Source organism: Castanea sativa, chromosome 6 (assembly GCF_040712315.1).
Source record: "Castanea sativa cultivar Marrone di Chiusa Pesio chromosome 6, ASM4071231v1".
NCBI classification, from domain to species: Eukaryota; Viridiplantae; Streptophyta; class Magnoliopsida; order Fagales; family Fagaceae; genus Castanea; species Castanea sativa.
This window is the reverse complement of record NC_134018.1, coordinates 46938853-47010941: the sequence shown is the minus strand read 5'-3', so window position 1 is coordinate 47010941 and position 72089 is coordinate 46938853. Positions and strand designations below refer to the sequence as shown.

Here is a 72089-nt window from a genome sequence, read left to right as displayed (position 1 = left end):
TTCCAAAGTGGAAAAATCAAAAAGGCATAGGCAAAGCCATTGGCGCCGTAACAAATTACCCGCCAACTAATGCAAAAAATTTCAACGGACAAAAAGATTGTGCGGACGAGAAGGACCCACTTATATCCGCATTTAACGGTCCACGTATCACGCCATGCATTAGCCGTACATGCAATGCAAGTAGACTCTCCAGTCTCCTGACCATAGGGTCTTATGTTACGGCATTGGTCTTCATTCTTCAAATTTCAAAACAATGCACATTTTTTTCCTATTATCTTTTTAGTATTTTCTACTCAATAAACTACATATAAGTCAAGGCTCGATGTGAAATGAAACTATGAAAGGTGGCTCGTTATCAAATTTATCCAAAATATATACTATATACTATCACACAAAGTCGTACCTACTAGTGAGTTTAGACTTTAGAGTCATCTTTTTTAGGATTGACTGATATTAACATATATAAATTCTATCAACTTTGGTATTTTTTGTAAATTCTATCATCCTTATCTTGAGAGTGCCTTTCAGATTGGTTTACTTGTCCATTATTTGTTTATTATTTAGTTGTTAAAAATGAGTCTCTAACGGTTTAAGTATAATTATATTTATAATTTATATGGATATTATAAAGTCTATTACATAAATTTTACAAATTAATATGTTAATTTATAAATATAAAATAAAAAATAAGAAAAAAGTTTTGCTGCATGCTTGTATGCAGTAATTGCTGCATATAGGATTATATGACAGCAAAAACAAAGGGATAAGTGGTTAAGGAACCACTTGATTATGTGCATTGCATATGACCCTTTAATACATATTACTTTCTTTTTCCTGCCACATAACCTTATATGCAGCAAAACTTTTCCCAAAAATAATTAAGAAATTAATTTATCATTATATGTTGTTGATAATGCTCTTATTTCTTACAACCACATTTTTGAAGGCAATAACAAGAAGTGAAATCTTGTTGGGAGTAATATATGTGATTGATAATGTAGTAGTAATATTTGAAGTCATAATATATTAACAACTATGAGTCTATGACAAACATATTTCAACAACTAATGTTACTATTCCTTACAGCTTGGTACAATACGTACAAGTACAACTTTCTAGTAAACAAAGCCGTTTGTACCAACGGCAAATAGATTATGCATAATTGCCTCAAACGGTTAGGACGGTGCGTCGGTGCCCCTTTTTTACGGTATTGCATTAAGGCTCTTGGGGGTGACGAGGCCACAGTGTTCAATTCGAGCTATCAATCAAATCTACTAAGATCGAACACGTAATGAAAATAATTAAGCTGTAGTTCAACAACACGTACCCACTCCCTCATATTATAGTCCCATGAAACGTTTCAATACATGTGATTGTGAACCAGCTCAACAATTTATCATCCCCCCCCCCCCCCTCCTATATCCCTCTTCATTTATTTGTTTATAGGTCCTATATACTAGGACTAGGGAATTGTGAATGATCAAATACTATGTAATAAGAACTAAATTTATAACAAATAACGTAAATGAGTACCTTTAGAGTAATTGTTAATAAGTTATTTTAAGAAAATTTTGACATTATTTTTATGAGAAATATAAAAAGTCGTTAAAAAAATTAAGGAAAATGTTAACTAATGTTGTAAGGGCCTGTTTGGATTGAGGAGGAGGAGTAGAGTAAAGTTGGCTGGAAATTAAAAGTATTGGTTTAGGAACTATTTTTAAAAACATTTTATAGGAAAATGATAAAGTAATTAATTTTGTTGTCAACTTTATATATTTCTCATGAAAATTGTGTTAAAATTTTTTTTCGTTTTCTATAAAATTTTTCTAAAAATATATTGTGGGGATAAAAGAACTGAGTGGAAGTATTGGGCCGTGGGCCATGCCCGAGGATGCGAAAACGTCCAAGGATGGTCAAGCAGTAAGAAGGGCATGTGGATCGATGGGCCAAAGACAAAGGCCGATAACAATGAACAAGTGATGTTTCTCCTCGGGAGACGACGTGAAAGTCTAGAGCCCGACCACCCAGCATTTGCCGTGTAGGAGACAACCATGCTTTGAAAGATAAGTTTCAGAGAGAGAAGTCAACAGTAAACTAACAAATATTTGGGAAGAAAGTTGCTACCACCACATTAAATGTTTTGCACCTAAACAACTGGCCACATTTATGTAGAAGTGATGCCTGAACAGTGATATTCAACCTTACAGCTACACACAGAGGCTCTAGGAAAGTTCTGATGGGACAAGCATCCAAGAGATCATTTACCTAAGCAACAAGTGGAGGACTAGGATGAAAGTAGAGGGAAAGACTATATAAAGGGGAGGACCTCCATGAAAGAAGAGGGGATCGAATTTGCAAAAGAAAACAAAATACATGGAAAGAACTCTTTGTACTTAGAAACAGTTGAAATAAATATAAGAACATACCTTCCTCGGATTTGACCGAGGAGTATTTTTCTCTTCAAGTTATTATTCTCAATCACTTTAACACCAGTCCAATCTATTGTGGCACCTATTTGATTCATTAAGTCTTCACCTGTAAAATTCACCCTTTAACAAATCTATTGTATTGGGCTTATTGGGCCATCACTCGCATCTTGTGGGCTGAGGGTCAATTTTAGACCTTACATATATCTAAAATCTGAATCAATACCATTAGGACATTCGTTAACGTTTTCCATTTATAGTAATCATTTAAAAAAAAAAAAAACAAGGTTCCTATTAACGAATGCTCTTAGGAAATTTATAAACAGACAATTTTAAGAAACTTACCATACTACTTTTGTGGGAATTGAGAAATATAAAAAGTTGTAAAAATATATATATATTTTTTTTGTTCATAAAAAATTTAGAAAATATTTTTTAAATCAATACTCTTAAAACGTCCGTAAACTTTTCCCAAAAATCAAAGCTGAGAAAGATTGCCAATTTTAGATGAAAATATTCTTTAAAGAAAAGAAAATCATAACAGGAAATTAACCTTGTAACTTCTAGTTGGTAGTTACTAGCATGCCGAATAACATGAGTGATATTCTTTAAAGTTGGGCTGTCAACATTATTAACTTTATATAACTGTGGAAGCTTTCTATTTCACCTGCCACTTATATTCTCAATTGGTTGAGTAAAGCTGAATGAGAAATGTAATTATATTTGATTAGTTATCTCTAACATGCACGTAGGCATGTGCATCCCTGTATGCTCAAGGGTGTAGGGTCTGTAGGCAAATGCAAATTGGGATAGTAGATGATGTTGGGCGTCACTGAGTCTAGAAAAATGGTCATTTTCGAGTTCATATTTTTTGAAAACAAATTAAGTTTTTACGTCAATAATTGAGGGTTTTGTCACATTAGGCTGGGTTCATGTGTATGCGAGGCTGAAAAAATTGTTAGTGTAACTGAGCCGCTCATGATGATTATTTACTAATGAATTTCATCATCTTTAGCCCTTGAATGTTCAAAAGAGGAGAAAAACAAAATGTTGAAGGCTTGAACAACTTGAATTTAAAAGTAAAGGATCTTAATCTTAATTCTTAAGAGGTAGGTTTAGTGGATTTTAAAGTTTCATGATATTTATAAGGTTATAGGTTATAAACTTCTAATCCATAATATATGTATTCTTAAAGTTTCATTGTATTATGACAAGTAATATCACCAAAAAGAAAACTTGAATGATAAAAAAATTAATACATTAAAAAAATAAAAATAAAAAAATAAACATTTCCATTCATCTTAGGGAGAACGAAGAGTATACATATGTGCAGAATTTGCTTTAAAGAATAAGCTTAGGATAAATAGGGAATAAATTTCTCTTTTAAGTGATATTTAAGATAAGCATAGATTACTATGTTTCCAAAAAAAAAAAAAAGCATAGATTACTAGCTAGATTTTGAAGATAAGTATGCCTTTTTAAAATAAAAAAAAATTCAATAAAAAGTATGAAATAATTGTTAATTAGGAAGAATTAATTCCATGCATAAATACATACATACATACATATATACATATACATATATATATATATATATAGAACAAATTTTTCTATCTCATTGAACTAGTATATGATTAACAACTGCCTGCTCCTCCATTATCTTTCTATTTTGATTAAATTTCAAACATTTGGAAGAGGACGGAGCTCATTCTGGATTCAATAGCACCTTTAAATAAATCCAAATCTGAAAAGTTGTTATGTAATTGGGAGCCATCAAAGATTAAAAATGCAATTCTTTTATATTGAAGTGTTATCTAAAAGAAATGGATGTTGGTCCTTGCTACTTAGGATGTTTGCATTTTTTTTTTCTTTTTTGGTTATATATAAAATCTTGCTATTTATCAAAAAATATGTAAAAAGAAATGGATTTTAGTTTGGATTTTCATGGGACATAAAAAATGTTTGGTCTATTATATCCCTCCAAATGTTTAGACTTTATGAAACTCATGGCAAACAAACACAAAAATCAATCAATGTGCCACAATTAAAGGGCACTCAGAACATTATGATAATCAAAGAAATATCGATAGGAGAGAGAATTTGGTGTCATTTATTCCGAAAAAACAATTCCTTGTGCATGCTTTCATTCGAGAGTAAATTACACTTCCCACGAAATCGAGAATTTAAGGAATATAAGCCAAACAAATTAATCACTAAACTAGCCACAATGGGCACATAAAAGCATCCCCAAATTATGATATTATTATAATTAGAAGAGAAAATTTGATCGAATTACTAGTTAATTCCTTCATGCACGCTTCCATTGAAAACTTGCCTCCTCTTTTCTAGACCTAGGGACCATTTCCTGCATTTATGTCCTCTCTTTACATGAAACCCTTTGTCTGTTTATAGTTTCTATTGAGCTTTACGCGATCCCCATGCCAAAAAGAAAAAGGTTCCAAGTTTCTCAAGCAAGCAAATTTAGAATCTAGAATCAAATCTTGAACTTTCTTCCTCTTAACATTCAAACCACAAATAGTGCCTCTATTGCTAACTTTTCCTTTCATTTTGTTCAACAAAGAACTAGTTTTTCTTTGTATGACCCATTTAAATTTAAAGGGTCCCCATGTGCTTCACAATAGCTTGTTGTCTCTCACTGCTTCAGTTACTTTAAGCTTGATGAAGACTAACTACCACATCAACCAATTTAACTACCAACCCATATAATGAAGAAATAAGGGGCCAATGAAATCATTTATGTGATCAAAATTAAAGGAGACAGGGTGCTTTTGTTATTGAAGAGGAGGGTTGGGGGAATAATATGTAGGTACACTTCATGAAAGCATTTTTCTTCGAGTAATAGTAAATGGGAAAATGATTCTCGATCTCTATATTATCATGTCATTTAAAATTACAAGTATGTGAAACTCTGTACATTATTTGATCCAGAAAATCAATTCTAAATTATAAAATGGACACCCCCATTGCAAGAAAAATCATAAGGATCATTTTTGAAATGAGATTTCTACTTATCCTCTTTGACCCATTAATATTTTAGTAGTTCTGCTAATTGGATCATATAATGAGCAAGTCAGGTCTGCTTTGGCTGATGCAGTTACTTTCATTAGACTCCATTTGTTTGGAATATAATATATGAGGTCGAAAGGAGAATTACAAACCGATGAGTTGAGCCTTTACCTAATAGACTATTCTTCTTCATGAATATTTTATCTTCGTTTGTTAAGTTAAGAGACTGCAATTCATGAAGGCCCAAAAGCTTGGTGACCCATGTGACCAAACAATTTTTTATGAGATGGGTCCTGCCCAAATGATAATAATGGCACTCAATGTAGGTCTACCATAGTTTAAATCTTACTTCTTAGGCACATGTTGCACAATTTCGTGGCACAAGAGGACCATGTCTATGACTCCCATGACGTGATTCTTCTGTCAGCCAATTAATGTGTAAGGAATTAAATGATTAGAAAATAAAACTTATTACTTATTTTGTTGCAATAGATAGGTCTATCAATCTAAAACAAAGAATTCAGTAGCTCAAAGCCTCAAATACGGATTCACTGCACCAGAATGAATATAATAAAGATTGGAAAAAAAATGTATTTCTTTTGTAAATTATGCTCTTGCTTTGGGTTAGTTTAATTTATGTAGTATAATATTATTCATGGGAAGCAAAATAATTCCCAAGGGAATGATCATAACTTCATAGACTCATAGAGTTCTTGCTTTTTGCTTGAGAGAAAGCATGGTAATGAATAGTTTATATGGATGAGAGCCGATTTGTATTAATTAATACCACTGGAAATGATAGTGTCATCTACAGTGTAAAGTAGTTTTGTGATTTTATATTAATTCCCTCGGAATCAGATGTTGAGATAACCAAATCACCAGTGCAACAATGGTAAGACATAATAAGGCATTATTACTAATGGTTTCAAGAACCGAACTCTTATTCCAAAATATATTTCAAAATTTTTATAAAGTAAGTTACATTTTCATTCAACCTTGCTAGTTGTTGAAGATAACATTGTATGTCATTTATGATTTATCCCATTAAGATTGGAAATTGCGTCACCTGTACCGCACACCTGTGTAGTGGTCACTCTACAAGTATAAATACTTATGGAATATAAGAGACAAGTGCTGGAATTCAAGTTTCTAAGAGAGAACTACATACATATATACACTTAGTTAGAGTTTTTATCTTGTATTAAAAAAAACAAGAAAATTGTTTCACCTGCTACTAGCCTTCCAACTTGGAATTTTGGGCTGCTTTGATCAAGCCCAAAATAGAATGCTCAAATGGGTCACTAGTTTATGGGTCTGCCAAAGACCTGAATCAACTTAAATTGGCCTTTTAAAGCCCAAGTCCTCTGTTGTGTGGCTACTATAAATGCATCCAAAATCCATTTGGAGGGGGTGAATATTTGACCTATAAATCTCAAAGAGAGATAGCATGTCAGAAGCCCAAAATAGAATGCTCAAATGGGTCACTAGTTTATGGGTCTGACAAAGACCTGGATCAACTTAAACTGGCCTTTTAAAGCCCAAGTCCTCTGTTGTGTGGCTACTATAAATGCATCCAAAATCCATTTGGAGGGGGTGAATATTTGACCTATAAATCTCAAAGAGAGATAGCATGTCAAAATACCTTCTTTTTTTTTTCGTTTGAGCCGAAGAACAACCGTTAAATATTCTTCTGAGTACAGAAAAACTACCAACAAAATCATGCCTTATTTGATTGATATGTGTTAAATTAAATTGCCAACAAGCATATAATCTCCAAGAATCTAAGGGTCTGGAGAAAACATGGCAGGGGGATATATGTTTATGAATTGGTGTAGGTGAGTGAAATAGGAGAAAAATGGAACTTCAACAAAAATTTCAGCTTAGGCAGAGGTCGGACATGTTGGGGATCACCAAAGGACAGCTTGAGAAAGAAGATTAGCCTACTCATTAGGCCAGAGACCAACCAATTGGTCGTGAGTACTTCAAAGGCTAAGGTTGCGTTTGACATTAGCTTAAAAAGCCTTTTTTTTTTTATTCAACATATTTTTGCAATTGTTGATGGGTTTCATTGTACTTTTTGGTACTATTCACGAGTCTCACTATAATATTTCAGCTATTTTTTAGATTTATTTATAGTACTTTCAACAAAAAGTTTTCAATTTCAGTTAAATAAGTTGTTTCCAAACGGACTCTAAGTAAAAGAAATCACAATTAGGCTTTAGAAAAAAATTGAATAGCAATTCTCCGAGAGGATTATTTATAGGGCTTTATCTGTGAAGGTAGGAAAGTATCCTAACAACACACCATCTTTAAGGTTTGCTAAGGGGATGTGATTCTAGAACATCTTTCTCAACACTACAAAGGAAAAGCCCATATCCCTTGTATTACATGTAAATGAAAATTGGTGGGATACTGGGATGTAATAAATGTGAATGTGTAATGGTGATGTTCTGCCTTAGACACTTATTTTTTGACAAAGGTGATTGAATACCAACCTCTAAGTGGGCTTTATTAATCTTGGTCTCCATAGGTTGTTCCAGACTAACTGCTCTAACCGAAGGACCATGTTTGGAAACCTATTCAGTCAGTTGGCCTCAAATTTGGTAGCTATTGCACTGTCCAATACCCTTTAAATTGTTTAAATCAAAAGTTGCAAAGCTAGTTTTTGTTATCAATCGTTGAATCAAGAAAGTAAAAAATAGTAAAAAAAGTAAAAAGAAAAAGAAGTTAAGAGGTAAAACAATTTTAAAAGTTTGAAATTTTGGGTGGGGATTACATGGTGCACCGGATCTCAATCCTGGTAAGGTGCCTTAGATTGTCGAAGGCCAAAGTTTTGGGCCAAACCTAGTTGGGCTGGTTTGTCTAACGGGACCTTTTGGGCTTATTCATGGGTGTATCCATCCTAGGCTGAGGTTCTGCCCTCCAAATGGATTAGATTAATGGTTAAGTATAATGGGGCAAAACAAGTTTGGGGGTTGTACATCCTGATGGGTTATTTCTATGCCATTGTTGATTTAAAAAAAAAGGGGTAAACCACGACTTGTATTTAAAGAGTTTAGAACACAGTTATATCACAATTAGTGCTTATCATGTTATAATTGCAGCAAAACATTAACTAAGGGTTCTCGATTATCACAAAATTCTTTGAAGTTTTGCCCATCTCCAATCTAGTGCATTAATGCATTTACTTCTTTTAAAAGCAGTACTTCACTCTTGACCAAGGTAATCAGGTCAACTCTTTTTTTTTCCCCCCTTTTGCTGGATAAATAAAAAAAATGATCTCTAGTGTAGGTTTATCGAACCCACGCCATATGATAGTAATGAATAATATCGCATATACCATACGGACCTTGTTAGAGCTATCGCTCGTTCCTCTCTAACTTCTAAGACAATTACTTCTACCGTCAAGCCACACATGTGTGGTCAACTCACCACTCATTGATTATTGATACTTGATGCTTCTGTACTTGTATATAGGACTTTTTGTTCTATGGCTTTTTAGGCCAATATACATGGCAGAGATAATGACTGTCACAAAAACACACGCCCCATAAATAGTGACACTATCAAAACTTTTTCAATTTCCGATAAAACTTTTTCTAAAAAATGGTATATTATTGTGCGCCCTTAAGAGTTAAGACACATGTTAGTAAAATCCTTTAACTATTTATTGAAAGTTAAAACCAAGTGAGGCTTATTAGACTTTAGCACAAATAGATCAATAGAAAGTGAATAAGCACTCTGTCTTCAAATGAACAAGCTTACTTTTTGATGGGGTATGATGAAATACAACTCCAATATCGTTCATGGAGGTCGTCCAGGACAAGGCCGAGAAAGTAAGGATTGTAAAAACCTTATCCATGCAGGAAGATGCTTGGACGGGCTTCACATGGTCAGGTTTGACAGAACTCTTTCATCTCGTCCAAGGGAACCATCAACCTCGTTCGTGAGAAGGTCGTCCATAGAGGAACGACCTTCTCGGAAGCATGTCAAGAAGACCCTTGGATGAACCCTTGACACTTGGGAAAATTCCTGATACGGTACTATAACTCCTTATCGCACGCATAACTTCCAGTGACGGTCATGTGAAAAATGTTAACTCCTAAACAGTTGTGGAAGTTATCCTTGAACCATCAAACCTTCTCAAATATAGGGGAGGTTACAAGTCTGATAACCATTTCTAAGGTGTACTATATAAACGCCCATTCAGACCAGACAAAGGTATGTTACAACATTTCATAAAAAGTTAGAACTCCAAAATTTAAGAGAGAAAAACTAACTTTGGCATCAGAAGGTTCTTGGTCGGTGACCCCGATCACCTTTGTTCACTTTTCTCTCTTTTTCAGGCCATAAAGACAGCCAGTAGTCCTTTCAAATCCGAAGCATCCAGCCTACTGATTTTCCTCGCATCATCAGTTGGCGTCGTCTGTGAGAAACCTGTTCTTTTCGTTCGATTAGTTGTTTTCAATGGTTAGCCTTTCCTAGATAAAAGACTAAATGGTTCGGACAAGATCAAGGGCTACCAGCCCAGGCCACTAGGAGAGTAGGGATGCTTCCAGTAATCCTCACCGTGATCATTAGTTAGCGCCTGTCATGCAACCGCCTTCCATCCAACATATACAATTCATGGCAGCCGCTATGGCAGAACTAACCTATCAAAACCAAGAGTTGAATAGGGAAATCAATTTAAGGAGGCAGTACCATGAAGGCATGCGGAAGGGCAAGCCCAGAGTTATGAGGGTAGAGAAGAAAATGTTGAGTTCGAGAATCAGTCAAGGGGTACTACTTCAAGAAGAGTGCCACACATGGAGAGGGAGATGGACCAGATGAGAAAAGCTATGGATGAAATGAAGGAGAATATGAGACAGGCAAACCTCGTGGATGATTTGGTTCACCGAACGGACTCCCCTTTCACGGCTTCCATCAATAGTCACCCCCTACCTCCGAAATTCAAAATGCCTTCCTTGGATTCATATGATGGAAATCGCGACCCGTGTGATCGCATCGCTACCTTCAAGACCACCATGCACCTTCAAGGGGTTCTTGCGAGATTATGTGCAGAGCACTCCCTACCACATTTAAGGGACCAGCGCGAGTGTGGTTCAACAAAATACCCCCAAACTTTGTGGGCTCATTTGAGGAGTTGAGTAAGTTATTCGTCAATAATTTTATTGGATGGCAACGTCACAAGCGTTCCTCTTCTAGTTTGCTAACTATAGAGCAAGGAAAAAATGAGAGTTTGCGGTCCTTCATTACCCAGTTCAGTAGAGAAGCCTTGACGATGGATGAAATGAATGACAAGTTGTTATTGGCCGCCTTCCATAATGGGGTCAACTCTGACTTGTTTATTCATAAACTCTACGAGCAGGAACCACAAACCATGGCTGAACTCGTCCATTTGGCCCAAAACTTCATGAATGCTGAGGATGCGATCATAGCCAAGAGGAGGAAGAGAGCAGAGCATTCGGAAGCACTTCACCCGCGTCATCCAGATCAAGGTCCTCGTCTAAAGAAGGCTCGGACAGAAGAGAAGAAAGATGGTAAGAAGGTGAGTTCCTCAGCAAGAAATCAGCAATACACTCCCCTGAATATGCCACTAAAGCAAGTGTTTATGCAAATCAAGGACGATCCGTCCTTAAAGTGGCCAGAGAAAATAAAAGGAGATCCTAACAAGTGTAATAGGAACAAGTATTGCCGGTTTCACAGAAACCACGGGCATGACACGAACGAGTGTTTTGATTTGAAACAGCGGATAGAGAATCTTATCAGGTAGGGGAAGTTGAGGAATTTCCTTGGACGAGACCAGAAAGACGAGAAGTTGAAGGCCAAGGTGGAAGAGTCATCACGACCCCCACCTGGAGAAATAAGAGTTATTATTGGAGGAACCTCAACGGCCCAGTCGTCCAAATCGAGAAAGACATACCGGAAGGTGGTGCAAAACGTCCAGCTATTTGGACGATCTCCCAGGATGAGGGAAGCAGACGAGCAAGCCATCACGTTCACGGACGAGGATGCTGGACGAGTTCACCACCCACACGATGATGCGATTGTCATTACCATACTCATTGCCGATTAAACGACCAAGAGGGTGTTAGTAGACAATGGTAGCTCAGTAGACATCCTGTATTATCCCGCCTTCCTATAAATGAGGTTAGGACAATATCAACTTTGACGAGCGAATTCACCATTGGTGGGATTTGGAGGAATGAAGGTGTAGCCTGTAGGCACCATTACAAAGGGGCAACTGATGGGGTATAATAAAATACAACTCCAATATCGTCCATGGAGGTCGTCTAGGACAAGGTCAGGAAAGAAAGGATTGTAAAAACCTCGTCCGTAAAGAGCTCGTCCATGCAGGAAGATGCTTGGACGAGCTTCACACGGTCAAGTTTGACAGAACTGTTTCATCTCGTCCAAGGGGACCATCAACCTCGTCCGTGAGAAGGTCGTCCATAGAGAAACGACATTCTCAGAAGGATGTCAAGAAGACCCTTGGACGAACCCTTGACACTTGGGAAAATTCTTGATACGGTATTATGACTCCTTATCGCACGCATAACTTTCAGTGACAGTTATGTGAAAAATGTTAACTCCTAAACAGTTGTGGAAATTATCCTTGAACCATCAAACCTCCTCAAATATAGGGAATGTTACAAGTCTAATAACCGTTTCTAGAGTGCACTATATAAACGCTCATTTAGACCAGACAAAGGTATGTTACGACATTTCCTAAAAAGTTGGAACTCCAAAATTTAAGAGAGAAAAACTAACTTTGGCATCGGAAGGTTCTTGGTTGGTGACTCCGATCACCTTTGATCACTTTTCTCTCTTTTTCAGGCCATAAAGACAGCCAGTAGTCCTTTCAAATCCGATGTATCCAGCCTACTGATTTTCTTCGCATCATCACTTTTCATTCAAATTTTTTTCTTTTTAATTCTTTTGTTGGGAAAACCATTACTTGGAATTGTTATCTTGTCTAATTCACTATAAAACTTAAAAAATAAGAATGGCTATCATGATTTTCTAGTTACATCAAATTTGGGTGAAAGTTTGTTGGATCAAATGGTAACCTTGCTGTATATATATTTAATTTTATTAGTTAACATAGTAAAAGACCCATTAAACGACAAGATCCATTTATTTTTGTCAACCTCATGTGTCTGACCTAACTAAATTGAACTAGCTAGTTTAGTCATGAACTTAATTGAAAGTAAGGCGCTATAAACCTATAGCATGTGCATTTTGATTGAGAAGGTGGGATCTTAAATTGACTTGAGTTCCTAATGGTCCAACAAAATGAGTTTTTATGTATAAAGTTTCCGTCAATTATAAGCAACAGTTTATTAAATTTAAATCTGTCACAAATTGCACTTAAAAATGAAAGTCAAATAATTTGCAAGTTAAGCCAAGTCCATTTAGTTCACAACCAAAAACTGCGAGTTTCTAATGGGCATTTAATTTGTTTATATCATTTAGAAATTTGTAAGCTATTCATGAGTAATTGGTTTCAGGTCTTTGATGCCATGATCCATCATAATATGCATAAGGGCTTTTTAGAAATATCACCCTCGAGATATATTGTAAGTGTTAATTTAATTAGCTTTTGGGTTTTTATTTAATTATTAACCATTGCACGTTATATTTATGACATATGACATTTTAAACATGTTACTAATATTTTTCAGTTAAAAAATAATGGATTTAAACACATATTTTATGTCAAATAATTAATAATTTTATAGTGTCATTATTATCATATACATATTACGCAAGGGGGATAGTTAACTTAGTTGTTTAAATCGAAACTTTGATAGCCAAATTGTCAGTAGAGTCAAAATGTAAAGATGATATTTGTTAAATCCCCAATTTAATATATGAAAGAACGCATGTTCATAAAATTTGTCCTTTATAATATTTGTTAATTAGACTATAATTACTGATTAAATTGATTCCCATGCTTTCATTGTCTTGGATGAATTTTTATCTTATATATATATATATATATAAATATTTTATATCCAAATTGGTTCCTTGGCAAAATTCTAATGCTCACAATCATTTTCTCAATTAATCTTGAATGTGAGTGCTTCTATAAACACATTCACCAATCACCATTACAATTATTATCAGAACTTCTACTATACTATTCATATGTAGCTGAGTTCATGTCTTTCATGCTATCCATCTTTTTAATATAGTAAATTTTTGGGTTTTTCGGGGGAGGAAATGATAATTTAAAAAATAAAAAAAAGATCCTCCTTTAAATTACGAAAGGAGTCATGGAAAAAAGTAGCGATAAGCTAATAAAAAAGAATTAAAAAGAAAAACCTAGAAAAATTGATGCTCATAATTTTTGTTAATTGAAGCGAACGCCATGAATTCAAAATATCTTTTTTTATTAAAAAAAAAAAACTTTTGTTAATTGGACTAAAATTGGTGAGTAAATTGGTTCCCATGCTTTCATTGTGTCGAATGAATTTATCTATATATATTTTTTCCTTAGGTACAACTCCACCGAACCTTAGGCCTCACGTTTTGTGATTCTTTTGCTAGTGAGGTTTTTAGATCTCTCTTTTGAGACAGCTAGCTGGCGGAGCTAACATAGACATGCTGTATTCACAAGTTAGCACATGCTGTAGTATATTTCAAACACCTCTTAAAAAAAAAAATACAGATCACACAGATTTCTAATCCTCAGAAAGATCTTTATAGCTCATTCACACCTTTGATTATCATCCAATTGAATGCGAAAGCTTTCCTTGTGTAACATGGTTTTGCTTCACTTCAGTTTACTTTTCTTTAATTGGTATACAATTTTTTAATCTGAACAAAAATATATACTTGGGAAGATTCTCTTTGTTTAGCTGTAAATATTTTCCTTTCCTTTTTGTAACATTTGCATTCTCGAGTTCTGAGTTTGTTGTAATTAATATTATCCAAAAGCTATGGTTGTGTTGCTTACTTTATTCTTACTCATAATCATTAATCACTAGATTGGTAGATATTGCCAAAAACAAATAACCATAGCTATTATAAGAAAAAGAAAAAGTGAAATGTCAGATGTGGATCCCTTTAGACAGATTCTATGAGCTCATAATCATATGACCTCTCGATAATCGTCACTGTGTAATAATACTTTGACAATAGCATTAGCTAATCCAGTGCTTTACTTGCCAAATATGATATACAAAGTATATAATGTCAAATGTTTTGTACTTAACTTGGTGTTAGTCTAAAACCGTAGGGTGTGGTTTGGTGGTAGAAGTTTTCATATTATTTTACATGATGTTTGGTGCGAATTAAGCGGTTCGAGCCATGACGCTTCAACAAATAAATAAGTTGTGCCTGTGATGATAGCTTTCTCAAGACTCTGGTAGTATACGTGAAATTATTTATTACTGTCATTTGGTGTGATTGATGAGTTGAGGACCTGTTTTTCATCATTAAAAAAAAAAAAACTGTGTTAATCATAAGAAAATTTCTAGTGACACTGTTCCATTAATAGGCCACCACAAACACATTGATCCCATCAATTTAACATTTTGTGTGACTCAATGTCATTTCGAAGTCTGCTTGTGACACATTGCAATTAATGGGTGTCCAACATTACTATGGTGTCACGCTTTCCTTGTTACTAATATTTCCTATTATGACCCAAAAAAAAAAAAAAAATTCCTATTATGACATGTGAGTTTGTCGCAACGTTCATGTGCAAGTAGCACAAATGGTGTAGTTAGTTGGCTAATTTAATATAATTGGACTCAAACCCATAGTCTTTAATTCTTGTTTTAAATGGTGTCTTTTCTTTCAAATTTGTTACCTCCTTACTTGAGTTATTTATTATTATTTTAAAAATACAATACAATTTGAAATCTATGACTTCGCTTTATGATTTTTTTTTTATATGTAATAAGGTGCTACTATAATCATATTAAGGTAGGAAAGTCACTCTAACTACCTTCTCCTACTTTTTTTTTTTTTTTTTTGGTTTTCATTAAAAAAAACACTATAATTTCTATGAATTTACTTTATGATTATTATTCTTTATAATCAAGTAAAGCACCTTGTTCCATAATAATAAACTTTATCAAATGAGCTTACTAAAACTCACATGTTTAAGGTATTGAGCCAAAAAGTAGGAGAGTGTTTGGTACATGCACTTAAAAATATGTATTTTGTTGTTTGAAAATATGTATGAAAATACGTATGAGTGAAAATATGTGTAAATATATGTGTAATGTTGTTTAAAAATATTTTTTTTTTGTTAAAATAGTGTACCAAACAGGGCTTAGATGTGCATAAATTATTATGATTAATTCCCCAAATCAAAAAAAAAAAAAAAAATATATATATATATATATATATATATATATGATTAATTCCATCGGCAAAAGTACAAATGACACTTTCTCACTTAACAAAGAACTAGATAAGTAGTATAAATTTAAATCTCACTAATATTGTCATATAATTTAAGGTCAGGTCCTTAACTTTCATGAGATCTGGTAATAGTTAGCCAAACCGAACTCCAACTCCCCAACGACTACCATGGTCTAAATATATACCAAACCCAACTCACTTGATTCAACCATAAGTCTTAAATTTTGAATAAGTTCCGGTTAGTTACCTAGTAAAATTTTAAAACAAAAAACTAATTAGCGTCTGAATTTGATAATAAATAACACCGTCATTAAAAGCGGGCAGGAAGTCTGAAACTCTATACAAAATATTTATTTTTTTAAAAAAGTCTTTAATTTTGACACGTAAAATTTTACTGAGAAAAACCTCACCCACTAAGCTATCGTACGTGACCCTTTAGCTTACCAACAAGTTATTCTTTTCTTGAACAATGCGTGTCCGGCTCTGATACATAGCAGACACTTTTTTGACGGGATAACCGCGAAGAAAGAATGACTCTGGGCCACTTGTTTCGGCACCTTCTAAGTTTTTTTTTTTTTTTTTTTTGAGAGGCACCTTCTAAGTTTTATAGGCACCACATAAATAATAAAGCAATTAAAACAAAAAACCCAAAGTTTTAGTTTTAAACAAAAAAGAAGATCCACAAATCAATTCCCTTGTAAGTTGTAACCAACGCCGTCAAAAAGTTTCTTGGCTTATACTCATTCCAAGCCCACTTCTGACTGAACATTGTCCACATTTTTCACCATCTACATCAACCTGCTTTTCCATCTGTCACATTTCTACACCCCAAATTGTTTTTTAAAGAATGATACTTAGCATATTCTACAATTTATTATTTATTTTTTATAAATTGAGTTGTAAATAAATTAATGTGTTAATGTTTAAAAATATAATATGAAAATAAATTAAAATTTTTATTTAATATATCATTGCATTAATATGGTAGCAATCATATTTATTATTATGTCAGTTTTGTTGATAAGTTTTTTTAGTAAATTTGTTAGTAACCTTATTCTTTTAAAATCCTTTTTATTTTGTAATAATCTAAAATATAATCCAAAAAGGGATTAATATGTGAAATTGATTATATTTTAAATTACAAAGTTCTACATAGGTTGTTTTTGGTAAATATATACTACTATTGTAGGTGGTTATAATTTCCTTCTTGGGGAGGAGGGCCACATGGGACAAAAAATCGAATTTGAATTTACTTATACTTATTATTTGAAGGTTAATTCTCATCCTCTTTTTCTTTAAATTCCTTTTTATGGTCACCCTATTGATGTTTGTGATAATAAAAAAGAAAGATGTACATTTTTTTTTATTATAATTATTTTGTAGTTAAGGAGGGAATATAAACCATAGATGTGTCTATTAAAAAAACAAAAAATATCAATTGAGTTGTAAAACTCTTAAAGATTAACATTTTCTTCAATTGTGATAGTATAAGAGACTATGACCTATAGCCCACAATAATTTTTTTTACTATATAAAAGACTTTCTTTTATAACTTATATTTAATTAGCCTTAGTAACTTTGTAACGATAGGTTGCTTGAATGATATTTAAAATGTTACTTGTTTGTTTGTTTGTAACTTGCAATAACCTTCACTACATGGACATTCCACCTAAAATGAATTACTGTATTTAATTTATGGTATTTGTTAATTGAGATTATTCAATAAATAATAAGAAAGCGTGATTATTAGCTAGCGGGCCAGTGTAAATACAAACACTTGTGCAGTTTTTTATAATTACTCTATTTATTGCAGTGATTAATGAGTTAAATTAAGCACTAGCAAAATAAAATATTTTGGAGTGATTCTTCCATGTGACATCTTGAAACATAGAGGCTAATCCGCACATTCTATGAGCATGAAACGAGGTGATGTGCTGGTTAAAATTGAATCTTTGGGATGGATTAAAATAAGTTTTTGTGTTTCGTATAATAAAAATATTTTAAAATCCTTACGCTAAATTGTGATTAAATAATGAGTTTTAATTAGTTCAACTGATAAAGCTTATTGTCATTAAATAAGAGATACGATGTTAGATATGTCATAAGTGAACGTTGTAACTTAAAACTAAAAAAAAAAAAAAAAAAAAAAATTATTGCTATCATTAACTCAACACGAGTTCGCTTTAGAAATTCATGTATCCATTGTATGTGTTTAAAACATCTTTTTCCATAACTAAAGTTTGGTTTTATGTCCAACTTGCCATACTTGAAACTACTATATTAGTATATTTATCCTATGGACTATATTAAAGAGACTGCGATACGTAACGAGTAGCTGTCTAAGTTATCTCATACTGTTACTTAACTAATTTTTCAACCTATAAATACTTAAATAGAAGTAAAGATCAATTTTCATATTCTTTAGTCTTTAGTTTTAACATAATAATGCCTTTTTTTTTTGTGCGTGGATATATTGACCATTATGAACTCATTCAAACTTAGATATTTAGTGGTCCCCTAACCACCTCTTTAATTTTTTTTGTTATATATATAACCCAGATAAAATGATTGAATAATACATTATCTAAGATAATGAATCTAAAATATTCATAAATTAAGTGTATGAATTTTTTTCGTGGGCTCTAACAATTATTATTTTTTCTAAGTTATTTATTTATTTACTTTTATTGGTTTCACTTCTAGACAATTCACTTTGTCACCTTTAAACTATAATAAAATTGTAATTGATATACTAAAAATTGAGTCTTATAAACAAATATTTTTAATGTGTGAAGTCTTCATCTCTCATTAATTTTACATTTATTTAATTTTTAGCACATTCACAAAAATATCTTTTGGTGTTAGAGAATTATATCCTACAACATCCTAAACACAATAATATATTTCGAAAATAATCTTGCAAATTTAAAAATATAGTTTCCAAATTCTTAGATAAAATTTTACTTGGATTGTCTTTATCTTGATTGCTATTTATTTTGACAAGACTACTATATATAACAAACAATTCTTACGCATTTCTTTAATACTCCTATCTAAGATATCTTTTCCAACACTCAACCAATCAATGTTTCCAGTTTTTTTTATCAGTATTAACTAATTGTATCTTTTACTAAAATAACACTAATTGAATCTTCTTCTTTTTTTTGTTGATAAATAAAATACCTAATTGTGTGTGTATATTTCTATACTACTATTTAAGAGGTTTCTCCTGCTTGAACTGGATTTTTTTTGTTTTAAAACACCCTTACACCCCTAGGTTTAAGTAGAGACAAAATTAAAGGATAGTCTGATAAAAACACATATCTAACCTGCACTAAAACATTGCCAACAAAATAGGAACACTATTCCACTAACCCACTTCTTCAAAGTAACTATACGTTTACTATTTTTTTTTAAGAATCAAAATAGAAAAATAAGTTAAACACCCCACATTTATCCAAAAACAAATCTAAATATATATAAAAAACTAAATAGTTATTAAGAAAATTAAACTAAATACATATATAATTTTTTTATATATATAAGTAGATATATCTTTAACTTCCACTTAAAAATTTCATACAAAATAGGAATACTCTCCTAAAGAATTTTTTTTGAAGGCCTAAAGATTTTCAAATTACTTTATCCATTTATAAAAAAAATTAAATTAAAACAAACACACGTCTCTTTATAAAAACACATCTGCCGTATTGATAAAAAAAATAAAAAAAAAACCTACCTGTACACCCACGTTTTAGTCACACAAACAACTTCAAACTTCTACCCAATAATTATAAATCTCCCCATTATTACTCCTATGATTGAAAAATGTAGTAATCCCAAATTATAATTGATTTAAATTATTAACCTTTATATAAAAAATAGAAGAGTCTTTAAGCACGCGCGTGAGGCTAGTATATATATATATATATATTTTTAAGGAAGAACCTAATTGTATCTTGGTACCACATACATGTGCACATATTGATAATTATAAAACAACATCAATAACAAAACTATATTTCATAAAACTATGAGCCCAATTACAAAACTTGTCGACATTGTTTATATATACAGATATTAGATAATTGATTATTATTTGAGAGAGAGAGAGAGAGAGAGAGGATTAATAAAAAAACACTAAATTTAGTCTAACAATCAAATTATCTGTTATAACACATAAGTTTGTTAAAAAAAAAAAAATTGACACCACACATTAACACACACCAAAATTTACAATGAGACAATATTTATTAAGCTATAATACAAACTGCACCCTCTCAATTTGAGAGAAATTCATTTTAGTAATTTAATTTTACTTTTGTTTAATTGAGTTATCTAAATTTTAATTTTATCAATTCATGTATATTAAAAAAACATTATAAAAATATTAAAAATATCTTATAGATATTTTATGTGAGAATTTTGTTAATTTTTTTTTTTCTGTTAGTTTTTTTTTTTGAGGAAATTGCATACTTATCTGTTAATTTTGTTTTTTTTTTTTTCTGTTAATTTTTTTTGTTAAATTTTTTTTTTCTGTTAGTCATTGGATGAAATGCTTGAATTGAATAAATTTGAAATTTAAAAAATTTAATAAAAAAAATAAAATTAGAAGATTATGATGAATTTAAGTCAAACTTGAAAAAGTAAAATTTGCATTTAAAATTTTTTTTTTATAAAAAAAAATTAACATAGTGATTGAATTTAAATGGCCAACAATTATTTTCACGAATTTAGTAGATAATTATTGATAAGTAAAATAATAATATTAAAAACGGCTCATCCATTAAGAATTTTACAACATCAATTTTATAATTTTTTTTATCACTAAACTTCAGCCAATAACATTAAAAAGATGTCTCATAGAACAATTAATGATTCATCCAATATTTTACTCGAAAAGGAGGTTGGGGGAACATATTTTAAAAAGAAAAAAAGTGGACCAATGAAAAAGACAGAAGTGACATTAAAAAAAAAAAAAAAAAACCCAAATCGGCATCTTAGGGATATTCCTCAAAACTTGTCTAATCCTTATTTTTCTTATCCCCAAAGTTTTAGAAATCTGACAAAGCTTTCGTACTGCCGGAAACCATTACACGTGGCAAAACCTATCCTCTCACCAAAAAAAAAAATTAGGGGTTTACAAGATTTTAAGAACTAGTCTTTAAAAACTAAAAAGAAAAAGAAAAAGAAAAAGTGGGTTATTGTGGTAACTGACTCTTGCCAGTAAATTACTGCAAGTTCACCGGCTGGTCCGGTTATGTGGCCAAGAAAACTAATTAAGATGTACGAGTATAAATAATTCAAGGGGTTTAAGCTACTGTTTTGCGTCTTACTTGTATTTCCTAAGGGGTTTTTGTCCTTTCCTTTTCATTAAACCAACAAAAAAAAAAACCAACAAAAATTAACTGAAATCATTTTTTTTTTTAAGAGGGAGAGGGAAACAATTTTTTAAGAGAGAATTGAAAAACTATTTTCCTGTAGGAATTCAATTTCCAATTCTTTGTACAGATCTTGTTCACGTTTCTGATTCTTTCATTTAGTTAGTTAGTTTTTTTTTTTTTTTTTACTCAATTCTATTGGGATTTGCATGTTTCCCACGCAAACTGTTTCCGTTGGGAAAATTTGGAATCTGATCGAATTGTAGAATGGGAAAACAGAATTTGAAGCGGAGATCGTTGCTGAAGAGGTGAGTTAATCGTCAATTTTGTATGGAATTTCAAATTTTTTTTTTTTTTTTTGCATTGTGATCTTGTTGCTGAATTTTTAGTTTTCTTGGGAATTCTAAGAGATTGAGTGTTTGGGAAAAGTTATGGGTTCGATCGGATCGGATCGTGGAAAGTTAGGCCGTGTTTGGTTTGTTTTGTTTTTGAATTGGTCTTGGTTTTGGAAATTTTGAAACGTTGAAAATTTGGAATTGGGTTGTTTTGTTTTGTATTGAGTTTTTTTTGGGAATTGGCTTTTGAGGACTTGGGTGTGTGGAGTTCAAATGTGGGTTTTAGTTTTTTATTGCTATATTAAGCAATCAATGGGGAATTTTGGGTTTTGGGTTTCTGTTTGCTAATTGGATGGTCTTGTTTTTGTGAAACTGTTTGAAACCTCTGTTTAAGTGCCTGAATTCTGATCCACGGTTTCGGTTTTGGGATCTGAGAATCAATGTCATAATTGTTGTGAATTGGATCCATTAAGAGATTATTTGGTTGCTATGGAATTCCAGTATTTTACACACGCACATGTTGCGGCTAAAGTGTTGGTAATGTTCATTTTACTTGGATAGTTTAATTGCTTGGCTGCATAAGATCTGATGGCTTGCTCGTTTTTTCGTGTTTGATAAGTTTTCGCGGTCAGTATATTAGCAATGAATTAGGATTTGCAGTAGTTGTGGAGAGAGAGAATGGTGTGAAATAGAAAGAACAATGTACATTCATGAGTTGGAATTGGCAATTTTTGTTAGTATTCACATGCCATTTGTTTATATCCTTTGAGTGGTCATTATACACACACAAATACACCATACTGGGTCATTGGAATTAGCCTTCAAAAATTGTGGTAAAGCGGCCTAACAATCGCATCTTCGAATTGCATAGAAGCAGGAGCCTTGTGCACTTTATACTTTTTTTTCCCCTTGAATTGTAGTCCTTTAGATAGTCTAAAAGTCTCACAACAGTATATATGTCAATTAATTTGTTTGAAAGGCATGGTTACAAAGTTTTGTTATAGTGTGTCTGAAAGCAATTAAGCTTAATATTCATTAGTTGCTTGTTGTGGTTATTTAATAAATACATTGGTCTCCTTTTGGGTTTTGATGGCAGTGATTAGGATCTGGGTAGTGATGCTTCTTTGTGTTTGATGAGTTCTTACTGCCATGTACTTCTGAAATATGGTGTTTAAGAAGAGGCAAGATCATGGATTTAATGGCTTCCGGCTCCCCACTATACCTCGGGCTCCCAGATCTGTTCGAGTAAGTATTTGCTGCAATTCAGTTGTAGTCTGGTGCTTTCTATCATTCTGGGAGCTGAACTCTGGTTCTAACTATGTAAATTTTGATTTTGGTTTCAGAGGGGCTTGTGTAAGAAGACAGTTGAGGATACTCAAATCTGTGCATTTGAATTACTGGCTTCCATAGCTGGCAAGTTATTGCGTGAAAGTGAAAGTTCTGCTTCCAGTAATGCATCTGAAGGAATTGATCTGCTGGCCTGTGGCAAAGATGCTGTTAAACAGGAACGAGAATTTGAGGATAAACCATTCAAGGCAGAGTGGTTATATCAGAGAAATTGTGGAGACAGTTCTTTTGCTTTTGAGATGGCCTCACAAAACATCAGTCATAAGAGCACTCTGAAAGAATTCTCACATGCTGAAAGTGATGATGTTTTGGAACGCACTTCATTCATTAAAAGTTTTGATTGCTCACAGAAAGCTGGTGGTGATGTGAAGTCTGTAATTTGTAAAAGCAAGACTGATTCCGAAAACTATTCTAGTAAAGTGGAGGGAGGCTCCCCTCAATTTGGGGAGTCTTCTGATGCTAATGTAAATATCGAAGCTGAAAGACAGCTAGAGGTTGTGGGATTGAAAAATGAAGATGCTAATAAGCCTAATATATGTAGTTCAAAGGTTCCAACAGAATTGTTTCTGGAATCTCCTGCAGCAATCAATTCTGACAGTAACGTCAAATTGCCATTGCGCCAGAACTCTGTTCCTAATGCTTGTTTTCCCAGGTATAGGAATGATACTAAGTTAGGTAGTAGAGATGATGACGAAAATTTATCTAGGTGCTTTAAACGTAGTACCAAGTTGAAGGCATTTAGGCCTCCAACACGTATTGCAGATCGAAGAATAAGGAAGCTGCTGACTTCCAAATACTGGAAAGTAGCTCCAAAATTGAAGGATTGTGAACTTCCTAGATCTGGTAAGCAGCTGATTAATGGGTTGAACATATTATGATTCATATTTATGGTATGCTTGTGTTTCATTTCTATTTGATCATCGTTATTATTTCTTATTAATGAAGTTCATGATTTTAGCATTTGTAGATGGGGGATTAAAACCTCTTTATTGCAAGAGGAAAACCTGTCATGACCGTCAAAGCCGTCAAAAATGTCAACGTGACATTCTCTTTAAGAGGAGGAAATTGTTTGACCAAATTTCAGTAGTGACTTCTGATGGTGGGTTCAGTAGTGAAAGTGTTTCTAATTCACCCGAGAAAGGCATGACTGAAGATAAGAATGACTCAGCTGCAATTTTGCATGGAGGTTCTTTTCCACCTTTTAATCTATTAAATGTTTCTTAGTATTGTTCAGATTTGTGGTTTGTGGTCTTCAATGGTTGCACTAAATAAATGTAGTTGTTTTTGCAGCCAATGGGGTATCATCTTCGGTTTTGGGTCATCAAGCTTCCTTTCACTCCAAGGATTCTCATGGTACTAGAGCAATTGCCTGTTTGATGTGCATTGTCTTGTTTCTTTATATTTTGTCCTGGCACAGGAGGTTCTTACACCATGTTTGTTTTTCTGCACAGTGAAATTTAGCATTAAGTCCTTTAGGGTACCAGAGCTTTTTATTGAGGTCCCAGAAACTGCCACTGTTGGTTCATTAAAGGTATAATAACATCTCTTCTTCTTATTCTAAGACTACTAATGTTTTTCCCAGCCCCATAATTGAACTACTGAGGCTATATGCTGAAGTATACTGTTTAATGATATCTGCATAAATGCTTGTCTGTTGCAGTAATAATAGGTTTTCTTCATTTTGGTTATTGCTTAGTGTTGTTCTTGTGGGTTTCTAATGGAATTATATTACTTGTAGAGGACTATTATGGAGGCTGTAACTTCTATACTTGGAAGTGGATTAGACGTTGGGATTCTTCTTCAAGGGAAGAAGGTTAGAGATGACAACAGAACTCTTATGCAGACAGGAATTTCTTGTAAAGACAATCTGGATTCTCTGGGTTTTATGTTGGAGCCCAATACCGTGCAAACACCTCCACCTACGTGCTTTAGTGATCTTCCTCCTCTTTTATCATGTGATTCATCTCAACTTTTAACAAGGTAATTCATTTGCAGGGGTGAACTTTGAACCATTTATTTAAAATTAATAAGCACATATGGTCAGCAATTTATTTTTTCCCTTTTTGTAAATTTGAACTTTTTATTTTTCATTTTTTTTTCCACCTACCGTTGCAAACAAAAATATTGGAAGGCTAGGATTGTAGAGTCAAGAGGTCCAGGGAAGTTGTTAAATTTTTATCAGTTCTCATGAGGCCTAAAATTATTGTGAATCTAGTTGTGTTAGAGCAGCTTCCTTACCTTGACAATTCTTGATATTTTGATTAAGAAAGCAGTTTAAACTTTGGTAATTTGAAACAGCTTTGAGATTTTTTGTCTGAGTTAATCTCTATTGGAATTGAGAATTATTGTGTTTTGCATAATGCATTTTAGTTATTTTTTCTCTGTAGCTAACAATATATTGAATTCTTTTTAGGTCCCCGGAAAATCTTGTTTTAGATTCAGGGATCTCTGATACCTTACCTGACCTTCCACTGACCAATTCAAGCAACCATGTTGATAGTAATCATGATACAGTTTCCTCCCCTACTGACATGAATGACAAAACAACACCGGATACCAAAGCAATAGTTGCTGTTCCAGCGATGAGCATGGAGGCACTGGCTGTGGTTCCACTGAACCAGAAAACAAGACGTTCTGAACTTGTACAGCGTCGAACCAGGAGACCTTTCTCTGTGTCCGAAGTAGAAGCATTGGTGCATGCAGTTGAGGAGCTTGGAACTGGGAGGTGTGATGTTCTTTACAACTCATTGGCTGTAGCATAGTGTTTGTTTATTTATTATTTTTAAAAGAAGAAGAGAATTCAGGTTTTTAAATGGTTCACATTCTGCAGGTGGCGTGATGTTAAATTGCGTGCTTTTGAGAATGCAGACCATCGAACTTACGTGGACTTGAAGGTAATTGTTTATTTAGGTTATATATTTTGGAATGGAAATATATTAGAACTCACAGTTGGAACTATTTTTTGCCAAATTTTCACTTTATATTCGATTTTCAGAGCATTTGGCTATCACTGAGTTGTATTTAAATATATATATATATATATATATATATATATTTCAGATATAAAATCTTTTCACTATCTTTATTGTTATGAGTCATGTCCACTATTATGCTAATGAGTCTTGGCTTAAATGACACTTCTTAAGTGTGGGTGGAGGGTGAAGTCATGAGTTTAAAATTCTGGTGCATGTTTAACTTGCAAAAAATAAAGTCATGTCAAATATTATGCTTGGATATATGTGCTTACTGCTTAGGCTAAAAAAAATGTGCTTAATAAGATACTCTGGTGCATATTTAGCCTAGACTTGAGGTTTTTTCTGGAGGAAATTTTATTTGGTTTGAAACCTTCTTTCTTTCTCTCTCCCTGCTTTTGATTTTTCTTATTTCTCTTCACTGAGTAAATACTAGTTTGCAGTAGTGTTGATTGTGTGGGAAAGCATAAGAAACTAACTGGTTTGTTTTGGGCATCATTATCACTAGCTTCCAACTTTTGCTATATAACATATTTGGTTTCTGCAGGATAAATGGAAAACATTGGTTCACACAGCAAAAATTGCCCCCCAACAAAGAAGGGGTGAGCCTGTTCCCCAAGAGCTCTTGGACCGAGTCTTGGCTGCCCATTCTTATTGGTCTCAGCATCAAGCTAAGCCACAGGGAAAGCATCAGGCTGGAACTCCAAAGATCATGGAGGCACCAGCTGAGGTCCCAATTGAATAACATGGAGGTGAAGGTATCCAATTGTGATGATGTAAAGAGAAAAAAACAAAAAAGTTGACAGGAGCAGAAACAAAAATTGTACAAATCAATTCAATTTCATGTAATATTCTCACTCAATTCATTGCTGGCTTTCCCACTGTGGAAAACGTTGGCATTTGTAAATGATGTGATGGAATAAGGTCATCATTCTAACACAAGTTACCTTGTTTTTCAGTTAAATCAATTCATTGTGTAGAGAACTTAGAGTACAAAATTGTAAAATTGTACAAATCACATTATCATCTTCTTGGCTTTTCATTTGTTGTTGTCTTATAATCAAAGTAGCAGGCAAGAATTCTCACTTCTTAAGTTGAAACATTGTAGAATTTTAAATATTATTAGAACTAAAAGAAACAGTTGGTTTATATTAGACACTGTAGAAATTCTTGTTCACAATTGTCCTTTTGCTTTACAAATGTTGAATTGTTTTTGTGGTGTTGTTATACAGTATACACTCTTCACATTTTACACCATGAGTTGTAAGCAAGATGGATCATGGGTTATGCGCTTTACATAATCTAGAAATTGGCTAACAGGATGATAGTAACATTTTGTAACATCCAGGTTTTGATCATCGGCCATTTCACATAGCCTTAAAACAAATGTAACATAACTCTCTCTCTCTTTGAGTGTCTTTGAGTTTACACTGCCCGAGATCAATATGGACTTCTGAATCTGAATTAAGCACATAGTATTCTATCAATGATGATCGTGGGCTGTATCTAATTACCCATCTAATGGTGTGGGCCGCATGACCTAAATTTTTTTTAAAAACACTTTGGTTTTACAGGACAGATTGAATGGGGATTCTGGGGATAGTGTAGTAATGTTGATATATACTATTTATAAGAGGATTTTCCTCTTTGGATTGGATTTTTATAAGGTTCAAAAATACTTCTAAACTTTATATTTAATTGGAAAAAAACTTGAGGACAACCTGGTAAAATATATCTCAAACTCCACTAAAAATACTTACAAAATAGGACACTCTTCTACTCATCTATATTTTCAAAACAAATTAATCCTTTTTTTTTTTTAAAAGAAAATTATAACACTAAAAAAAAAGCCTCATTGCATGTGCAAAGCTTTTGATGAGGCTAGTACCCTATGTTCATATTTTAAAATCTATATTTAATCACATATTCATAATAATTAAAAATAAGTACTAAATTTTATTTTGGTTTGCTTGAAACTTTTGGTAATAGAATTTTAATTGAAATAGAATTATAAACTTCTTGAAATTTATGTAATAGAGTTTTACTTCATATATATGAAGTAAAACTCTATTACATAAATTTCAAGAAGTTTATAATTCTATTTCAATTAAAATATTCTAACAACTAATAACTCACTTGATATTTGGGCTTTGGGATAAGTGTAATCGAAGTTTGCCCCAACCATCTCTAAATTAGAATCCTTTTACAAATCAAATACTATATGCAAACAGCCATAAAGAAAGCCCTCTAAATTAGAGTTTTGGCTTTTCTATTTAAGAAGAACAAAGACTTCTTCACACCTCTCTCTCAAACACAAAAATACACATCATAGAGGAAGAAAGATCAAGATCGTGAAAGAAGGAAGATTGTCATCTTTAAAAGTGAAAAAATGATGAATTTACTTAGAGATAGTAAAGGCAGCGATGAAGAGAATAAAGAAAATCAGAGTTTGCCAAAAGACATGATATACGATATCATGCTTCGTCTTCCCGGTAAACACATCTTCAGATTCAAGTGCGTGTCCAAGACACTTAACACTTCAATACTCTCTGACCCTTTATTCATTCACAACTATTTCACTCGAAAACTCCAACAAAAACAACTAAAAAAACCGACCCTGCTAGGCTTTTTCTACAAACTCCACAATCCTCAAAACCCCAATCACTGTGTGGACCAATGTTACAAGTACCAAGAGGTCTCTTTCGTACCCATGTGTCATCAAGGTGTGCCTATAACATCCCGTAGTTTTAAACAAGGTCTAGGCAATTTCATTGCTTCTTCCAATGGTCTCGTTCTCTATGGTCACCATCCCATGAACTATTATGTGTGCAACCCTGTTACCAATACTTGGTTTGCACTTCCTCCACCTATACATATTGATGACTATCGCTATCACACTGAAGTTCCTCATAATATGTATGCCAGTGTTGACACGATAAAGAACTTAGTTGGATTTTATTGCCAAGAAGAAGATGAACAATTATCGCACCATGATATCGATGTAGATGCTATTACTAATCACATACGTCAAAGTTACAAGGTGGTACGTTTTTTTGTGAAGCAAGCCAGTAACAATGACTGGGAAATGGTGGTGAATATTTACTCTTCTGATACTGGAGTCTGGAAAGAATCCAAGCTTGACGATTTTGGAATGCCGCTATATCATGTACTAGCTATGAGCTCATATAGCATCTCTATACGAGGGGTCTTCTTTTGTTCAACAACCATTTCAACAGGAATGCTGATTTTCGCCTACGTATTTAACATGGCGAAGGATGGCCTCGACGTGTTGATTGAGGGACCTTCTTCATCACACGTTAATGGCAGAGCCTATGGGGCTATTGGGGAGTCACATTTGGGGTTTCTTCAATGTGCTGTTGGCCATGATGAAGGATTTGAGGTATACATGTTGGAACAGAAACTGCATAGTTATTTTGACAAGGAATGTTACCCTTTTGTCTACAGGTCAGAATGGACATTGAGGCATAGAGTGAGCACTAATGATATTACTAACACTCTGTCTCCATCCAAAAGAGGAACTTTTCCTGTTGCATTCCATGCCCAGAATTCGCATATTTTGTATCTCAGAATAGGGCACCCGATTATTTGCTTTGATATGCAAAGTGGGAGACTGGATTTTGTCCCTTACGATCATTCCCATGGCTTGATTTGCTGTTCCTGTTGCTATTTGTTGGAGCCCTTTTTTTATAACATGGAGTCATGGCCTTTGTCCCCTTTGCCTCGGCAAAATTGATCAACATCATTGGGGATATGGTCCTTTTTCGATTTGCAAAATTAGCTTAAGTAGTTTGGATTTTAATATTTTTCCAATCCTATTATATAGAGGAATTGAGGTAGGGATAGTTTGAACTCGACCACAAGTTTTTTCAAACCAAATGAAAAATTATGAATTGTAAGCTTAAGCTAGCAGGATATAATATATGACAAATTTCTTGAGTATTAGTTGTGATAAATTGTGAAATTTTATTTTTATCTTTTCCTATTTAAAATAGGATTTCGTGTTGTTTCCTTTTTCTAGTTTGAGTTGTGTTTCTTTCTCTAGTTGAAATAAGACTTGTTATTTATTTTTCTTAAAGAACTAAGAGAAAATCTTATTGTATTCGCTCGTTATAATCCATCTAACACTTTTTTGTTAATAAGTAGAGCTTATTAACATCCATCTAACATGTTAGGAACTGATTGTGCCATTGTGGCGGTTTCAAAACCAGAGGTGAATGTTGATTTTTTGCTTTTTTTTTTTTTTTGGGTCATTATTTCATAAAAAATTATTAAAATCAGAAGAGAATGTTTATTTTTTACTCTCATTTTTTGGGGTCATTTTTCATTAAAAAATTTATTAAAACCAGTTGTAAATACAATTTGCAAAGAAAAGTCCAGTCATAGTGATTTTTGAATGAAAACTTATAAACAACCTGTTCTAAAGTGCAAAATTACACTAAAAGAATCCATTTAGTTTTTAGTATTGAAAACCATCAATATAAGGGTGAAATCAACAATTTGAGTATTTTAATATAAGTGAAACCTCTCTTCTCTCCTTTCCTCTACTCTACTCCACTCTTCCCTCAAAATTTATATGTACAGGGATTATAACTAGTTAATAGAAATTTTGATTTGGTTAATCATAAACTGGCGTTTGGAAATTGGCTATGAATAGTCTATAGAGTAGTGATATTTTTTAGTCTTTTACATATTTACAAATTACTCCTATGTTTTTCCCCCTAGTGTTTACTCTGTATATGGTGTTGAAGGACTTTATATGAGGAAGGCTTGGGACTGCATGATCTGAAAAAGCGCACCACACTGGTTTACAAATTGTTTTTTTTTTTCCTCAAAATTTACATATGCACAGACCATTTCCCATGAACTTGAGTAGAGACTTGAGAAGGTGTCAACTAGTTCTTCTAGATACAATACAAGTGCTTATTCAGTGGCATGTTACTTAAAAAGGTGTTAACTAGTCTGCTTAATTACGAAATACTAGTAAGTTACTCGTGCGATGTACAGATAATATTGTAATGTTTTATATAAGATAGTTTTGGAGAATATTGTATGTGTATCATAGCATAATTGTTAAAGAACTTTATTAGTAATGAGTTTATCATTAAAAGTAACAATTATAGATTGCATACACATATCCATTATAATTATTCAATTGAAGTAATGAGAAAAAAAATTATATCATAAAAGTTGATATAAAATGTGTCTCTCTCTTTCTCCTTAATTCTAAAACAAAATACACATCCCAAACACTGACAGTTAATCACATCATTTACAAAACCCACAAATCCACAACGTCCGACCTTGACATCAAAATCATAATCGCCGTTGTCACTCAATATAAAATGAAAGCCCTCCTTCCTTGGTTGTAGCCAACTCAAACGGGGTAAGATTAGATGAAACAACAATGTTAGAGCTAGGTAGGTGTCGCCAAAAGATTGAAGATAAATGAAATAATTTTTTGTTTGTGTGTATTTGACATGGAATGACATGAAGGGTTAGGTAGGTATATATAAAGGGTAGAAGTGTAAGAGGTGAAAATAGTGAACTAAAATGCAAAAAGTTTTGTGTATATGTGTGAGAGATGAAAAGTCTTGAAACATTAAATCAAAAGATACAAAGAATATTTATTTTTTAATTAGAAAAATCTTAAAATATTAAGCCAAATAAAACAAAAAGTCAATGATTAATTTGTTTTTATCTCTTATGTGGCTTAATTGCTTAAGAATATTTCAATTCTCTTCATAAAGTGCGCCACATGGCAGAGCTTCATATATGCTCTCCCCTATGAGATTTCTACTTTATATATATATATATATATATATATATATATATATATATATATATATATATATATATATATATATATTTTTTTTTTTTTTTTGATTGATGATTGATATGAATTATGAAATGAGGAGTAGAGATAGAGGTCCAAGAGGAAGCTCTTGTTTATAGGCATAGCAGGCTTGAATGTCCTGCGTTATAATCAATGAACCAACTGCTGCAGCCATTGCATATATATGGTCTTGAGAAGTCTGGCTGCGCATTTGATTTTTGATCCTTAATTAACTTTGGATCATAAGTTCATAACCTGTTACCAATACTTGCGCTTCCTCCACCTATTGATCATATGTGAATATGATGGCATGCCAGAAGCTTTAAAGAGCGTAGTTGGATTTTATTGCCAAGAAGAAGATGAACAAGAGCAATTATTGCACCGTGATATTGATGTTGATACCATTGCTAATCACATCTGTCAAAGTTACAAGTTACTACGGTTTTTTGTGAAGCAAACTAGTAACGATGACTCATGACTGGGAAATAGCGGTGAATATTTACTCTTCTGGAGTATGGAAAGAATCCAAGCTTGCAGTTGACCATTTTGACTTGCCGTTACATAATCATAATGTATTATTAGCTAAAAGCTTATATTGCAGAGGTAAATCGTGTGTCGTATGGATGTGTCCCTCCCTCACATAAGAGTAGACCCCACACTCATTGGTTCATTATTCTATAAGAAGAATACCTCATGCATCTGAAACATGTTATATTTTTCTCTTTAATAAAGGAGTTGGTGGCTCCAACAAATGAAGGTGGTGCTACTGTAGTGGGAAGTGTTGTCGGTTGAGTTTTTCTTATTTTCTTTCTATATTTAATTTAGGTAAATGGAATAATAAAACCACTAAATTAAATGAACATGTGACAAGTTTTTATTTGTTTAGTGTAAAGTAGAGTAGAGAAAATACACTGAAGATTTATACGAGTAGCTAGAGATAAAGCTTCTAGAGGAAGCACTTGTAACTTGTAAGAGCATTCTCATCAGCTCTTCTATAAAAAGTGTCATTTTGATACACCAAAAACCTAATTTATTATTTTACCACATCATTTTATGATATCTCATTCATAAGATGTTTTATTTTTTAATTCTATACATTAAAATAATATTTACAACACATTAAAATAATATATTAACTCCTCTTAACAACAACAACAACAACAACGGCACAGCCACCATTGCCGCAACAACGGCCACCAACAACAACCACAACCACAGCCACACCAACAACACTGAAAGCCACCGTAACCACCAAATTACAGTACCACTGTCACAACTAATCCACAACTCATCATATTCACAAACCTCAAAACCTATCCCAAATCAAACAAACCCAACCTCCAATCCCTCTAGATAAGCCTGAATCTCACAACCTACTGGCAACAACAAAAAAAAGCCACCACCACAACCCATGAAAATCAACCAATAGCCACAACAATAAAACCCACGACAAAAAAAAAAAAAAAAAAAACCATCAGAAAACAAAAGATAAGAAATGTCTCACACTATGAGAGATCAGCGGCGTGGGGGATGGATGGCATGACCAGCTCGGCGGCATGGCGTGGCGGATGGTATGGCAAGTTCGACGGCGCAGCGTGGCATGACGTGGTGGATGGCATGAAGCTCGGCGGCGTGGCGTGGTGGTCACTGTGGTGAGATCGGCGTGGCTGTGAAAGAGCAACAGAGAGAGCTAGACAGAGATGAAAGTTTGGGTTAGAGTCAGAGAGATCGAAGGTTGAGAGGGAGTGCCGAAGAGAGATGGGGAATTAGGAAAATCAACAAAGAAAATTGATCGGCGGTTTTGTTTTTGAGTGATCTTTAGAGAGTTTTTGAGTTTTGTTTTTGACAGAGACCTTGAGTTTGAGAATGACTGAGGAAAGAGAGATACGACAGAGATGAGAGTTGAGAAAGAGAGCTAGACAGAGAGAGAGAGATGTGTTTTGTGGAGAGAGAAAAAGTATATAAAATAATAATAAAAATTTTGACAGATTTGTCCGTACTATCTCAAATATGAGACGGTACTGTAGCCGCATGTAAAAAATTTTGAGATTTGAGATATCGAATGAAGGCTGGTTTTTGGTGTTTGGTGTGTCAAATGCCAAATATTTGGCATTTAACACACCTTATGAGAATGCTCTAAACACTTGTTAAATCATGCACCAACTATACCACTTGTTAGAGAATTACCATCAGGTGTGCCAAATGCCAAATATTTGGCATTATTTGGCACACCAAACACCAAAAACACACATTCATGAGGTGTGTTAAATGTGTCAAAAATTTAACACATATTATAGTACTGTGATAAGTTTGGTACGATACGGACAGATGTTGTAAATTTTTTTTTTATTTGACTTTTTCTCTCCTCTCTATATTTTATTCAACTTTTTCTCTCTCTTCTCATAGATTTGACCCGTCTTCTCTCTCTCTCTCTCTTCTTTAGATCAAATTCCCTCCTCACCGATCCTCTCACCCTCCCTCACCCTCACCGATCTTCTTCAGATCAAATTCCTTCCTCACCGATCCTCTCACCCTCCCTCACCTTCGCAAATCAAGCCGTCGCCGTCGCCGTCGTCGTCGCCATCGCCGCCGTTGATCTGAAGCTCGCCTCTGATTTTATTCAACTTTTTGATGCGCATCTCAGCCAAGCCACCAATCTGAAGCTTGCCGATTTGAAGCCGCGTCGTCCTCCACAGCTCTCACCGCCGATGGTTGGTTGAGTTTGGTCATTGATTGATTTGTTGGGTTGGGGTTTTGTTGAAGATTTTGAGTTTTTTTTTTTGTCTCTCTTTTGTTGAGGTTTTTGGATTTGAAATTTGTTGGAGGAACCAGTAATTGTGGTTGTAGTTTGTGGCGGTGGTTGTAGCAGTGATTGTTGTTGTGGCAGTGATTGTAGCGATGGTTGTTTGTTCTTGGGGGGTGGCGACTGCCACTTGGCAGTGCATGAGTGTATTTGCTAGGTTTTGGGTAAATATATTATTTTAATGTATTGTAAATATTATTATAATGTATAAAATTGAAGAATAAAACATCTGATAAATAAAATATTATAAAATAATATGATAAAATAAAAAAATAAAATTTTAATATATCAAAATGATATTTTTTATAAAATAGCTGAGGACAATGCTCTTAGTAGCAACTTATGTATGCTTTTCTATCGCATGAGATATGTCAAGTGTCAACAGGGATAGCAGTAGCCAGTAGGGACAGAATTTATGAGAGTAATTAGTCTATCAATCATAAATAAAAGGTTTACTTTTCAGCTTGTCGATCTGTTTCGAACCTTTTCAACTACAAACTCATTAGTTTTCTTATTCCGCCCATCAGAAATTATAGGGGGAGCCCTCCTCGCACTTCCCAATGATAATCCCCTGCTCTTGTTCAATGACACTCTTTTTGCCGGCAAAGTTAATCATTTCACAGAACTTTTGGCAATAGAAGAGCATAGTTGTTATACATTTCTTTTGAGTCATAACCCTCCTAACTTTATAATTCTTCTGCAATGCTTTGTTTAATAATTCAATTGTTAACAATAAGATTGTTACACTAAGTGGCAAGAGGAACTTTGAATTACAATTTCTCTAATAATTGAGACCATGTAATATCATTGATTTACAAATTTTTTTATTACTATTTGACAATTATTTGTTTACAATTAAGGTGTTTATTCTTTTTAACTAAACTTACTTTTAATGGATATCAATTTCAACAAAATTAAATAAGTAATCTTTAAAGTTCTCTAATTGTATCAAAAAAAAAAGTTCTCTAATAAAAAAATTATAACATTTATTTATATTAAATCTTTAAAGTTCATCAATTACATTTATTATCATATCACTTTATATACTCTATATTGTAAAGTATATAATATCTATGCAGGTGTCTGCATGTGTCTTTGAATTATCCTTTTATTTTGTTACATTTTTTAGTGGGTAAGTTACTATATTCATTGAGCATTAGTGTGTGTATATATATATTGAAAGCTTAAGCTAGTGTATTATCAATTATGAGACAAATATTACTTTTATTTAATTTCATATTGAATGGAGTTCTATATTCTAAGGGGATAATGATGTCCTGTTAATTGAGTTTTTAGTTGTTCTAAACAAAAGAGATCGAAATATGATCTTTTTTTTTTTTTTTAAATGACAAAACTTATGTACAGTACCTTAAATGCTATTTCTTAAGTTTCTCTCTTAAGATTCTGCTATGTGGCTATTTAACTTAAAAAGAAATGATATATCCACAACATTTTCACAACATTTTTACAACAAATCCTAAGTGGTAGGTGTGGGGACACAATTTTCAGACCAAGCCCAAAATGTAAGGGATCTTGGCCCAGTGAACCCAGTACAATAAATTTGTAGAGAGTGGGTCAAAGAGCTAGGCTTAAGTGCTTGGATAACAGTTAACATAGTTTTGGATGATGAGCCAACAAGAATTGAACCCGGTTTGTGCGAGAAAGTTGGTTCTCGGCACAGTCCGAGGAGCTCTGTTCTAGCGTATATTGGATGACCATGGTTACAGGAGTTGTTGAGATTGCTATAGTGCTTTCTCTTCTCCTTTTTTCATCCCCCTTCTCTGGGATCTCTACCCTTATTTATATTACCTCTCTCCCTTCATCCTTACCCTACACGTGAACTACATGTGGACAGTTGATGGCTGTCCCATCAGCCCCCTCTAAAAGTCTTCTAGGGTGGCTATAAGGCTGCCATAATACTGTTCAGAGGTCACTTCCTCATTAATGCGGTGGTAGTAGTTTTCCCTTAGATATTTTTGAGTCCTTATCCCTCTTGTACGTTCATGATACTCGTTGCTATCATTAGAACTTCTTGGAAGGTCATCCTTGATCATTAGGATTTATACTAGATTTGCGTTTGGCTTTATTCGAGGAGATAGTACTCCTCGAACTCGGACCACCCATGCTTCTCGGCCAAAACCACATACTCTCGACCAAATCCCAAAATCCATGACCCCATAGCAGGTTGTTACTGGATGTTATTGTTGGGGTAAAAAAGTAATCTTAGTATTATATTTAAATTTAAACCAATAACAACTAACCACCTGTAATTTGTTGTGAAAATATTGTGGACGTAACATCTCTCTAACTTAAAATATATACTTCCATTTATGAGAAAAAAACCACATAGCAAAATCTTAAAAGAAGAACTTAAGAAATAACATCTACGTACTATGCCTAAATCTTGCTTAAAAAAAAAAAAAAAAAAAAGGTTACCTTAAAAGTTGACCAAATGAAAACGCAAAAGTTAGAGGTTAATACTCTTATATAAAAAAAAAAAATGAATAAAAAATGTTAACAAGCCCATCAAAGTGTGCAAATGATGCCAAAAGCAGACAAAAAATAACTTATCAGTTACCATTATTCATGAACATTTAGATTTTATAGGCTTCCACCAAGACATATGGTATAGACAAACAAACTTTTCTTTTTTGGCTGAAAAAAAAAACATTAATGTTATAAGAGTGACACCATATCCTTATCTCGGAGAGGAAGTAAAATGTGAAACAATTATTAAATGATGAACACATGAATAGGACAGCAGGAAAAAAAGAAGAAGCTAAGGTTATGATACTGTACAGACTGCATGACCCACCTTCTTTTTTGCTATTTCGGAAAGTGACCCCTTTCTTTTTAATTGAAAATTGACCTCTCTCTCTCTCTCTCTCTCTCTCTCTCTCTCTCTCTCACACACACACACACACACGCAACGACCCTACCTAATAAGTTTTGTATTTTTAGATAACTGGCATCTCGTGCATAGAATAGTGTGTAAAATTTAAATAATTTTGTTTGAAAATTATTCATATCAATTAATTTATAATTGTATAAATTTAAAAATTTTCTATAATAATTGTATAAATTTATACTAACATTATTCATTTTATATTTATTTTTTATTATTTTTTTACGTGTTGGATGAAGAAAGAGTAGATAGTGATGGTTGTGTGTGAAGAAAGAGAAATAATAAAAAATAATAAATAAAATTTGATACTTTAATAAAATATAGTGTAAAATAAATAATCTAACTCGAGATATTTTGAAAAAAAAAATGTTCTTATCATATCTTAAAATAGATAAATTTTTTTGCAAGAATGCAAATATACAAGGAAAAATATAATTAAGAAAATTTGATATCTTAATAAAATAAAGTGTAAAATAGATAATCTGACATAAGATATTTTGAAAAAAAAAAAATTTCTCATCGTATGTTAAAATAGATAATAATTTTTTTCAAGAATGCAAATATATAGGAAAAAAAAGTAATGGCCAGTGCCAAGAAATAATCAAAACAATGACAATTAAAAAAAAAGAAAAAAGAATGAAACAATGACAATTGATAGAACTAAAGTAAGGGTCGTTTAGTATAGGAGTTTAAATATATGTTTTTAATTTCTAAACAATATTACACATATTTTGACACATTTTTTCACTCACACATATTTTAAAAAATATAAATAACATTACAAATTTTTAAATAATATTACATATTTTTTTATCCACATGTATTTTAAAAAAATACAAATAAGATCACAGCTTATGATATGACATAAAATCATGAATGGAATATTCTGCTTAAATGCTGGGAAGCTTTTTCAGTTATAAATACAGCAACCTTTTTTGATGGAATAAGTACAGAAACCTAGGAGCTGAGCCAAAAAACAAAAATATAATAGTTTTATGGGTGAGAAAATTGCAATAAAATATGGGTATGGTTAATGTGTGTCTTTAAGGTACATATTAAGTTATCTATTTTTGATAATATTTTCTTGAAAATTGAAAAAGTTGTCAATATTTTTTCAATTTTAGAGAAATTTTTTTCTAAAAATAATTAATTATTGTATAACCTTAGCAAAATCCATAAAATATAGGAGTATCTTGGAGGAGAAGCTATACTGTATGAATTTTTTTTTTTTTCGTAAATGGTATGACCCGTTAATAAGCAGGCAGGTAATTGTAATATTGTAACTTTTGAATTAGTTTAACTAATAAAATTTATAATGATTGAATAAAAGATTTAAAATTTAATTATCGCCTACAAAAATTGATTAGTATCTTGATATGATAATAAAGAAGGTAATTATTAGTAGCAGATTTCATAAGTTAAAATTATATATATATATATATATATATATATATATATATATATATAAAAGTAATAGTAATATTGTGTTAGCATATATATTATATACCTACAAATAAAAGTAGAACTCCTCCCATAAACCTATTCTCTCCTTTTATTTTTCTTACCTCCTATAAACATAATGCCTATCTAGTTTCCTAAGATTTGTTTTGTCTTCATTTTCCCCACCTTTTCTACACCAGCGAAATGGAGCAAAACATACTTCGCAAATTCACATTAATGTGTGATCAATAATGTGTAACACACATTATTGTTACAATTGTCAGAATTATTTTCTTAAAATTAAAAAAAAAATTTGTTACAAACTTAACAGGAAAGTACACAAAACTCCCCTATAGTTTCTTCTTAAAACACAAATTCTCACTAAAGTTTTGAAAATGTAATTAACACTTAACCACATGTGGTATTACTTTATGTGTAAACTATAAAAATAAATGAAGAGTTGCTCATGTAAATACACATATCCATATTTAGAGCTACATCTTTATACAATGAGAGATGTTACGTTCATAATATTTTTACAATATTTTCACAACAAATCACAGGTGGTTAATTGTTATTGGTTCAAATTTGAACATAACACGAAGATTACTTTTTTACCCCAACAATAACAACCAGTAACAATCTGCCATTTAGGATTTGTTGTAAAAATATTGTGAAAATGTTGTGAATATATCATTTCTCTTACACAATACCACATGAGAGTTATAGGAAATTAATTGTGAAGAGATTTGGGTTTGGGTCTAGATTAAATTAGCTCTCATAATGTGTCTCATTCAAACTACATCTTTGTGAACTTTTTCTTAATGGTGTGACTTTATATGTAAACGTATATATTTTTACTTTAACCAAATAAAAAAAGAAGAGATATACAATAAATGAAATTATCCATAATTTGTTAAGGCAGTAAATTGTGATGGAAGTAACACTACTTTTAGATATACCTAATATTTGATACTATTCCTATTACACAGGAATTATTCAATAATAAGTTAGCATTTGTGAAAAAACAAATTGTCGACATTTTTGTTTCACAAAATTTATTGCAATAAAGTGGGAGCTTGGACCATGGTTTTAAAAACTGAACCGAGAATCAAACCGTTTTTTTCAAAATTTTCGGTTTTTAACCGGTTTTTCCTGGTTTTTGACCCGTTGTTGACCGGTTTTGAGACATTTAACCGGACCGGACTGCACCGATTTTCCCAGTTGAACCGGTCTGGTTTTTAAAACAGTGGCTTGGACTATTCATCTAGAATAATCCATTAGATCGATTATGACATCCGCAACCTTCACTTGCAGGGCATATCACTATTAGGCAATAAATTTCTTTAATCATTGATTAAGTGAGTCATACTTCTTTAATCATTGATTAGCTAAGTCATTTATATGTACAGTGGGCACTTATTTTTCTGTCACATCTGGTAATGTGAACCTGGGTACATGGGCTGGGACTCCTAGAGCATCCACAGTGGAACTTGTAAATGTCACATGCCACTGATATTTGGCATTTAAACCTTAAAATCCTCCAACATCGGAACTTGCAAAACCATTCCATTGCAAAAAAAATTTACAATCTTGCTACAGTACCATCTTATATGTAAGATGGTACTGTAGCAGCATTGCATAATAAAAATTAGTTTTTTATTTGTCTGATGCTTCTTCTCTCTCCTCTCGCTCTCTCTCATTTCATTTCACTTTCTCTCTGCAATTTCTCTCTACTTCGTTCTGCTCTCTCCTCTTCAAACCCGAAACCCATACAATCTCAGCACCTCCTTCCTCTCTATCTCAGATGAGTTTGCTATAGATGCCGATGGGTTTGCTATGGATTCCGATGGGGTTGCTATGGATTTGTGGGTTTCTATGTTGATTTGGGCGTGAGGGTTATGGGTTGATCTGGGCATGGTGGTGGGCTGGGAGCTGTTAATGGTGAGTTTGGATCGGCGTGGATCGGCAGGCTAGGTCTGTCACATCTGGTAATAGTGAGGACCTTTTCCTTTGGCATGTCAAATTGAAGTGAACAATGAAACTGGGTTTGGCTTCTCCCAAGTGAATCCTCCTATCAAGTTTTTTACCAATCACTAAATAGATATTGAAATTGAAGTCACGTCATCACTCTCTGATGAGCACAAATTAACTAGGGTTTGAGACAATTGTGATCACAAATGAAATTAAAAGGAGATAAGATATTACAAATGGGCCAAGATGGTCTAAAAGTTTTTATTTTATTTTATACAAGATAGAATTTCTACTCCAGTCTAATCTAAGTATATATGTATGAGAAGCTCCTTCCTGGATACTTGAACCCCGACCATTGCCTTTCACACCCCACAAACATTTATACCTATAGAGTGACCACCGCATTAAGAGTGCGCAGTAGTAAAATATTAAAGTGACTATAGATAGTGACACCATTAAAAGTCACTTTCATTTGATCGGATTTAAGACTCATTATTTAAAAAAAGAAAAAAAAAAAGAAAAGAAAAACATGTAGATAACAATTGCATAAATAATTAAAGAAAGTACCTACTTATTTATCCACTTAATCAGCCAAGAAAAGCCAATATAGGCAGCAAAAATCTCCCCGTAGTAAGACCTTTTTTATTTTTATTTTATAACCTGCAATTTTATTAAGAATTAAAAAGCAGCACGACAATCGCACTTGCATGTTTCCAGAATTGCAAGAGATAAATTGCAATTATTACAAGAGAAACTGGCTTTAAGAGCAACATAGTATTTAATATGAACTACTTAGTTAAGAAATCTCCTAACCTAGCAAAACTCACAACTAACATAATACAAACTTATATTAAAAGCATTACTAATGGCGGTAGAAGTATACCCCGTCACTTGATTCTTCTTGTTTAACCAAATAATAGTTAGACACTTGGAGACATCCATGAAAATTACTTTTCATGAGGTTGAAAAATACAAACATGCCATTATTTTTTTTATTTAAATTTTTGTAAAAAAAAAACCATTAATGCTTTGGAATGATTCCTCATGTACCTAACAAAGAGAATGCAAAAGAAGTGGCACATCAAATCATGAAGAAATAGAATAAAGGATGGTTGAAAAAAAGTAACATAAAGGAGAGCCTATTTAGTGGCAGTTTGTTTCAGCTTTTAAGATCCTCCTACCAAGAGTAAAGTAACTTCTTGCTGAATAATAAAAATGAGCCGGTTAACGTATACCTTAAATTATTTATTTTTGAAAATTTTTTATTAAAAATTAAAAAATTGTTAAAATTTTGGATAATTTTAAAAAAAATATATAATTATGTGCCCTTAGAGCACACATTAATAAAATTTAATAAAAATTTTAAAATTTCTTTTAAAAGAAAGTAAAAATTATAAAATCACATTGCAGAGAATCATAGTACCTTAGAGCACTTGCAGCAGTGGAGCTAAATAGCTATATAGCTATTTTAGCTCCACCAAAACACCAAAAAGAAGCATGCAGCAGTGGAGCTATATCTATTTTTTTTTAGCTCATTGCTACAGTGTACATCTATAGATAGATGTGCACTGTTCATGAGAGCTAAAAAAAAAATTAATTTTTTATTTTGTGTTCACATTACTTTTTTATTGTGGTGTTTTTATTGTAGTGAGATGTATTATTTTATTGTGGTAGATATATTATTTTATTGTGATATTTATATTATTTTATTGTGTTGAAAGCTAAAATAGATCCACTGCTGTAGCATGTGTGTAAGTAAAATAGATAAAGTAACTTTTAGTGAAGCTAAATTGTTAAATTTTTAACTCCACTGCTGTGGATGCTCTTACAAAGAAAAAGTCCTAAGGTGGCACTGTGGCACAAACCTCGTAACAAATTCCCTTTTACTTTCTTCATCTATATATAATAAATAAAAATCTCCTAGAAAAACAAAAAAGTGTGGAGTCGTGGACAGAATATGCTCTGTCATAGTTATAACGTATGAGAATTGAGAAGCCATCATGAAATGGTGGGAGAAATATCAGAGAGTCCAATTAGGCTGAGTGATTTGGAATTTTGGACGGTTGAGATTGTGCCCGTACTCCCTTTAACACCCAGATCCCCATCAACCTTAGCCACCATCAGCTAGTAGCTCAACTTTCCTTTCTATTGTCTTCAAAAAGACAATCTTTCAAGACTGAAAGCTTTAAAAGGTTGTCCAGTTCTGTTACAAGCTCTCTCTACCCACAAGTTCTCTCTTTCTCTCTCTCTCTCTCTCTTGAGGTTTTGACTCAGGTACACTAATGTTTATTCTCTATAGCTGCTTTGACTTGGAAAATAATTATGCTAAGAAAGAATGGTTGGTTTAATGGGATTTTCTTCCTGTACATAAAGATTCAAACTTTTTGTGTTCTGTTGGATTAGATTACTGTGTGACATAATTATGAACTGAAACTGTAGGTCATAGTGCTTACTATTGGTAGTTTTTTAATTTTTTTTTGGTTTCCCATCTGTTTTATCTGTTCATTTCCTTCTATTTTTTGTTTGGTAATTGAATGAAGCGAAAATTATATGTTTTTAATGCGATTTGTTGCTCAATGTTTTCATTTTTCTTGACCCTTTTTTCTCTTTGCTTGTGCTTGATTGTGTTTTCCATGTTTCTCGGATTTGAAACAGAGAGTGCCCTGTTACTTGTGGGAATATATTGAAGCAAAACCCTTTTGGATTTTGGGTTTTACAGTTGTAAATATTTCTTGCAACCTATATGTTCATGGATCAACATTTGAGAGGAATCTGTGGTTCTACCAAAGGATTGAAATTAAATGATGAGACACTTGATGGGTTCAAAATGGATAGTACCATTGTTGATAAAAACTGTTCTAGTATTCCTCTTTTGCCATCTGATCCAATCCCCAGTAATCCGAATGTGAGCTGGGATGGAATTTCACATGAGGACTGTGATTTTAGTGATGTAGTTTTGAGATACATAAACCAGATGCTCATGGAAGAAGACATGGAAGAGAAGGCCTGCATGTTTCAGGAGGCACTTCAAGACACTGAGAAATCATTGTACGAGGCCCTAGGGGAGAAGTATCCTCCTGGTCCTGATAATGGCCTGCCACCTTATGTTGGTCAAAACCATGAAATCCGAGATGAAGATTATGCTTTGAATCACATTGATTATAATTCTAGTACTAGCAGTGCTAGTGGTGACAACTTAGTGGATACTGGGTGGGTTTGTGATTTGGGTGAGCACAAATCGTCATATATTGCTACTCAGTCAACCTCTCAGTTATCCTATAGCTCATCTCACAGCCCTGGTAATGTCGTAGATGGGATTATGGATTCTCCAGTTAGCACTCTTAGAGTTCCTGAAATATTATATGATAATGAGTCTATTATGCAATTTAAAAGAGGGTTTGAGGAAGCAAGCAAGTTTCTTCCAAATGGAAATGGTTTGATAGTTGATTTGGAGAGTAATGGTTTGTCATCTAAAGAACTGAAAGAAAGTGCTAAGCATACAGTATTTAAGGTAGAATACAAGCATGAGAGTCAGCACTTCTTGGATGGGTTGAGGGGAAGGAAGAATCGTCATCCTGAGGGTGTGAACTTAGAGGGAGGGAGGATTAACAAGCAGTCAGTAGTATATACTGAATCAACTGTGACTTCAGAAATGTTTGATAGGATTTTGTTAAACTTTGGTAAAGATGAATCTGATCTTCGCCAAGCATTACAAAATGGGAAAAGCAATAATATGCAGCAGAATGGTCAATCCAAAGGTTCCAACAGTGGAAAGGCCCGTGGGAAGAAGCAGGGAGGGAAAAGGGATGTGGTGGATTTGAGAACTCTCTTGACCATTTGTGCACAGGCTGTTGCAGCCAATGACCAGAGGACCACTAATGAGGTACTGAAGCAGATCAGACAGCATTCTTCTCCTCTGGGGGATGGGATGCAGAGAATGGCCCACTATTTTGCAGATGGTCTTGAGGCACGCATTGCTGGCTCTGGTACTCAGATTTATACTGCCCTTATTGGCAGGCTAACTTCAGCTGCTGATGTCTTGAAAGCTTACCACCTGTTTCTTGCTGCATGTCCTTATAAAAAGCTCTCAAATTTCTTCTCAAATAAGACAATTATGAACTTAGCCGAGAAAAAAACAAGGCTGCACATTGTTGATTTTGGTATTCTTTATGGTTTCCAATGGCCTTCCCTCATACAACGTCTCTCTTCTAGACCTGGTGGGCCTCCTAAGCTTCGAATAACTGGCATTGATCTTCCCCAACCTGGGTTCCGACCAGCAGGAAGGGTTGAGGAGACGGGGCGCCGCTTAACAAAATATGCAGAGACTTTCAATGTTCCATTTGAGTTCAATGCGATAGCAAAATGGTGGGACACCATTCAAATAGAGGATCTCAAACTTGACAGTGATGAGGTGCTTGTTGTGAATGTCATATGGAGATTAAGAAACCTACTTGATGAGACGGTGATGGTAGAGAGTCCTAGAGATAATGTTTTGAAGCTGATGAGGAAGATGAATCCAGATGTTCTCATACAGGGTACGGTGAATGGGACCTTTAATGCACCCTTCTTTATCACAAGATTCCGAGAGGCTCTCTTCCACTACTCAACCGTGTTTGATATGCTTGAGACTATTGTGCCCCGAGAGACTGAGGAGAGGCTGCTGATTGAGAGGGAGATATTTGGGCGAGAGGCAATGAATGTCATCGCATGTGAGGGCATAGAGAGGATTGAGAGGCCAGAGACATTCAAGCAATGGCAAGTCCGGAATCTGAGGGCTGGGTTTAGGCAGCTCCCTTTGAACCGGGAGATTGTTAACTTGGCAAAGGATAGGGTAAAATCGTTGTACCGTAAGGATTTTCTAATTGATGAAGATGGTGAGTGGCTGCTGCAGGGGTGGAAGGGACGAATTCTTTTTGCACTCTCGACTTGGAAGCCTACTAGTGAGGCGCATAATTAATAATTATTCATTGAAGTTCAAGATCATGGGATCTTCCAAGTGGTTGACTTGCTGCCCTTCATCCTATGAGATTTTCTTCTTTTACTTATGCAGTTTCAAAGTCAAGGTACTGAAATTTTCTGGTTATCTCTAGTGTTTTGTATGGTAAATAAATGATCTTAGTAGTGATAATTGATTATTGTTTTGCTGAGTAGGTTAATTGGGAGCATAATGTTGGATGGTGCCTGCCCATCATCATGCTATGAGAGATCTCACAAGGGATTGTTGGTAGCAGAAGCACTCATTTTATTCCTAGAAGAACAATGAATGCACTAGTGCCTGTTTGCCCTTGTATTTTTGTATCTCAAGAGAACCTGATATGGACCTCTAACAATGTATTTAAAAAAAGAAAAAAGAAAAAAAAGAAACCGATGCTTGAGCAAGGTGATAGCTCTAACCTATCATATTTATGTACAGTGACTATGTTTAGGCCGCTGCTAGCAATTTGTAGTAATGTGAAGGATTTTGAAGAATCTCTACAATAAAAGAAAGGAAAAATATTTTGTCATTTGAAGTTCTTGCAAGCACTGCTTTGACTTTTTCTGATGACTGATAATCTTGGGTCATATTGCTGCATTTATTTTCAGTAATATTTTTGTGTATCATTTCTTATTCTTAATTAAAGATTCATATCCCGTGCAATACCTAGTGCAATAGCTCTATTCTTAGCCATAGATTCAATCTAATGGCTTAAGCCTTTGACACCTCACCAATCCACGCTGGCAATCCGTGTGCTCACTTTTCTTTTTATTTTAGCTTCACTTATTTTAGCTTCACTCATTAGTAAAACACTCTCTCCTCTCTCTTTCTCTCCCACTTCAACCGGTGTCTCTCTCAACCTCCACGCTTCCCTCAACCTCATCGTCACTGCTGCCAGCATACCCAACTCAGACCCATTAGCAAAATCGAAGCCAAAACATCAACTCACCATTTGAAGCCAAACCCCCACGCCTCGTAGAGCGCTTTTAGACCCAGATCAGAGGGCAAGGTTGGGGTTTGGAGAGAATCGGGTGTAGAGAAGTTGATGAAGCTCTCTCTTCACGGCATAGCCACTAGCTCGGATCTCCGGTTCCGATGATACTAGCCTTTTTTTCATCAGAAATCCCCAAAATCACCGCTTCCTACATCGGACTTTGCAAGGAGGTAAGTTCTTTTTTTTTTTTTGTTGATAGGTGAGTTCTCTCTTTTGTATGATCTAATCGATTTGTTCTATACCTTTACTAGTGATCTATATTTTATTGACGGGGTTTGATCTCACTGAGCAATATCAGTTATGGCAACTCCACAAATTTCTTGTACTTTGCAAAATGGGTAATTTATTCCAGCTTCAGTTTTTTGGGGATTTCTATTGATTGTGTGATTTAATTTATAGCACTAAAAGAATCAGCACTAAAAGATTTTTGAGGATTTCTTAGTCAAAAGGGATACATTTTTTCTGGCATAGAAGCAAGTGCTGTTGAATTTAGCAAGATTGCAGTGGGTCCTCTTGATTGGGATTACTACAGTTTCTTTAACTAAAAACAGAGAGAAAACCCCTCTACATAGCACACAACACTTGAATCTGCACTGTATTATTGATATTTTCAAAGAATACTGATGGTGTTGACAGGGTAAATATATTTCCATTCATCCCTCCCTAGGTCCTGAAGTTCAATCTTATAGACTCGGGGCTAGTTTGTGTTTTTCCCTGGCTTACAATGGCATTCTCTGCAAATTTTGGAGGGTGGATTGCATATACACTTGTTAGCAAAGGTTTATCTGTTACAAGGGTTCGAAAGGTACTTATCAATTTTATAATTAAATTTTAAATTTCTTTTGTTACAATTACATCAATATTTATCAATGCAAGTTTTGTAAGGTAATGGCATTTATTGTGATTAAAAAATAAATAGATAAATAAATAAATAAATAACAACTGGTTTGCCTATTACAGATTTAAAGCTATTTGCCAGTTTTAAGTATTTTTCATGTCCCTATTCTTCTTTCTTCTAAGTTCTATGCTTTCTTCTAAGTTCTATCCTTGTCTTCTTTTGATTCTTGATATCATATTTGCTCTGTTTTAGCAGAAAACAAAAATTATATAATAACAATAATATCATATTTGCTGTTAAAAAATTTGGTTTTTATACAAAATGTGACTGACCGAAATCTCATAACTTGTGTTATGACATATTTTCAAAGTATCTTTCAGCTGCATTCTTTCAATCTATGTTAGAGAGATTAGGTGATTAGGTTGGTTGTAGGATTTTGTTGTTATCTTACTCAGCCCATTGTTACAACTGTTTGAATTGATTGAATTATTTGAATTGGTTGTTATTGTTATCAGAAGTGTATTTAAATACAACAATGAATCAATAAGAGGCAAGCAGAAATTTCAATCAAATTTTGTCTCTCTCACATTTAGGAAATTAGTCATCTCAAATTAAATGCATCTCATGAACATTTGGACTAATTTAGGAAATTAGTCATCTCAAATTAAACGCATCTCATGAACATTTGGACTATATGATCTGCTGTGTATTTCACTTTTAATTTTGGTCCCTTAGCTGAGTTCTTAAGATGGAAGTTCCTAAGCTAAACCCTCAACAAACTTACATAATTAGTAATGATAATGATCTTATGGCTTTACTCATGCTTGCTGTTAATTGGAAATTTTGATATATGTTTATCAATGAAATCACTCTTTTGTTCTTTTGTCAGGTTGAATGGCATGATTATAGGAATGTTATTCTTCTTTTGATCACTGAGAGCGAGAAAAGGTGGGTGCTGGAGGGATTAGTGAAGACCAAGAAGCTGGCTTTGTTCATGAATTTTTTTTTTTGTGGAGAAATTGTTCATGAAATTTTAGATATAAAGAACATGACTCATATCTATTTTAGTCGGGATCATAATCAAGATGTAGCTATTTTGGCTTTCTTGAAACACTGAAATCACATATTTATATTGTGAAGCTAATTTAGCTAAGCTATAAAGCCTTTTTGTTTTGGGTTTTGTTCATTTGGTTGTGGATAAAAATGTCAATGAATTTTTGTTATTTATAACAAGTGAATCAGGTGGCCTTACTACTAACATAAATGGTTATTTCCTTTTGTTATTACTAGATGGTATGAGACCCATAATTATTAGCTTGTCTTTGAGAAGAAATTATTAGCTTTTTATGCGCTCTGGTTGTGCCTTTTATATAAGCATTTTTTAACATCTAATGGAAAGAAACCACTGCACCATGTTACACTTAAGAATTTTAAGAATCTTGATAAGCTCATTGTGTTCTCATAATTTTCAAAGTGGATTGGCTTCCATTGCATGCACATGCTCATTACTGAGATTTTACAGAATGACAAGACTTACAATGTTTTCTACCATTATGGCTCCTATTTCTGCAATGACACCATTTATAAAGTATGTAACTTAGCCTTCTAGCAGAGAAATGAAATACAAATGGGATCAAACCAATTCATTGAGCATATCAAATGCACCCCAAATAGACACTTCTAATGTCTTTGCATTGTTATTTTTATCAATTTCATGTGTCATCAAAGTTTCAATAAACAATTGAAATTTTGACTTAAGGTTCAAAAACTCACATGTTTCCACAAAATGTCAGTCTTTTGATGCATAACGTAGTTCGTTATCAATGGCCAAATTTATATAATTTTCATAAGGATCTTTTCTCTTCAACAAAAGCCATATGACGTAGCTGACCCACTATAAGCAACCTTACGAAAAGTTGAAAACTAGACTATATAACCATTAGCAACCTTAATCACTTGCATTCAAAAAATGAACAATAGTTTAGTACATGCCATTGCATTTAAAAATATTAATCACTTGTATATATAATTAATGTCTAACTAGAAGTTACTCAAACATGCACTTGTACAATCTAATGTATATATAATTAATGTCTAACTAGAAGTTACTCAAACATGCACTTGTACTATCTAACATGTTTAACATGTTCTTGTACTATCTAACATGTTTAACATGTTTGAGTAGCTTCTTTAGTTACAAAAAATTATCCAAAAAATTTGCTACATGTGCAATCAGTTATCTAAGTTGTCAGATACGCTATTCAAAAAACTGTCCAAAAAATACTGTCCACTGTACAATATTAGCCATGTCCACTGTGCAATATACTCTCAGACAACTTGCCAAAAAATGTTGTCCAAGCCATGTCCACTACAATATTATATTAGACAAACTGACAAAAAATGTTGTCCTTCATACTACAAAATCAATATTAGCCTGAAAAAATGTCAACAAAATCAAGTTACGTTTTGAATTTAAATAAAAATGAGAAAATTTCACTTTAATTTCACTTACCATTTATTACTTTTTTACATACCAAAAAAGTTGTATGTTTGCAGACAAGCATTTGTATTTTCAACACATGGAGTTAGTGCAGAATTGAACCTAACTTCATTCCCCTATAAATAAATAAATAAATAAATAAATAAATATATATATATATATATATATATATATATATATATATATATATATATATATATAAACAAATAAATTTATTTGATAAACATGTAAGAAAACATTTATTTTTTACTTGACCAATATTCACAAGATTTGATACTTGAGACGACAATAGAGTGAAGGTGGTAGTAATGAATGCTGCCAATGTAATCACAATGATTATAAGAGTAAAAATCTAAGAAATATTCTAGCTACTTATGACTACAAAACATAAAAATTATAAATAAGTAAATTTACATGTTACCTGACAGACATTCGCATCATTTGATACTTGAGACAATGATGGAGTTAATGGTGCCTATGTAATCACAATGATCATAACAGAGGCAATTTACAAAATCATCTAATTACTTATAAATTATGATTGCAAAACAAGTAAAAAGGTAAGTTTATTCAAAGTATGACAACATTTACATTTTAGCTAACCAACATCCACATGATTTCTTCCTCAAAAAAAAAAAACATCCGCATGATTTGATACTTGAGACAATAATGAAGTTAATGGTGTCTAAGTAATCATAATGATTATAAGAGAGAGTTTAAGAAATCATCTAATTACTTGTAAGTGCAAAACATGTTAACAAGTAAGTTTACAATTAAGAATGACGTGAAACTAGTTTGGTAACTATGAATTGGTCCCAATTCAGAGGTCATCATTGGTATGGAAAGACTGACAGGATAAGTTTGCTATATCAAAAAAATGAAAACCTTATTAATAAATTCACAAATGAAAAGGCAAATGTAGTACAACTTCTAACTGCAAAATTATCTATAAGTTATTCTACTACGAATTAAAAAATTAAAAAAAAAACTCTTACTTGATGTGAATAATGTTCTCCATGTGAGCCATAATTATTATATTGTATGTTAGGAGCAAAACCAGGTTCCTATATGAAAGACATAAATATTATTATTAGCCAAAACAATATAAAAGTTTTACAAACAATGGAAACTTAGTGAAGGATAAAAATAAATAAATAATATTTATTTTGGGAAACTGTTGACTAACCTCATCATTTAATTCAGCTTTACCTTTTTTTTTTTTTTTTGCTTTTCAACCTAACTTTTCTTTCGTTTTCCACCCTTGCGACCTTCTTTTTTCTTAAGACCTTTAACCCTTTCAACCAAATTTTCCAAATGTTGGTTAGAATCAAGATTTTCATTACCACTACACAATGACATTTGATGGGGCAATTGATGACCAGCCACATTTTTTGTTGCAATATCTTCAATTTTTTTTTTTTTTTTTTTTTCATATTCCTCTATCATCTTCTCTATTAAAGCAAATGCCTCTTCATTGTCTGCTGCTCGAGAAGCTAACCGAACCAACTTGGGACATAATCTTCTCTACTGCTATGTAGCAGTGAAGTTGACATCCTCTTCCACATTTATTCTCCTATTGTCCAAGATATATCCACTTTTTGCCTCTCTTGTCAATTTTTTCAAAATGTACATATTAGGAATTTTCTTTATATCAAGGGAGTCAAAGAATTTCAGAACATGACAACATAAAATCCCAACTATTTCAAACTTTCTAAAAGTACATGAAAATGTCTTATCTGCAGTGTCATAAGATACTATGTACTCACCAGGCTTATGCAGAAACTCAACAGTGTATGTATGCACTAACAAGTCCTCTTGGCGATTTTTTATCCTTGCTGCTGATGCCAAGTCATACTGATCATGAAGCATTCGAAATATTGTAGGTGTGTACACTTGTAATGCTTGCTTGAACAAGGGAGAATTTTTCAAGCTCAACTGGGGAAATTTTTGCCTTGCATTAAATTCAGCTTGTAACTCTTTTTCTCGTTTTTGCTCAATCACCCGATCAAAATGTGCAAAAAAATCTACTACATCCAAATTAGATTTCAAGTAATTTTTCAAATCTCCATTCAAACTTTCACTGAGTTGGGTACTTCGCACTCCCAATGTAAATTGATTCTTCATGTAACACTTTGCCCATTTTCCTTTTAATTTGTAGATACTATCCAACCAACTACGATCATGAATAGCATAAGTGTCAATCATGTCCTTCCATGTTTTTTCAAACTCAATTTCATCATTAAACTTAAGCATACAAGTTTTAAAAACTTGAAGAAAAGAAGAACCATCTTTCATCAAATTCCCCAAATGTTTTATCCCATTTTGCATTATGCGCCAAGCACATAATCCATGGTAAGTGTTAGACATTACCTCATTCAATGCCTTTGCCATTGCAAGATCTTGATCTGTAAAAATTGTTTTAGGTATTTTACCTGCATGTCAGCTAGAAAGCTTTCAAAAAGCCACTCAAATGAATCCACCATTTCATCATATAAAAGAGCAGCCCCAAAAACCATTAACCCCTAACATTTGATTGAAACTGGTAAACACCCCTAACGGTCTTATCTCTTTATTAGTACCATATGTAGTGTCAAATGTCACCATATCACCAAAATTAGCATAATCAATAATCATTCTAGCATCAGCCCAAAAAATGTTTGTAATTCACTCAACATTATCTAATTGTATGGCATATTGAAAGGATCGATTTGTAGTCAATTGTTCTTGCAAGTATCCTAATAAGCATGCAACTTGATCATATATCCATTTTTTTTGCCGTCTTGTTCTAAGATAATTATACTGATCAAGCTCAGTGAATCCGAGATTTGCTCTCCCACTAGCCTCTCTACTCATTAACTCATGTGTTGCTTTTGGTTTGATTCCAGAAGAGGATGCTAACTCAATCAATCCTGCATTAACTTCTGAGATTTTCCGTTGAGATCTCATCATATAAACTGTTTCTAATAGATGAAGAGTGTGATTATGTTCTTCAATAAAATCAATCACTTTATACTTTCCAGTTTCTTGCACTAATGAAACATATAGCTTTACAGGACAGTTAGTCCTTGTATCATCTCAGTTACAAGTCTGAATCATATCTTCTTTTTCTGAACCTCGAATGCCCTGCTTTGCACATACAAATCCTCTTGATGTTATCTTTCCATCCTTCTTACTTTTATTTATGTAATATTTTCTAACATCAAAGTCCATTTGCCTTCCATATTTTAGCCAAAATTCCCATGCATCTTCTAATGTATTGAATTCCATGCCAACTCTAGGACTCAAATCTTCATTGGCATCCATGTTTTGAGAGAATTCTCTCACCACACTATGCAATGAATTAAAGAATACTCCTGTAATTAACAAACAAATGTACAAAATATCAACTATTATAAATAAAAGCTGAAAATTTGTGTACCAATATTGTGCTTATCATATAGAAGAATTACAACAAACCAATATATGATCATAAGAGATGACGACCCTTTCAACGGCATCATCAATCCGACCAACCCTCCCTAAACCCTCAATAAGGTAATTCAAAGTCAAACAATCATGACTAAACCCATCCACTAACATTGCTCTCAATACACTCTCAGTTTCACTAACTCTACCCAATTTTGACCACCCGCCAATAATAACATTATACGTCATACAATCAAATGGTATCTTCCTTTTAACTGAATTCAAAAATGAATTTGCAGCACCAACATGGGATCTATGACACACACATTGTAAAAGCACATTCAAACACTCGGTATTACATTATAACCCAAACTCTTCTACATTTCCAAACATTTGTATTGCTTTCTACACTCTATGAGCTCTAACAAAACTGTCCAATACAATTGATAGAGTCTCTAAATCAAGGCTTACGCAAAATTGCAATCTATTTTTGTAAGAACTTATTCTCTGCTGTATTTAGAGTGCACTTATATATTTCACTTTGTTTACTTCTGTAGTTCCCACTATAATGCTAATAATATATTTATCAATTTAGCTGCTTTGCACTCAGCCAAAAAAGGTGGTGAAGCAATTTTTTCTATTTCCTTCTAATCAACTACATCTTAATCCGAATTAGCAAGGTTTAAAATCTTTGTAAAGAATCAAAATAGCAAACCAAATATACAATTATATAAAATCAATATTTCAAGGATTCCAGTCTTTAAGTACTTACAAGTGAAAGAGGGAAAAGGGGTACCAGAAAGAGGAGGACAAAGGGAATTTTGGGGATTCTTTGTCGGCGTCAGAATCGGATGAGCTTGAAGCTTCGTCGGAGCTTTGGAAGAATAGTAACTCTACTGGGTTCTCGAAGCTATGGAGGTTCAGAGAATTGGTTCATTGAAGCAACAGTGATGGCAAAGAGAGAGGCTTGGCCTTGTGTGCAGGAACGGAGCCAGAAGTTCAAATTAGGGGGGGCAAAGTTAAATTAAAAAAAAAATCTTATTAAAAAAAAAGGCACATAATAACGCGACGCATATAGCATAACACTAAAATCAACAAACTTTATTAAATATTAACAACTAACCATTAAAATTTCATCACTGCACACTTTTAGTGCGATAGTTACTCCTCAAGTATAAGTGTTGTATGATGTAGGGAGTAAGGGTTGGGGTTTAAGTCTCTATGAAGGAGACTCACACACATACATACTTAAATTAGGTTAAAATAGAATTTCTATCTTATTTCAAAAAAAAAAAAAAACTATTAAAATTTCAAACCATCTCAACTTAAAAAAAAAAAACACTAAAAAGACAAGCACAACCATTAATTATTTGTTTTTCCTTTATTCATTGATATTGTTGCTTCTTTATTCAAGCGGGCATATGTAGTAAAAAAACAAAATCACCAAACAGAGGGGTAGTTCATAAAAAAAAATATAAAAATAAAAAACATCCAGTACGTGGGTCCAAACTCCAAACAGTAAAAGATAGTTAAAGTATTGATATAGAAATAGTGATTTTTTATTTAGCAAAAAAAAAAAAAAGAAGTATGAAAGTTTTCCATCTTCCGTTGAAAAAGAGAGAAAAGAGAGTTGCTCAGCTAAGAGGCTCTACCTGCTCAGCTAAGATGAGAGAGGGAAATACCGTGCTGGTGCTTTCTTGGTCTCTCTCAGAAGTAGATCTACTATCGACATGCCGTGCGGTGCTGCTGCATTTTTGGTCTCAGTCTTCATTCCCTTTGCCTCATGTCTTAGTACTAGTGTCTCTCTTTGGGTTAGGGTTTTTTTTTATTCTTTTATTTGGGCAATTTGATGGAATGATTTGATGTCAAATTGGTTTTGTTTCAAATTTTTTAAGGGCTAGGCTAATGTTTTTGGTAAATTTTCTGATTGTGCTCAATTTTATTTAGCCTTTCTATTTTGGTGACTTTCTTGTTGGCCTGATTTTTTGGGTTTACCGATTTGTATTTTTTGGGATTTTAGATTTGTAAATTTTTAATGGGCTTTTTCTTTTTGTTTTGGGCAAAATTGCTCAACCTTGTAATCTATATATATACTCCTTGATTTTTTTCCAAAATTGGGGGGGGGGGCCATGGCCCCCAAAGCCAAAGAATGGCTCCGTCCCTGCTTGTGTGGACTGATACCAGGCTGCTGTGACAATGGATTGAAGGAGAGGCAGAGAATAACAGTGGGCGGGTGTGAAACTGTAAAAGTGGGCGGGTGTGAAATTTTTTAAGGGCAAACTACTCTTTTTGCACGGGATATGGATCCCTTAATTAAAAGGAAGATGTTGGGTCTCTATTTAGTGGGGTTTTATTGTTTAAGGTGTGGCAGTGCATAATTTGCCAGTCACTTTCTTATCAGAAAAGTGGAGCAGTTATATGCATTCAATCCATGCTTCGCATATTGAAAATTTGAAATATCAATATCATTCCCAAGACATATTGGGTGGTAAAGTCTTTTTCAACTTCTTGTTGTATGTGTGTGATTATGTGAGCAATTTTACTAATTTGCTGATTTGTTTATTTGCTAAAATTTGATTAGTTGTACCTAGATACATAAGCAAATAAGTTAAAACGATACATAGGCAAGTTAAAAAGCTAAAAGAAAGATTCTTGGCAATCATGCATATGTAGCAAAAGGTGGCGAATAAACAAAGCCTCCAGTTCCACCCCTATTCACTCTCCACCACACCAGCTTGCTCAGGAGATAAACAAAATTTACCTCTTCCACAAACAAGCCTGGGAATACACAAACCATCAAAACACAAAACTGCCCCATATTTCTTGGTTCCCCCCTTCCCCCTGGTTGGTTAAAGATCAACTTTGATGCTGTTATCAAACTAGATAATTCCTTCATTGCTGCTGTGTGTAGTGATCACCTGGGTAACTTTGTCTATACATGGACAGGTATGGAAGGAAATGGTGAGCCTATTTGGGCTGAAGCCGAATCCGCTCCTTTGGCTGTGTCATCTGCTCACAATATGGGTTTAAACATATGTTTTCAGTTTTTAAACAATATTATATGTATTTTTACACACTTTTTCACCCACACGTATTTTTAAAAACTACCGACAACGTTGTTCTACGTTACCAAACGGCCCCATCATTTTTGAAGGTGATGCTTTTGATGTGATAGAGCCTATAATGAACTCCTTTTTGATCCCTCAAAGGGTCCATCTCAGTGAGGAATAAACACGAACTAGCTCTACATGGCCCAATAATCTCCTCCATCATTGTAGACATCAACTAACTCGGGAGGAAATTTCTTTGTTATTTTTCTATTGTAACTAGGAATGCTAATTGTGTTGCCCATGACCATGTTGGCTGGGCTCCATTTTGTAATGTTATTGGGGCCCTTCCTATCTCCATTCTCCTTGCCATCGTCTTGAAAGCATAGAGGATAGATGGCCCGGGCCCAGATCCTTTTTTGCATCAATAATGTTATCTCATTCAGCAAAAAACAGAAGGTGGTGAATAGAGAATGTAAATTGGTATATTAACTAGACAATAGCTTATGTAGTGCATGCACAGACGATTTATCAAAAGACCTCATTTTGGATTGTTTTTAGTTCTATAGATTCTTTAATTGGCATTCTTCTACATCAATTTTCAATTAATTGTTATTAAAATATATATTTTTAAGTTTTGTGTAATTTTAAAAAAAAGAAACAGTAGCTTGATTTCATTAATAATATAATTATGCAGATGCAAAAGATTCACATGCTACAATAGCAAATATACAAACAACTACAAGTGTGTTTGTTCCTATAAAAAAAAAGTGTGTTTGTTGAAGCTTGATTAATGTAAATTAAAATGTGTAATTTACTATATCACATATATATTTTTTTTAAAAGTTAAAATGACAAATCTAAGAGCAATATAAATATGCAATAAAGTGCATTTAAAAAAATAAAAATGCTAATGAGTATCATTCTCATTTAAAAGCTCTATCGCAGAATGTGAGCACAGAGTGCTCTTACATTTTACACACAAGAAACTCTATAAGAAATGAACAAATATTATAAAGTAATGCATATAATTAGAAACAAAAAAAAGTAATGCATATAATTAGAAGCAAACAAATATTACATTGTATGATCAATGTATAGAGTTATATTCTAACTTTGCTTTGGTAGTCACCTTAATTAGCTTCTACAATAGGAGTTATCTTAACTAAAACCTGATATGACCTAACCTTGTGTATCACAACTTCTATAAAGGATAAAGGATAAAGGCTTCTAAGTTAAACATATAAGTTCCATCACATTGCCAAATTCGGTACAATACATCAGTATTACTTTCTAAACAAAGTTCACTTAACAAAATATTTGTGCCAATATTAAAATCAGGTGGATTAGGAAATAAAGTCCATGTGAGTGCAGAGCATATTCCTTTTTTATTTTTATTTATTTTTAAGATGAATTCCTAATTCTTTTTAGAAAAAAAAAAGGATTATTCCATTTAAAACTTTTTTTTTTGATAGGATTATTCCATTCTCCCTCAAACTATAATGTAGGGTTTACTATAATCTCAATCGATGTCACTGCTCTTCAGATAATTCACATCCTAATTTCTTTTAATTCTACTATTGTCTACAAAGATCTCATAGCCTACAAAGATATATACTATTGCCTACAAAGATCTCATAGCCGCACATAGTGATTAGGAGTTAGGAGTCATATGAACATATCTTCTTCCCAAGCTATATATACAAAAAAATAAGTAGGTTATGACAAATTACAGCTAGGCTTTCTCATCTCCTTCACACAAAGCAAATAATAGATTCTCAATGTATTCCATTGCTTTTGTTTTCTTCGAAAATATCAAACTAGGTGGTGAACAAAAAGAAAATTCAAAATACACAGAACAAAACCCTTTAAAACAAACCCATAAAATCAGTAGTAAAACAAAACAACTGATGAGGAAAAAGAGGCGCACCTGTTGGATTGGGCAAGTAGAAAAACTATTAACACCAAATTCAAGAGATTGACATTGAAATATATACTAATTATTGGCTAAAGGACCAAGTATAAGTGGCCATGCAACCATAAATATTCCTAGATGAGGTCCCAGTTTCATGTTTCAAAAGAATCAAAACTATAGTTTTTTTTTTTTTTTTTTGAATTAATAACTATGGTTTGGTTCTTTCCTTCCGTCAATAAAATTAGGTTTCGGTTAACGCCAACGGGTGCTTTTAGACAATTGTTAATAAATTATTTTAGGAAATTTTTGACACAACTTTTATGGGAAAAAAGTGTTAAAAAAATAATTATTTTTTTCTCATAAAAAGTTTTAAAAAAATATTTTTTAAACTAATACTTTTAGGACATCTGTTAGAATTTTTCATAAAACTATGCGGCTTAGGCAAGATGTAAATGTCCAAAAAAGACATCATTTTGGAAGATGTATCTTTTTGGATAAAAAGTTAGAATTTAATGAGTCATTTAACCTATATAATTAATTGATTAAAAAAAAATCTATCTAATTAATGGGAAGTGAATATTTTTTAATGTGATTAAATTCAATAAGAAAGTGGTATAAAAGTCTAATTTTACACCTTCTATTGCTTTTTTTTTTAGAGGATGCACCTTCCAATGCTAGTTTGCTACGTTGGATTATTTCATATAAAAGGATATGTATCAGTATTATTCTAGTTTGCTACCCAATAATGTTCACATTTTTTAGCAAACAATAATATTCTCATTAAACACCTAAAAGAGTCAAAATAATATTTGTTGGGCTTTTTATTAATTTATCTGGTAGTTAGTCCTTTAAGCAAGAAACTTGCCGCATGCCAATATAAAATTTTGAACGTCCTATATTATTAGAGCAATTTCATACCAAAATAAAATCCGAGGAAATACGTGATACTTTACATTTCTTGTTATATATTTGTGGGAAAAGTTAACAGATATTTTAAGCACATTGGCTTATGAAATATTTTAAGAAATTTTTAAAGAAAAAGAAAAAATCAATTAATTTTTTGATGATTTGTTTATATTTTCCATGAAAGAGATGTCAAAAATTTCCTAAAATGGTTTATTAACAATTGTTCTAAGGGCACCTGTTTACAAGACTCAACATTTTATTGACTATGGACATTAAAAATGGAAAAATTTTATATTATTTTAAGCTGCAATAGAATACAATTAATTGCATGTATGTATTCATTATTCAACAAAAGAAAATTCTTACCTCAGAGGGTTATGTCATTAGATTTAAAATACAGGATGATAGGGAGGAGAAGTTGTGGGGGGTAAAGGACCCAAGAAAGCATTTGAGTCTTTGGGCTCTAATAAGGAGAGCCGAACTACTCTTGAGCTAAGGATTTGTTAGTACTGCGAATCGGCCCATACGCCGAGGGTCCGAGGATACAGCCGATGATGAGTTTCTCCTCGGACAGATCCAAGAGAAGTCGGAGATTCACTACGAAGGTCAAGGCAGAATTCTGGAAAAATAGTTGGTTAAAAAGGGGAAATCCTGAACCTTCTAGATACATCGGTGTTTAGAGAAATACCAAGAGCAAAGGCTGCCACCTCCACATTAAAAACTCTGCACCTACCTCCCTGGCCGCATTAATGAGGAAGTGACCCCTGAACAGTAGAGCTGAAACTTTTGGTCACTATTCAAAGGCACTAAGGGACGAAATATCTAGGGGGAGGGGGTTTGAACAACACGTGGATAAAGTGTCAGAAAAGGAAGTATTTAAAGGGAATCAGTCTATAATTAAAGGAGAGGAGGAAGAATTATAACCTTTAAGAAGGAAGGAGAAATAATACAAAAGTAGTCATCAACTCATGTCTGAAGAGGTTTATTTGTAATTATAATTTGTTATATACAAGTGTTTGCACATCTTAGCCTGTTATTAAGTTCTCAGTACTTCTAATCTAGATTTCAAGCCCACACTCTACAAATTTCATTGTTTAAGGCTCATTGGGCCTGAGCCCGTGATTGTCTTTGGGTCCAGGTGCAATTGTGCACTTACAGAAGTAATTGAAAAAAGAGAGATCATGAAACCACTTTGCTTTAGTTGCTTTCTGAAAGGTCAAGGTTTACTAGATGTAGCTTAATTTAAATTTCTTTAATGTCACGCCAATTTATTATTGAGGGTAGTTTACTTGCATAAATGTTAAATTGCTTATTTTGATTCACAAATACTATGGAATTAAAAAAATGGAAAAATTAAAATGGAGGCATCTTTGACTTTGCATAAATGCCGAGAACTTTTTTTTTGAGAATAAAAAATGCAAAAACTTATATGAGGTTTTTATTTTATTTTATTTTATTTTAAATTTTGGTTGATAATACTTAGTATTTTTAACACATATACACTAGGAGAGGAGAGAAAATCTTAAAGAAATTAATAGTGGTGTATAATAATGGTTTCAAAATGATTGATAAGGTCATTTGAAAAGCCAAAAGGTCATTTTCATTCAATTATTATTTATGAAATGATGCATTCATTTTAATAATTGAATGAAAATTTGATATACTTTAGTTTCATGATCAAAGTCAAACAGTGTGATCTTCTCAAAAGAGAAAAGTAAAATAGTGTTAAATAGCAATGGTGGGAAGGAATCACAAAGGAGATGTCTTTGTTGTATGGACAAAGATTACTAAAGACCAAGATCTCCTTATAGCAGGGGCTAAACCAGCCTATTAATCTAGCAGTGCATAAAGCAACAACTATGGATTTAATTTTGCATTTTGTGAGGGATATGTACTCAATGCAATTCAACTCCTCTAGAACTCCTCAACCTCTCTCCTCTTTAGCTATTGAACCCATCATTGCTAGGACTAGATTGAATTTAAATTCCTTTATTGATTGAATAGTTAATCATTTCTGTAAGAAACATAACTTTTTTGTTTAAGTATCATTTAACCTTGAGGGTAACACTCTCATCTCCTCTATCCCTGATTTTTGCCTAGGAATTAGAAACAAGACAATCATTGTTTCCTCCTCCTCTTCTTCTTCTTCTTCTTTTGTTGTTGTTGTTGTTGTAGTTTTAGTTGTTTTTGTTTGCAAGGATTGGCTTTAAATTCAGATAGTTTTTCACTAGGTGGAAGAGAAGGACATTAAATCCCAGATCTAGACAAGGTCATTATCATGACATTGAGCCAGTTAGTAAGCAATATTTATGTTTGCTTGAAAATTGTGTATTTATCACTTACCTAATCTGGAAAATTCTCTTATTTAACATAGTAAATATAAGAATTAATCAGGCTCGTGTCGTGTTTGTATTATACTAATCAAGTTTTTACATTCGCGGATTACTATACTAATGCAAGGAGCATTTACTTTTAAGTTATGCTAGGGTCTCCCTCTCCCACAAAAATGTGGACTCTGTACATGTACACCATGCTATGTCAAATGCGACCATTGTGATAGGGATATATTACATTCAAGAAATGAAAGAATTGTGCTCGTGTCATATTCACTAGGTCAGAGTGGGGACTAGTCTTAAAAATTTGGGGTTAAGATGGAAAAAAAACTATAGGATTATTTATACAAATAATTAACTTTTTGGATCCCATAAAAAAAAATTTATTTGGAGGAATATAATCTATACTTTAAGAGAATGAATTCAAACCGGATGGAGCCTTTTACACCCTCCTGTTATAGTTTGCCGCATTGTAATTTTACATATTCTAGTATAGGTACCAGTACCACCAAAAATTGGCATTTTAGTATTTTACGTACCATCCTATATGAATTTATTCTCATGTTTTAAAGTGGAGCGTGGTCTAGCTTACCTCTCTTTCTGGTTCACTTTATCGTTAACTTGCTAGTGCTTTAATTTCAAACCTTTAAGCAAGAAATGAGTGGTTTGATGGTTCCTAGGACTAAAGCAGTAAAGGTCCTTTCTTTTGGGGTTTAATTTTAGTAATGTCTTATTGTAATTCTGGTCCCAAACTGTAGCAAATAATGTTCCAATAGTTGTAGATTTTGTCATCTGTTTTAATGTGTTCATTTCCTTTATTCAATTTTCTACACACAATTCTGTTGTAATCTATTGCCAAAGTTCTCAGCTGTTTTTCCCCCTCCCTTGATCCAGTTGCACTGGTTTTCTATGTAGCATTTCATTTTGCTGAGGGTTTTGCATTCTGGGTTTTGAAATAGACTTCTGTAGGATTTAAGTAGAGGGAACCAGTTCTGGAAAAAATACTTTCTGGATAAACATTATTGTGTTGTGGGTATTAGTAGAAGTATTCAAAAAAGACATTTCAATTAGGAAAGAAATGGAGAGCATGGCTTTAGATAGAATAGAATGGAGGAAAAGAATTCATGTGATCAACCCAATCTAATTGCCTAAGGATCCATGACTGCCCCAAATTTTGGGATTAAGGCTTTGGTGTTGTTGTTGTTGTTGTTGGGTATTAGTTCTTGTTAAGTAGATGGTCATGGATCATCAATCCTTGAGCAAATCCTATGGTACCACTACCGGATTGAAATTCAGTAATGAGATTGAGACTGATAGTAAGTTTGCTGACCAAAACAGTGCAGGTTTTGCACTTTCGCCACCCAATGCAATCCCCAGTAACTTAACCCCCGCTTTGAGTGTGAAGCCAGAGGTAAATTTACAGTACATCAACCAGATACTTTTGGAGGAAGATATGGAAGAGAAGGACCACGTGCATCAGGGGTCTACAACACTTGAGGCAGCTGAAAAATCATTCTATGATCTTCTTGGAGAGAAGTATCCATCTTCTTCTGATAATGGTCGGCCCTATGTGGATCAAAACCATGAAATCTCAGATGAATATCATGCTTTAAATCACAGTGACTCTAGTTGTAGTACTAGCAGTAACAACTTTGTGATTCATGGCTGGGATTATGAATTGGTTCAGTATGAGTCCTCAAATAAAACTCCTCAGTTTACGTCTGATTCAATTTATAGCTTGTTAGAAGGCACTTGCAATGTTCCTGAAGCACATTTTGACAGTGAGTTCACTTTGCAATTTAAGAGAGGGTTTGATGAAGCGAGGAAGTTTCTTCCAAAAGGAGATAGTCAGAGTAATACGTTTCTTGTCAAAGAGCAGGAGGAGGAAACTAAGAATGTCGTATGTATGGTTGAGAAGGAAGATGGGAATTTGTACTCCCTTGATGGTTTGAGGGCAAAAAAGAATCCTCATTCTGAGGATGTGAATTTAGAAGAGGGGAGGAGTGTAAAGTATACAAGACAGCAGTCGGCAGCTTTTATTGAATCTACTGTGATTCAGCAAATGTTTGATATGACTTTGCTACACTCCAAAGAAGTTGATTCTGTTCCTTGTGAAACTGCGCAGGATGAGAAAAGCAAGAATGTACAGCCAAATGCTCAGTCCAAGGGATCAATTAATGTAAAGGTCAATAGGAGGAACACTGGAGGCCAAAGGGGTGTGTTGGATTTGAGAACTCTTTTGACACTTTGTGCAGAAGCTGTTGCAGCAGATGATCAAAGGACAGCCACCAAGCTACTGAAGCAGATCAGACAGCATGCTTCTCTTGTAGGGGATTGAATGCAGAGAATGGCTCACTATTTTGCCAATGGTCTTCAGGCTCGCATTGCTGGCTCTGGTACTCAGATTTACAAAGCTCTAATGACTAGGCAAACGTCAGCTGCAGATGTATGGAAAGCTCACCATCTGTATTATACTGCATTTCCATTTTATAAGATTATCGATCTCTTCTCAAGTAAGACAATTATGAATTTAGTTGAGAATGAAACAAGACTCCACATTGTTGGTTTTGGTATTCTTTATGGTTTGCGATGGCCTTCCCTCATACAACAGCTCTCAGCAAGGCCTGGTGGAGCTCCTAAGCTTCGGATTACTGGAATTGATTTTGCATTACCAGGTTTCCAACCAGCACAAAGGGTTGAGGAGACAGGGCGCCGCTTGGCACACTATGCAGAGACTTTCAATGTTCAATTTGAATTCAATGCATTAGCGCAAAGGTGGGACACCATTCAAATTGAAGATCTCAAACTTGACAATAATGAGGTTCTTGTTGTGAATTGTATGAATAAGCTCAATTACCTACCTGATGAGACAGTGGTGGTAGAGAGTCCAAGACAGCTTGTCTTGAACCTGATCAGGAAGATGAATCCACATGTTTTCATACAGGGGGTTGTGAATGCAGCCTATGGTGGACCCTTCTTTACTTTAAGATTTCGACAGGCTCTTTTTCACTTCTCTGATTTTTTTGAAATGCTTGATACCTACTTGCCCCGTGAGAGTCTAGAGAGGATGGTTATTGAGAGTGAGTCATGTGGGCGGAAGGCAATGAATGTCATTGCTTGTGAGGGCTCAGAGAGAATTGAGAGGCCGGATACATACAAACAGTGGCAGCTTCGGCATCTGAGGGCTGGATTTAAGCAGCTGCACTTGAATCAGGAGATGATGAACACAGCTAAGGACTGGCTGAAATCATGCTACCATAAGGATTTTGTTATTGAAGAAGATAGCCAGTGGCTGCTTCAGGGCTGGAAGGGACGGAATATTTATGCACTCTCTTTTTGGAGGCCTGATTGTTAAATGCATGATCATTGTTGTTCAACTAAGGCAACATGGAATACTCCTAGCTAGTGTTCAACTTGCTGCCCTTTGTTGTCAATGATTTTGCCTTGGATTTCTTACACACAAAGCTAAGGTATTTAAGTTATCTGGTTAAATTTTAAATTTATCTTTGTTAGTGTTATCTTGCCATTAGTGTTTTGTATAATAGATAATCTTAATATTGATTAAACCCCACTGTTTTTGGGAGCAGGTTGATTTGGGAGTGATCTTTTTCCCTCTTGCTCGTTATCTTGCTATGGAACGCCTATTCTTAATTGTACAGATATATATGCATATGGATGCTTGGATAGTTACTGTGTTTCAAGACACAGATATATTCAATTATAAAAGTTGTGTAACAAAGATGGGAAATTTTGTAGGCAATTGGTTTTTGATTTACATAGCTATGTATACAAGATAGGACTAGCTATTTACAATAAATAGTTACTGAACTTTCAAGGCTGCTTCTTTGTTGCATAGACTCTTAACATAGGGAGTTGATTTCAGCAATATCAGTCGTATGTATTTAGGTGAAGTAATGAGACCCCAAAGGACAATGATTAAGAAGTGCATAAACAACAAGAGAGTGAAGATGTGAATTTTATTTTATAAATACAGTTTGTAGTTCTTTTCCATCTGGTGGGTTTTCATATAATTCTTTCTTTCTTTCTGGTTTTTCCTTTCTGAATTCAACTAGATATGCAAACCACTCTTTAGAAAGGTATCATGGTTGAGGCCTAATAAAATGTGTGTTTATGAGCTCAGTCATTGTATTATTTTTACCGTATAGCGAGCTCTATGATTTAGTAACTAGTATGCCTGGTGTTTGTAGTTTTAAGTTGGTAACTGAAATTTCATTACATGGTAAGAAGTCATTGTGAATCATGTTCAAGAATTGTTTCTTCTTGTAATGAGTAGTCATTCAACCTTCAATTAGCTTCTATGAGTGTTGCATAATATTTCATACAAAGAATGTTTGAAAAGAGGGCTTCAAAGATTACCATATATAGGGAGTGAAGTTTACTTGCATCCAAGATTTGGTAAGCTATCAATCATCTCTTAAGGGAGGCAAAAGCTATATTACTATCACCTCTTAATTGATGATGTTAGGCAGAAATTATTAAAGCTTTAATTCCATTAGGTTACCAATAATGCATGAAATTAGGCTTTTAAGAAATCGTTGATGTCAATGGCTAATAAGAAGTCGTTGAATTCAGGCAATTCACCAAACATCTTTCAACGAATTGAGTTTCACTTAATCTATATATATTAATTTATAGATGAATTCCTAAATATTTTTTTTTTAATTTAAAAAAAGACTATTCTGTTTAAAATTTTTCTTCGTCAACAAATAAAATAATTCTCTCTCTCAAACTATACCGTAGGGTTTACTATAATCTCGATTGATGTCATTGCTATTCAGATATTTCACATCCTAACTTCTTTAAATTCCATTATTGTATAAAAAGATTATGATATCATATATACCATTACCTGCAAAGATCTCATAGCTTCACATAATGATTAGGACTCTGGAGTCATATGAACATCTTCTTCCTAAGCTATACAAAAAATAAGTAGGTTATGATAAATTACAGCTAGGCTTACCTATCTCCTTTGCACAAAGTAAATAATAGATTCTCAATGTATTCCAATGCTTTGCCTTCTTCAATTGCCTCTATTGTTTTGAGCATAACATGCAAAATATCAAACTAGGTGGTGAACTATGAAGCACGGGTGTGTTTTGGGATTCGGGTGCGGGTGCGGGTGCGGGTGCGGGTGTGGGAGCGGGTGCGGGACTTGGCAATTTTTGAAAAAGTAGGGTGCGGGTGCGGCGATTAATAAATTATTAAAAATATTTTTATTTATATTTTTAATATATTGCTAAACATACTTTTTTCACATTATATAAATATATACCAAATTTAAGAGCAATAGTAAATAATAACTAGAATACAGAGAATGGGAGAGAGCCTAACTGAAGAGTGAAGGCAGAGAGTGGGAGAGAGGCGCAAGAAAAATGAAGAGGGAGAGGGTTGGGTCTTGGTTTTTTTCCAAACGGTGCGTTTGCACCTTTTTTTTTGTTGGCAGGTTACGCACCTGTTGTTTTTTTTTTTTTTTGAATTTCGGCCGATATCAGTTTGCGCCCGATACGGACCGATTCGGGCCGAATCGGCATGAGTCGGCCCGATTTCGCGCGCGTCGGCCTGAATCTGTGCTGTATCGGCGTGAATCGCGTCGAAAAAATTACTTTTTTAATGCCCGACACGGCACGGACGCGCAGGCAGCGGCGTCGCCTACGCGTCCCCACGTCGGGCCGCGTCTGACGCGGGTGTGGCGACCCAAACGCCGCACCCGTGCTTCCCAGTTGGTGAACAAAAACAAAGTTCAGAATACTCAAAACATAACCCACAGAATCAATAATAAAACAGAACAACTGATGAGGAAAAAGAGCGCACCTGTTGGATTGGGCAAGTAGAAAAACGGTTAACACCAAGAGATTGACATTGAAACTTAGGTATAGTACGTTAGGCGTTGTTCCTTAGGTTCACATTTTAAGATTCAATCATGTGACTACTTAACTAATAAATACACTTCTATCTATTAAAAAAAATCCACACGGCAGAATCTTAAGAAGGGAATATAAGGAATAGCAGGAGTGCATCTAGGATTTTTTGTTTGGGGGGCCAAATTTTGTTACTAATATAATAGTCTCAAGTCAAAATAAACCATCACATACACGTATAAATGCACATACACAAATATAAACATTAATATTTTGATACTAGTGTAGGTCATAATTTATAAATATATTGTATATAAAATTAACAAATTTCACATATGTATATTTGCAAAATAATTTTTTAGGGGAACTTATCATTTTTTAAACTCCAATACTATACAAAAGCTGTCTAGTTTGATATTAAACATATACAAAAAACGAATTAGAGAAAACAAAAACTACCTCGTCTTTAAAGTACTAGACTAATTGACAAATTTTATTGGTTTTTAATAACATCATTAGACTAACTCAAACATTTGAGGGAGCCAACTTTTATATTTAAAGTTTTTAATACTTATACATAATATAAAATAATTTTTTAAAAGGGGGGATAATTTTTTAAAAAGGGAGGGGGGGCAATCTTGCCCTTTCAATTAAATGAGCAAAAAAGGATAGGATGTAAATGTAAATGTCCAAAACGAAATTGTTTTTGAAGATTTATCTTTTTGGTGGCAAGATTTCATGGCATAGAAGGTGGATACTGATGAAATCGTGAGACAGAGTAGTAGAGATAAAGAAAAATGTTGGAGGCCACCCTCTGTGGAGTTAGTAAAAATTAACTTCGACGGTGCGGTGTTTGCGAATGAAAATAAGTTTGGGATTGGCATGGTTATAAGGAACGATGAAGGGTTGGTTATGGCATCCTGTGCGAAGAAAATTCCAGTGGCATACAGCGGGTGTGAGATTGAAACCATGGCAGTGTAGGGGCGGCGTTGTGTTAAAGCCAGGGGGTTCAAATGAACCCCTGACTTGTCAATTTTTTATTATTATATATATATATATATATATTTTTTTTTTTTTAACTTTTGTTTTGAACCCTTAAAATAAAAATTTTAACACCTTGACCCTCAATTTTATTTGGGCAAAACTTAGGTACAGTACCTTAGTTATAGTACCTTAGGTTCCTTATTTAAAATTTTCACACCTGTCCAATCTAACAAACCAAATAAATGGCATTAAAACTAAAATATCTTTTTTTTATTTTATTTTATTATTTAATTTCCTTCTTCCTTCTTTTTCTTGTACCTGCAAATGCTTCTCTTCCAAACCCAAAACCTTTCTCTTCCAAACCACCCATGACCCTTCTCTACCAAACCCAAAACCCATATTTCCTTCTTCCTTCTTTTTCCTGTACCTGCAAACGGCTTCTCTTCCAAACCCAAAACCTTTCTCTTCCAAACCACCCATGACCCTTCTCTTCCAAACCCAAAACCCAAAAAAGAAAAAAAAAAAAAAAGAATATCTCATCTCTCTCTCTCTCTCTCTCTCTCTCGGTGTGTGTATGTATGTGTATCTGTTTCCTTTCTTCTTTTCTGATCTATGATTCTTTCTTTTCTGATCTATTATTCTTTCTTTCTCTCTCTCTCTCTCTCTCTCTCTCTGTCAATGTGTGTGTGTATGTATGTGTATTTGTTTCCTTTCTCCTTTTCTGATCTATGGTTCTTTCTTTTCTGATCTATGATTCTATCTTCTTTTCTGATCTATGATTCTCTCTCTCTCTCTCTCTCTCGATGGAGATTTGAAGCCGTGGGTTCTCATAGCATAGGAAAAAAAAGGAAGAAGGAAAAAAGAAAAAAATTTTAAGCCGTGGGTTAACGCCGTTTGTTTGGATGTCGAATTGGACAAATGTCAAAATTTTAAGTAGGGAAGCTAAGATACTGTACCTAAGTTTTGCCCATTTTATTTAAACCCAACTAAAATAAATTTGAATATGATCATCTTAATGCTATTTTCACAATAAATGTTATATGGCAAGTTGTAACTCTGGTTTTTATTTGGATCCATAATTAACATCATTTTTGACCTATCTAATACAACTTGCTACCTAGATTTTGTTATAAAATTCTTGTAAAAGTATTGTGTATTGAATATTATTAAGAAAAAAATTTCATTTTTGCTCATTTGTTAAAAATATATATGTATTCTTTGCAGAACTCTGGCTTACTTTACCGTTGATAGCAAAATGAAGTTGTTTTTTCATGCACTTTTTTTTCTTTATAAGCAAAAAATTACACTACTGTTACAACCAATATATCTCTATCTACATTTGTGATTCTTTCCCATTCTCTTTATCTCTCTCGCTTTCTTATGTATTTTTTTAGTTTTTCTCTTTATTTGATCGAATTGTTTGATAAATACTCTATAGATTTTCATGTCCAAGAAGTTTGTTAGTGCTTGCTCAAATTCCAAGAGAGTGATCACATGTATGATTAAAAAGCCATACATGATTCTTAAAAAAAAAAAAAGCCATACACTTCAAAAGCAAAAACTTATATTAGTTACTATTTTTTTCTTTGTTTCGCATTACTCCTAGTTTTACTCTTAGGTACATTAGTATTCTTCTTTATCATATATTTTAATTGAATTGATAATACATATAAATATAATAAGTTATTATTAATTTAGACTATTGTATATAATATGGAAGTTGTATGTACAGAAAAAAAAAATTATTTTATTTTTTGTTTACTCCCATGACAAATTTCTTGCTCTATCAGTGTTGAACCCCCTAGAAAAAAATTCTGGAGTCGCTATTGCATGGCAGCAGCTGCTACCCTCTCTTTCGCTTCAGAAATTGGCATAAAATGTGCTATCCTGGAGGGTGACTCATTAGCAGTGATAAAAGCTTTAAAGGGAGGATGCTAGCTGTTTATCTCCTATTGGCTTGTTGATAGATGATGTGAAGTCTTTAGCTAATAGTTTTGATGAATTATCATACTCTCACACTAAGAGAGAAGGTAATCAAGTAGCGCATGGTCTGGCCAAATATGCAAAAAGCATTCCAGATCTTGTAGTGTGGATGGAAGATGTCCACTTTGATAGGCATTCATTAATAAAATTTCAGTTTAACCCCCTCAAAAAAAAGTTAGAATTTAATGAGTCATTTAAACACATAAAATGAATTGATTTAATTAAAAAAACCTATCTAATTAATGGGAAAAGAATATTTTTTATTTAGATGCTTAATGGGCCAAGTAAGTCTCCAATTGATATATATTTTTTTAAGTCTTCAATTGATGAAACGCAAGCAAGAAACTTGCCAGTTGCCACATGCCAATTTACAATTGAGAAATACTATATCCACAATACTTAAATAACAAATTTTTAATGACGGATTGTTATTGGTGGGTAAAAGAATAATAGGTCTTGTTATGCCCTCCTATTAGGACAATTGTTAATAAATCATTTTAGGAAATTTTTGATAATACTTTCATGGGAAATATAAAAAGACCTCAAAATTTTTAATTGCTTTTTCCTTTTTCTATAAAATGTTTTTTTAATTTTTTTCTAAATCAATACCCTTTGGTACTACCATACTGGTTAACTTTTTTCAAAAATAATTTCAATGATGAAAATTAAAACTAAAAACAATTTATCTCATAGGATTTGTTGAGAAAATTTTATGGACATAGTACTTCTCTTAAAAAATAAATTAAATGTCCCATTTTTTTTAGGAGTAATTTCATAACATAATAATTAAAAAAAAGAATATTTTTGGTAGTTTTTTTTTTAATAGTTACTCAATTTCGTCCTTTAAGCAAGAAACTTGCTAGCTGCCTTGCCACATTTTAAAATGTTGAACGTCTTTATTAAGAGTAACTTCATAACATAATAAAACACTATATATTTAAATATTGTAGTAAAAAAAAAAATGAAGAGGAAATACATGAAAGTGATGGAACTTTTTTATTATTATATTATTTCAAGGGGGTAATAGAATATACAATTAATCGCACGCATGTATTCATTATTCAACAAAAGAAAGTTGTTATCTCATAGTGTTATGTCATCATTAGACTTAAAATACAGGATGATGGGGAAGAGAACTAATGGGAAAAAAAAAAGAAAAAAAAGAGAGATCATGGAGCCACTTTGGTTTAGTTGCTTTCTGAAAGGTCAAGGTTTACTAGATAGCAATTAGCAAGCATATTTTAAATTTCTTTAATGTCACGCTAATGTTTTATTGAGAGTAGTTTACTTGCATAAATGTTTTTTTTGTTTTTTTGGTTTTCAGAAACATACTTGCATAAAAAATGAAGGCATCTTTGACGTGCAACAATAACATGCGTGAACAAATATGAGGTTTAGAGGCCTTTTTTAAAGGAATATAAAAATGGTAACAACATGACTGATGAGATCATTTGAAAAATAATGAAGCATTCATTATTATTAT

General features: G+C 33.3%; 3 protein-coding genes, 2 long non-coding RNA genes and 2 pseudogenes across 6 annotated transcripts; 5 read left to right on the top strand and 2 right to left on the bottom strand.

The window, feature by feature from the left end:
• Positions 1–21160: 21160 nt before the first annotated feature.
• LOC142640511 (telomere repeat-binding protein 4-like) lies at positions 21161–26960 on the top strand. Of its 2 annotated transcripts, none has more exons than XM_075814641.1 (10): positions 21161–21522; positions 22646–22794; positions 22893–23739; positions 23864–24082; positions 24187–24249; positions 24348–24427; positions 24635–24876; positions 25310–25621; positions 25727–25790; positions 26416–26960. In XM_075814641.1, the coding sequence occupies exons 2-10, from the start codon at positions 22714–22716 to the stop codon at positions 26611–26613; spliced, it is 2106 nt and encodes a 701-aa protein (XP_075670756.1). In that variant the 5' UTR covers positions 21161–21522; positions 22646–22713; the 3' UTR covers positions 26614–26960. The 2 variants fall into 2 exon arrangements, with proteins under 2 accessions (XP_075670756.1, XP_075670755.1); XM_075814640.1 differs by having other exon boundaries at positions 23855–24082.
• Positions 26961–28578: 1618 nt separating this feature from the next.
• On the top strand, positions 28579–29622 carry LOC142640071 (F-box protein At5g03970-like). The gene has a single exon (XM_075814169.1). The coding sequence runs from the start codon at positions 28579–28581 to the stop codon at positions 29620–29622; it is 1044 nt and encodes a 347-aa protein (XP_075670284.1).
• A 3208-nt stretch (positions 29623–32830) lies between these two features.
• On the bottom strand, positions 32831–33633 carry LOC142641435 (uncharacterized). Its single transcript, XR_012845399.1, has 2 exons — positions 33227–33633; positions 32831–33098 (listed from the first exon to the last, which is right to left on the bottom strand). It is a non-coding gene; the product is annotated as an uncharacterized LOC142641435 (long non-coding RNA).
• Positions 33634–42846: 9213 nt separating this feature from the next.
• LOC142640523 (scarecrow-like protein 14) lies at positions 42847–46348 on the top strand. Its single transcript, XM_075814656.1, has 3 exons — positions 42847–43118; positions 43500–45907; positions 45996–46348. Exon 2 carries the CDS (start codon positions 43588–43590, stop codon positions 45799–45801), a length of 2214 nt encoding a protein of 737 aa, XP_075670771.1. The 5' UTR covers positions 42847–43118; positions 43500–43587; the 3' UTR covers positions 45802–45907; positions 45996–46348.
• A 137-nt stretch (positions 46349–46485) lies between these two features.
• On the top strand, positions 46486–48884 carry LOC142640526 (uncharacterized). The gene is made up of 3 exons (XR_012845199.1): positions 46486–46983; positions 47481–47618; positions 48541–48884. It is a non-coding gene; the product is annotated as an uncharacterized LOC142640526 (long non-coding RNA).
• A 1527-nt stretch (positions 48885–50411) lies between these two features.
• On the bottom strand, positions 50412–54530 carry LOC142639133 (protein FAR1-RELATED SEQUENCE 5-like; annotated as a pseudogene).
• An 8461-nt stretch (positions 54531–62991) lies between these two features.
• Positions 62992–65208, top strand: LOC142638291 (scarecrow-like protein 14; annotated as a pseudogene).
• The last annotated feature ends 6881 nt before the right edge of the window (positions 65209–72089 follow it).

Bases quoted from the DNA above. Each gene is read 5' to 3' on its own strand.
- LOC142640511 (XM_075814640.1), top strand. From the start codon at position 22,714: ATGGTGTTTAAGAAGAGGCAAGATCATGGATTTAATGGCTTCCGGCTC. The intron at 22,795-22,892 runs GTAAGTATTTGC...TTTTGGTTTCAG, and splicing joins GGGCTCCCAGATCTGTTCGA to AGGGGCTTGTGTAAGAAGAC. The intron at 24,877-25,309 runs GTAATTCATTTG...AATTCTTTTTAG, and splicing joins TCATCTCAACTTTTAACAAG to GTCCCCGGAAAATCTTGTTT.
- LOC142640071 (XM_075814169.1), top strand. From the start codon at position 28,579: ATGTGTCATCAAGGTGTGCCTATAACATCCCGTAGTTTTAAACAAGGT.
- LOC142640523 (XM_075814656.1), top strand. From the start codon at position 43,588: ATGTTCATGGATCAACATTTGAGAGGAATCTGTGGTTCTACCAAAGGA.